At 46.6% G+C, this 66372-nt stretch overlaps 11 protein-coding genes, 1 non-coding gene and 1 pseudogene across 19 annotated transcripts; 6 read left to right on the top strand and 7 right to left on the bottom strand.

Moving 5' to 3' along the window:
- Positions 1-11228: 11228 nt before the first annotated feature.
- LOC120704597 lies at positions 11229-12259 on the bottom strand. The gene has a single exon (XM_039989051.1). The coding sequence runs from the start codon at positions 12188-12190 to the stop codon at positions 11633-11635; it is 558 nt and encodes a 185-aa protein (XP_039844985.1). The 5' UTR covers positions 12191-12259; the 3' UTR covers positions 11229-11632.
- A 1572-nt stretch (positions 12260-13831) lies between these two features.
- On the bottom strand, positions 13832-19732 carry LOC120704595. The gene is made up of 2 exons (XM_039989050.1): positions 18858-19732; positions 13832-13979 (listed from the first exon to the last, which is right to left on the bottom strand). Exon 1 carries the CDS (start codon positions 19615-19617, stop codon positions 18871-18873), a length of 747 nt encoding a protein of 248 aa, XP_039844984.1. The 5' UTR covers positions 19618-19732; the 3' UTR covers positions 13832-13979; positions 18858-18870.
- Positions 14037-18841, bottom strand: LOC120704596 (annotated as a pseudogene).
- Positions 19733-20111: 379 nt separating the features above from the next.
- LOC120704593 (tetraspanin-18-like) lies at positions 20112-23027 on the top strand. 2 transcript variants are annotated; one of them, XM_039989048.1, is made up of 5 exons: positions 20112-20599; positions 20683-20763; positions 20857-20961; positions 21068-21262; positions 22668-23027. In XM_039989048.1, the coding sequence occupies exons 1-5, from the start codon at positions 20276-20278 to the stop codon at positions 22731-22733; spliced, it is 771 nt and encodes a 256-aa protein (XP_039844982.1). In that variant the 5' UTR covers positions 20112-20275; the 3' UTR covers positions 22734-23027. The 2 variants fall into 2 exon arrangements, with proteins under 2 accessions (XP_039844982.1, XP_039844980.1); XM_039989046.1 differs by having other exon boundaries at positions 20129-20599; positions 20683-20961.
- Positions 23028-24517: 1490 nt separating this feature from the next.
- LOC120704594 (V-type proton ATPase subunit F-like) lies at positions 24518-27731 on the top strand. Of its 2 annotated transcripts, XR_005687610.1 has the most exons (5): positions 24518-25046; positions 25225-25306; positions 25888-25970; positions 26709-26885; positions 27333-27730. XR_005687610.1 is itself a non-coding variant. In XM_039989049.1 (4 exons), the coding sequence occupies exons 1-4, from the start codon at positions 24708-24710 to the stop codon at positions 27495-27497; spliced, it is 669 nt and encodes a 222-aa protein (XP_039844983.1). In that variant the 5' UTR covers positions 24574-24707; the 3' UTR covers positions 27498-27731. The 2 variants fall into 2 exon arrangements, 1 of the variants encoding a protein (XP_039844983.1); XM_039989049.1 differs by lacking the exon at positions 26709-26885 and having other exon boundaries at positions 24574-25046; positions 27333-27731.
- A 501-nt stretch (positions 27732-28232) lies between these two features.
- TRNAP-UGG lies at positions 28233-28304 on the bottom strand. The gene has a single exon. It is a non-coding gene; the product is annotated as a tRNA-Pro (tRNA).
- A 70-nt stretch (positions 28305-28374) lies between these two features.
- LOC120704592 (thioredoxin M-type, chloroplastic-like) lies at positions 28375-30058 on the top strand. Its single transcript, XM_039989045.1, has 2 exons — positions 28375-28640; positions 29455-30058. Exons 1-2 carry the CDS (start codon positions 28448-28450, stop codon positions 29766-29768), a joined length of 507 nt encoding a protein of 168 aa, XP_039844979.1. The 5' UTR covers positions 28375-28447; the 3' UTR covers positions 29769-30058.
- On the bottom strand, positions 29992-35132 carry LOC120704587. 2 transcript variants are annotated; one of them, XM_039989038.1, is made up of 6 exons: positions 34724-35132; positions 33771-33924; positions 30908-33634; positions 30584-30674; positions 30355-30491; positions 29992-30275 (listed from the first exon to the last, which is right to left on the bottom strand). In XM_039989038.1, exons 3-6 carry the CDS (start codon positions 32477-32479, stop codon positions 30231-30233), a joined length of 1845 nt encoding a protein of 614 aa, XP_039844972.1. In that variant the 5' UTR covers positions 32480-33634; positions 33771-33924; positions 34724-35132; the 3' UTR covers positions 29992-30230. The 2 variants fall into 2 exon arrangements, with proteins under 2 accessions (XP_039844972.1, XP_039844971.1); XM_039989037.1 differs by having other exon boundaries at positions 29992-30491; positions 34724-35127.
- Positions 33224-34845, bottom strand: LOC120702297 (clathrin light chain 2-like). The gene is made up of 3 exons (XM_039986015.1): positions 34724-34845; positions 33771-33924; positions 33224-33634 (listed from the first exon to the last, which is right to left on the bottom strand). Exons 1-3 carry the CDS (start codon positions 34843-34845, stop codon positions 33224-33226), a joined length of 687 nt encoding a protein of 228 aa, XP_039841949.1.
- Positions 35133-38112: 2980 nt separating the features above from the next.
- On the top strand, positions 38113-42069 carry LOC120704589. Of its 2 annotated transcripts, none has more exons than XM_039989041.1 (12): positions 38113-38441; positions 38590-38778; positions 39104-39187; positions 39303-39421; positions 39558-39659; positions 40016-40135; positions 40237-40302; positions 40577-40643; positions 40804-40857; positions 41014-41047; positions 41331-41363; positions 41441-42069. In XM_039989041.1, exons 1-12 carry the CDS (start codon positions 38349-38351, stop codon positions 41461-41463), a joined length of 984 nt encoding a protein of 327 aa, XP_039844975.1. In that variant the 5' UTR covers positions 38113-38348; the 3' UTR covers positions 41464-42069. The 2 variants fall into 2 exon arrangements, with proteins under 2 accessions (XP_039844975.1, XP_039844974.1); XM_039989040.1 differs by having other exon boundaries at positions 41014-41106; positions 41441-42025.
- Positions 42070-42271: 202 nt separating this feature from the next.
- Positions 42272-49456, top strand: LOC120704586. 2 transcript variants are annotated; one of them, XR_005687609.1, is made up of 11 exons: positions 42402-43007; positions 43118-43183; positions 43307-43399; positions 43589-43684; positions 44126-44179; positions 44261-44464; positions 44681-44812; positions 44918-44983; positions 45842-46144; positions 46237-46831; positions 49329-49456. XR_005687609.1 is itself a non-coding variant. In XM_039989036.1 (10 exons), the coding sequence occupies exons 1-10, from the start codon at positions 42402-42404 to the stop codon at positions 46714-46716; spliced, it is 2100 nt and encodes a 699-aa protein (XP_039844970.1). In that variant the 5' UTR covers positions 42272-42401; the 3' UTR covers positions 46717-47024. The 2 variants fall into 2 exon arrangements, 1 of the variants encoding a protein (XP_039844970.1); XM_039989036.1 differs by lacking the exon at positions 49329-49456 and having other exon boundaries at positions 42272-43007; positions 46237-47024.
- Positions 47268-50581, top strand: LOC120704588 (testis-expressed protein 2-like; the record flags this gene model as incomplete). Its single annotated transcript, XM_039989039.1, has 7 exons — positions 47268-47493; positions 47582-47810; positions 47998-48562; positions 48644-48998; positions 49194-49288; positions 49489-49683; positions 49778-50581. Coding segments are annotated over 7 exons (2154 nt in total), but the record flags the coding sequence as incomplete, so codon positions are not given.
- A 409-nt stretch (positions 50582-50990) lies between these two features.
- On the bottom strand, positions 50991-55270 carry LOC120704590 (coiled-coil domain-containing protein 12-like). Of its 3 annotated transcripts, none has more exons than XM_039989042.1 (6): positions 55102-55270; positions 54292-54485; positions 53162-53293; positions 52804-52939; positions 52593-52707; positions 50991-51384 (listed from the first exon to the last, which is right to left on the bottom strand). In XM_039989042.1, exons 2-6 carry the CDS (start codon positions 54390-54392, stop codon positions 51338-51340), a joined length of 531 nt encoding a protein of 176 aa, XP_039844976.1. In that variant the 5' UTR covers positions 54393-54485; positions 55102-55270; the 3' UTR covers positions 50991-51337. The 3 variants fall into 3 exon arrangements, with proteins under 3 accessions (XP_039844976.1, XP_039844978.1, XP_039844977.1); XM_039989044.1 differs by having other exon boundaries at positions 54292-54401; positions 55102-55267; XM_039989043.1 differs by having other exon boundaries at positions 54292-54401; positions 55118-55267.
- Between the last annotated feature and the right edge of the window lie 11102 nt (positions 55271-66372).

Raw genomic sequence — 66372 nt, 5'->3', positions numbered from 1 at the left:
CCTTTAATCTGACCATATTGAGCGTGTTTCCCATAATATTCACCTCCCCGGTCTGATCTTACAATTTTAATGGAAGTGTTGTGCTGTTTCGCAACTTCCGCCTTATAAATCTTAAATATTTCTAATGCGTCTCAACGCTTTTGGATGGGGTAAATATGTCCATAACGGGAATAATCATCAGTAAATGTTATAAAGGAATCATATCCGTCTACCGATGTTACTGACAGAGGGCCACAGATATCTGTGTGAATTATTTCTAATACGCCCGTACTCCTAGTCGCTCATTTCTTAATAGTCTTAGCATATTTTCCCTTAATGCAATCGATGCACTGCTCTGAATCTGAAAAGTCTAACTCCTGAAGTATATCATCTTTAATGAGACGCTCCATTTTCCCCCTCGAAATGTGGCCAAGGCGATAGTGCCACAATTTCGAAGAAGTCTCATTATCACGCTTACGCTTATGCATCGCATCACAAACATTCATTACAGAATAATTATCATCAAGAGAGAGCAAATAAAGATCGCCTTGCAAATGACCAAGGCCAACACTAATATTATGAAATTTAATGTTGCAAACTGAGTTGCCAAACTCACACACATGTCTAGGTTTATCTAAATGTGAAACAGAAATAATATTTCTCTTTAAACTAGAAATATAAAGGACATCATCTAAATTAAGCTGGAAGCCCGCCTTCGACTTCAACCATGTTCCCATCAGCCACTCTTAGGCTTCGCTGTGGCAGAACCGCCTAAATTATCCCGGCTCAAGTGCGTAAACCATCACCATAAAGGCAACATTAGCTTAAACGCACTTCAAACGGAACAATTTTTGTTCTGTCGGGTAACGTCCCGATACAACCACCGATTCTCGGATCGAACAAGCATACCCCGCACGAAGGCGAGTCCAGAGATATTACAACCACAATTTTTCAACACAGGCATATTAAAGATTACAAACCGGTTCAAAAGATTATTACAAAACCAACTTAAGTAAAACAGTTATACAAAACATAAGTGTAGAATCAGAGTTTAAAACAGCGGAAGATAAAACACGACGGCTACAACACGTCGCAAAAAGGATACCAGGCTAGCCCAGGCATGGTATCACTCGTCATAGTCATTGCCGGCCGAAGACGTATCCCACTCTACGGACCAGCCAGGAGGCAACGAGCAAGGATAGGTTAAGCTAGCGATCTGATCCTCAAAACTCATACCTGAAAAAGGGTTTCAACAGCAAGGCTGAGTATTCTAATACTCAGCAAGACTTAACCGACAACGGGTATAAATAGCCCACCTTAGCTAGACTATGCAAGGCTTTGTAAGGCTCTGGTTTTTCCTTTGCTGAAAAGCAATAAAGAGTAGGTCCTTACTTTCAAGTTTTAGCTTCAAGATTCTAGTTGATTAACCATTCTATGTATGCATCTACTAACCAAACAAGGTGGAACTTCTACGCAAACATCAAGATTAATAAGAATATTGTTGCTCTTATTACTCTGTGTGGCAAAGAGATCAAACAGTCTCATTTCATCGTGAGAGGCGGACGATTCTGAATCGAAATTCAACCTTGCAAGGGTAACCTAGCACACACGTCTGGAATACCGTCGGGTCATTCCCAAACAACCGTTAACCTTTCTTTCCGGCTTGTGGATAGTGCCACTCTCCCCGACTACAGGGCTCCAAGGCCGAACCTTGTCCCTAGAAGTCGTAGTGTTGCGCAACATATAATAAAACCTATCCCTACTGAGAGAGTGGGAGGTATATCCACTCCCCGGTCCAATCGGCTACTAGGCTTGCCGCGTACCATATTTACGGCATGTGACTAGTACTTTCAAAAACTTAACCAGCACTACCACACACCGCGACCTTAGCAAGTTCATCAACACAGACGGGGTCTCACATAGGACATGATCTCGAACACAACCCCGTCCGTCGTCCTTATATTGATAACAGAAAGTAAACAAGCAATTCCTATAAAGCTCGCGAGTGACAGGCAATCACTCGACTTTTACCGTTCCTATAAGCTTAGCAATTACTCGAACTCAAGTCTAGTGTTCAGTACATAGGTTCCTAGGATCATGCATCTAGGGTTTCAATCCAAATCCTAAGAACTGTAAATGCACAAGTAAGTAATAACAGTAAATGATAATAATTTGAAATATAGGTTATGTCCGGGGCTTGCCTTCTCGGTAATTGCTAACTATTTCAGCGCTAGGCTCTTCCGAACTTTGGTTCGGGGCTTCAGTTAGTTCCGCAGTGTTCACTTGAGCTTCGAGATCACCTCCGTCAGATTCCGGAATCAACTCGTACGTCCCGTCTGACAAAGTAGTCGTATCTATATGTAATGCAAGAACAACATTATAAATAAACATGGGCAACCGTTTATAGAGTAGTTAAATAACAAATTTAACTACACAAGGCATCATGATCAACATCACAAAATAAGTTAACTAACTTCATAAAATGAGTGGGGGTGATTTTTCTATACAAATAAGTCATGGTTTGTAAATAAATCAACAAATCAGAGTACAAATAGTAATAAAATCTACCAAAATTACACTAAACAGAACGTAAAAAAGGAATCTACCCTGTAAAAATCATGCTAAGACATTGAACCATTTAAACACAATAAATCATTTACTCAGATAACATCTAGAACAAGCAAGAATTACACAGGTCAAACTAAAGAAGATCAGAAGCTCAAAATTTAACATAAGATCTACACAGGGATGATCTAGCTACTGTGAATTTTTCATGATTTTATATACACGGAATTAATTCTGAGAAAATAAACAAAACAGACATCAGTTTAGCAAGATTCAATTTTAACTCCTATTCTAGCCATGAACTGAAGCTTAAACTTCCTGGACAAGCTAATCTACTCAAAAAGAACATGCCAAAATAAAATCATGATTTATTACAAACAGAAACTATTTACCATAAATAAAGTGTACTAAACAAAGATTAAAACAAATAAATAGCTACACAAGAGAACTGACCATGAAATTTTTATAGCAAAGCTAGTATTACATAAGTAAACTACCACCAAAATTTCATAGCAATATCAGCTTTCAAGCACCAGATAAGAAAAAGATTAAACATCTAGTATTTCTTTATCTAGTGACACAAAACCATTTATACAGCAAAAACTTGCAACTAAAGCCTAACATATTAGGGTTCTACTGCATAGAGCTCTTCAAAAGGATTCCAAAACATCAAGATTTGCTATTTTACGAATTTTCTATGAATTGATCTAGAATTTCAAAGTTCACTGAAAATATTACAAAGCAGCCCCTACTGGCACTATTCATCTGAGTCTAGACCTATGCAAATAACCCCCTGGGTCTTCTTTCCTTTCAACCCGAGGTCCCTGGGCCGGGTCAGAGAGGGGAGGCGGCGGTTGACCGGCCGTTTCCCGGCGAGGGGCTCACCGGCGGCGAGAGGGGAGGCGTGCGTGAGCTTCACGGGTGCAAGGCGCACCTCTGGGTGGCTTAGGGTTGCGCGGAGGGGCTCGGAAGCGGCGGCTCGGCGGAGCAGGGCGGGTTGGCGGCGGAGGCAAGCGACGGCGAGGGTGCTCCGGTGAGGTTCAGGCGAGGGGAAGTGGCCTGGGAGCTGCGCGAGGTCGAGGCGGTGCTAAAGGTGGGGGCTGTAGGGGTGGAGCGGGTCTGGGGTGGCAGCTCCGCGGCGGGGTGAAGCTCGCCGGCGTTCGGGGTGAGCGGCGGCGGCGTTCTGGGGCGTGGGGTTAGGGAACTGGCGAAACGAGGAGGGGAATAGAGCGCGGGGCTTCTTGTAGTGCTCAGGCGCGCGAAAGATCGAGAGCTGGGCCTCGGGTTTGGGCTCTCCACGGCGGCGTCGCGGTGGCGGCCGCCGGGGAGGTTCTGGGCTCGGCGGGGGCGCGTGGCGAGGGTTGGGGGCTCCAGCGCGAGGCAACAGGAGGGGGAGGAGCTCGCCGGCGACGCGTGGGAGCCAGCGCACGGCGAATTGATGGCCGGGAAAGCCGGGAAGGCGTCGGCGGGCGGCGCTGTCGGTGGCCGGCGGCGAGAAGCAGAGCAGAGAGGGGGAGATGGTCATAAGGGCGGTTTTGAAATTTCCAAAAGTTCCAGGGACCTTTCTGTAAACAAGCAATAACTTTTAAACCAAAGCTCAAATGGAAAAGTGCCCAACATGAAAGTTGTTCAACTTTTCAAGATCTACAACTTTTATGTTGTGCAAAAATTTATTTGACCAAAGATTCAAGAGTTAAAATTAAAATCGTTGAAGGATTTTTGAATTCCAGGAATTTTGTCTTTTTCAAAGCAATTTCACTTCAAATGTAGACCTTTAAGCAAAATTGACTACCATGCATTAAATGCACTGAAATTTTGCACAAACACCCTCCACTAAAACTATAATTACACAATCCATTCAACACAACTGCAAAAAGGACCTTGCATAAAATTATAATTACACATATAACCTTTCATAATTACAAAAAGATCCTTTTTACGCATTTCAAGCACATGATGCAAAACCAACCTACACCATTACTGTGCAGACACTTATTTAATTTCTGTGCAAACACCCGGGGTGTTACAGCCTTCCCCCCTTCTTATAGTTCAGATCGAACGGAATACCTGTAATGAATTAGAAATGTGCACAATGGCACCTGAGTCAATTAACCAAGTATTAGGGGATAAATGTGCTAAGAATAACTCATCAATGAAAGAAACAACATCAAACTTAATATTACCTGGCTGTTTCAGCCATTCCTTAAAGCCTGGGCCGCCCTTCTGAAGATGCTGGGGTGAAGAACAGAATGAACACAGCATTTTTCCACCTTGGGACTGCTTGCCTTTGAACTTGTTGTTGTTCCTTGGACCAAAGTGCTGGTTCCCTTTCTTCTTAAACTTCTTCTGGCCTTGCTTGCTGCTACGTGACTCATGCTGATTCTTAGGAGGATTATCACTGATACTCATGTGATGGACCATGTTCACCACATCTTTCATCTTCTCAGTCTTAAGCCTCTCTTCTTCAACACAGGAACTGATCCACTCACTAATAGACCAAATAGCTTTGTTGGTTTTGTAGTTGATCTTGAAATCATTGTACTGTGAGGGCAGTGAGGTCATGATGAAGTGAACAAGAAAGCCATCTGAGATCTCCATCTGCATCTCCTTAAGCTTGTTGGCCATGTCACACATGTTGAGAATGTGCTGTCTGATGCCAGTCTTCCCATCATACTGAGAGGCCACTAACTTCATAATGAGAGTGCTTGCATAAGTCTTGGATGAGCTCTTGAAGTTCTCCTCAATCTTTGCCAGAAAGGCCTTAGCACTCAGATCTGCTCCCTGCGCATCCTTGGTGGGGATGGCACCCTTAATGCCCGCACTGATGGTCTGAGACATGACCATAAGCGCCATGTGGTCTGATCTTGCCCACTTTTCCAGAGCAGCTGAAGTCTGTCCTGCAGCAACAGCAGGCTTATCCTCCCTTAATGCCAAGTCAAGATCATTCCAAGCCAAGCACGTCATGACCTTGCCCTTCCAGTCAGGAAAATTTGCTCCATTGAGCGGCTCAATGTTGTTCAGGTAGGAGGCCACAGCATTGACATTTGTCACTGAAAATCAAAGAAAAAACTTATCTTAGTAATCATATACAATAAAATGCAAATAAAAACATGATAATAATCCTACGATGGTCTGATTAACATCACGCAATTAAAATTTTAATTTGCATCACCGGTGGGGAAAACAAACGAAATTTTGTCTTAATAATCATGATTAAACAACGGTGGTCAGAAATAATCACAAGTTTACTCTAAATAAACTTCTTGGTGGTTCCATTTATTTAGAGGCATCTCAAAGTATAGTGGTGGAATAAACTTATGAACATGAAATAAAACACCAACTATTTATAAAATTACTCATGCAAGAGCTTAACTGAAACAACAACAACAACAACATAGCCGTCTCAGCATAGCCGGTCCCAAGCCCGGGTAAAGGAGGAGGGTTGCGTTAGGTTTTGGCAAACCAGCATAAAAAGATAGCCACTCTAATGGATTTGAAACCCACAAGAGCTTAACTAAAAGTAATGCAGAAAATTAAACTGAGCTTAATACTGAAAAGATACTGGAATACTAAAAATAAACAAAACTAAAATCGGCCCGAAAAGGAAAAATAGCCCGCTGCGACCTGCTAGCGCGCGGCACCCCTAACCCACGCAGGTGCGCGCGCGGCCCAGTAAGGGCGCGGCCTATCTCAACGCACGCGGCTCAACGCAGCGCAGCTCGACGTGCGGCAGCGGCTCGGCTTATGCGGCAGCTCGGCGCAGGCGCGTGCGCGCGCGGCTTAGGCAGGCGGCTCAGGAGCGCGGCAGCGGCTTAGGCTGGCCCATTTGCTTTTGGGCCTAGCAGCGGACGAGCGGACCGCTAATTCGGCCCGCGGCGGCGCGCGCCCCGCCCCTTCCTTGGATCGATTTGAGCCGCTAATTGAGATCCGACGGCTGACAGCGGTTTCGGCAGGCTTTAAAAGGCCGGAAAAATCACGCAGGGGTGAAACCCTAGCTCATTTCTTCCCTCCCCCCCCCCCGCGAGTGGTTAGGTCAGAGCGGCGGCGGCGGCGCCGGCCGCCGGCCGCCGTGTGACGCGCGCTTAGGTCCGCAGCGCTGAGGCTCTCCCGGTGTGCGTGCTCTGAGGGATCTAATGGCCGGAGCTCCGCGGGCCCTCTCTGTGCCACCGCGTGCGTCTCGCGCGCAGGCCGCCGAGGGGCTCCGCCGGGTGTCCATGGCCTGCGGCGAGGCGAGCTAATGCGCCGCGGGTCGGCGCGACTGATGGCGGGGCGCGAGCTGAGGGCCAGCGGGCCGCGAGCTGATGGCACGGCGAGTGCGTGCTGATGGCACGGAGGCGGCGCTACTGATGCGCGAGGGTGGCGCGACTGATGCGCCGGCGGCAACGCGAGTGTGGCCAGGGAGCCGGCACCGCCGCGCCGAGGCGGTAGGCGGCATCCACGCGCAGCGGCAGCTGATGCCACGTGCGGCCGCCAACACTGAGGTAAGCCCCCCCTTTTCTTATCTCATTTCAATCTAATCTACGATTAGGGTTTGGGATGGGGATTTGCGGGATTTGGAACTGAGTTGGATCTGAGATTGCATTCCCCTCCTTCTAATCTCACTGAGTGCTAATCTTATGCATGAAATTGACCCAAAACCTAGATGGCTTAGGCCACGGACTAGAAGAAAACTCTAATTTCTTGAACTAAAACATGAAAACCACCTAGAAAACGTGACTGATCTAGTGATTTGGGCATGCTAACACTCTAACTTAAGTAAAATCTAACTAAAACATGTGTGCATGATACGAATCTTAACTGAGTAATGCTAAAACATGAAAAGAACATGCACAGATAGATCTACACCATGAAACTGAACCTAAACTTAGGGTTTGTCCAGGGGATCTATACTGGATTAGTAGAGGCGACTGATACCAATTGTTAGTATTGATCTAACAAAACTTAGCATGAACTTGACTAACCAGGATCACTAATCCAAAGTAGATCACACCTAGTACATTAACTAATGCGGAATGGTAGTGTTCGGTCCTATACCAGCAGTAGTGGTGTCCATGGCGTCGCTAGAAGTAGGTATAGGCGTCAAGTTGTCGACGGCGTGGACGGTGTCGGGGACGTAGCGCAGACGCTCCTTGAGCGTCCTCTCGGGGTAGCGGCGGCCTTCAGATCGCCACCGGCACTGCCCCGGGCGTGGAACTCGCGCTTCTGAGCCTTCCAGTGCTCTGAATGATCGGTGGTGGTGGGAAAAGGATTAGATTGCTAACCCTGGGGTTGACCCCCTCTTATTTATAAGCACTGTAGGCCCAGGGCCGAGCCCAATGGGCTTTGGTTTGCCTCCCGATCAAGGCATTCGCGGATAGATTCTGTTGAACCGATCCCTAAACTCACGGGGTGATATCTCCCCCTTTTTCTCTTAGTTTTGTTGTTGACAGAGGTCAACCAAATCAAAACCAACACCTTGGTCAGTCGCTTCATGGCCTCCTTTGCCGTGTTCACCAACATTTGGATGTCGCCGATGAGCCGGTGAGTCTCCTTGTTACCCTCCTCGATCTTTGCCAGGATTTGCGCCATCAGATCGTCCTTGTGCAGCACCATGGCTCTGTCCCTAACTTGGAAGCGGGTGAAATGGCAATGATGGGGATCTAGAATGGTGGTGGGATAGCTGTGATGCTAGATGTAACCAACGAGACACACAGGACTAGGTAAATAGGTATAAACCTATTTACAATGATGCCGATCATTGTTCTTCACCTCGTCTTTAGTCTTCACTCTTCAGAGTCTTCACTCTTCAGAGCGTTAGCAAGGCTAGCAAGGCTGCTGAGGTGCCCTATCCTTCTCTCCAATCTATAACTCTTATAAAAAGACTCCCCACTACAACTCATTTATTGCTATTTCTCTAGCATGTGGTGCAGCCACATCACTTTAATAATTTTTGACCGACCGATCTGTGATCCAATGGCACACATCACATCTCCGTTTTTCCTATCCTTCCCAGCACACGTGACACGTCCGGCCGGCTGGCCGGGCAGCCTCCCGTGGACGGTGGACCTGCTGCCCATAAAGCTTGCTGGTGGGCTGGGCAACGGCACTTGCCTACTGCCCACAAATGCTCGCTGGTGGGCTGGGCAACGGCACTTGCTGGCCCACACGTGCAAGCCTGCTCCGCCTACAGGCTAGCTGGCCACTCTCCTCCCTGTTCGTCTTGCGAGCTCGCCTCACGCAGACCCGCCGCCTAGCCAGAGCGTTGAATCGCCGCACCCATCCCACCACCCCTGTCGGCACGGTGCCTCCCGCAGACCCGCTGCTTGGCGAGCCCACTCAATCGCCGCACCTTGGCACCTCATTAGACGCCTCCTCGACTGCCTCTGTCAATTAATGCCAGCATTCACAAAAGCTACACCCCCATTAGCTACTCTATTATTCCAGAAGAGTATTTACGGCTGCCTGCATCCCCAAGTATATATCCCGAAGGCTCAAAGGTTGTTTTTTTCCTTTCCTCAATTGGTTGGCACTTCATTGTTGCTTTGTCATAGATCTCCCTGTTGCTGTTGCATCAAATTCATGGAGTCCATATAGAGGGAGGGGACAGCTTCCTGATCAAAGCAAAAAAGTGAGTAAAATTGCCTATGGTTTGATGCACCTAACCTGTTCGATTTATTTCCTCTTATGAACTCTTGCATAAACTAATCTGGATTTTCTCTCTATAGGTTCACATGAATTGATTTCACTTCTAGATGTAGCGACAACATTGGCCTTCTTGACAAATTCAGGTAACAATTATGACCCATCTTTCTTTTTTATTCCTAAATCTCCAATTGTCCTCATTCTGGTAGTTTTGGCAATTGCTTTATTTTGTTACTTCCATTCTTAAATGAGTTTTGTGTCGCAAAATTATAATTGTAACAATAAGTACAATGGATCTTGGTGGGAGTTCTTCACGTTCTCCACTTGGTCGTGGACGACCACGATGTCGTGCATCCTATGTTCTCACTCCTCAACTTGATCGTGCCGCTGCTCGTGAGAACCGACGTAGACGAAGAGCATAAATGGATGGCAGGAGTAGCACATGTTGCTTTGCACCAATTTGTACCTACAAATCATCTATTCCTCGATATTTATTTTCATATATGCATAATCACTTCCTCCAGACTCTGTGCCTATACAATCTACTCAACCATCAATAACCACACAACCAGTTGATGCCGATTCCCAACCCGGTAAAGATTTCACGCTATCATCCTCCCTGATGAATTTGGAATTTCACACCCCTCATATATTTCCTTCACTTGCAGCTACATCATCCAACCAACAAAACATTGCTCACCAATGGGCAAACTCTGGTGCATCCAACACCCCACTTGGTCCCACTGCTTCCTCTTCCTATCGAACATTTAACCATCGCAGTAAAATCCATTTTATCATTGTATCACCATTAAGTCATTTGTTCCTTTCTTTCACTCAATCTCCTCTGTTTCATGTTTTCTAGGAACAATCTTTAATCCACTAAACCTGAGAGCACCTACATTTTCGTGTAGACATTGTGGTGCTTTTTTTGTATGAAGAGCGTGTTCAGCGAGAAAGAAACACATCAAATCCAACATATAATTTATGTTGTAAAGGGGGCAGAATCTTGCTGCCACCTTACCAGCCACCCCCCCCCCCCCCCCCTCAGCCGTTTCTCAATTTGTTGACTTCACATACCATGCCTCTTTCAAGACACTTCTTTGAACACATTGGACAATACAATTCCATGTTTGCGATGACTTCAATGGGAGCAAAGGTCATTGATTCCATAAATGATGGTCATGGTCCATATGTCTTCAAGATCGGTGGCCAAATTTGCCATAGAGTAGGCTCTTTAATACCATCTGAAGGTCGCCGACCAGAATATGCGCAGCTTTATATCTTTGATACAGATCATGAAGTTTCAAATAGAATAAATGTAACTTCATCTTCACGTACTCCTTTTCATGCTAACAAAGACATTGTACGCTCTTTAATACAAATGTTGGACACACAAAATCCTATTTATTATTTCCTCATAAAAGTGATTTATCATACAATAAAACAATATTTCAAATACTATTATATTTTTTAATGGCATTACAACTATAATGATCTTACTAATTTACCACTATTAATTAAAATTTATTCTCTCATCACTCCTTCCATTCTTCTACTACTAATTTACTACAGATTAATTCGCCCCTTCCATTCTTCTACTATATAATTCACAAGTCCAACTGCTTACTCCCCATACTTTTTACATTACATCATATGTTCGTGAATTCTTCATCTTCTCATACTCAAAACCAATGGCGCACCAACAACACTTCAAAAGGTTTTCTCTTAACGCAAATTACAATTTCTCTATCTTTCTTATGTAATCAATTTGTCCATTGATTTAGTATTTTGTATACCCTTATATTCACCTTTCTTTCACTCTTTATTCAGTTCTCCAAACAAGATGCATAACAAATATGTTGAAGCAATCAGTAAACTCAAGGATGATACAAGCCCAAAAATATGTGTTACTCTCACCGGCCATTCTCAAACCAAAGACATAACCAAGCACCTTCCAACTAACAACCAGATGATCATTGCTCAATACACAAAAAAGGGGCAACCATACCTGCAAGCTGTTTTGACCGAAGAGGACTCCACGAGTGCAAGTACAAATTAGTTACTTTTCTCCAAAATTCTATGTTATTCCCTAAACAATTTCAATTCCCTTTACATAAATATCTCCAAATGTATCATCCGCACCCATCTATTCAATAAAACTGAATCAAATTTATACAATAATTTAACTTTGTGTAAACATGAACTAAATCTAAACTCTTCCCCAACTTCATCCAATAATAGTAATTACAAATAACACAAAACATCCCGCAGCAACGCGCGGGGAATTCACCTAGTATATATACGCAAAGCCCCAAGTAACCCTTGAAACTAGCAGGAAATACAATCTCCCAACATCAGGGAGGGATCGTGTAAACATAAATAATTACTCTATTTGCATTGAGATAAAATATCAAGTCCAAAATGCCATTGCAATAATGATCATGGATAGATGAATGGTTGCTAGCAGCTAGGCAGGTGTTTTGGTTATTGTGCCGGAGCCTCGGCAGGTTGTGCAGGAGCGGGTGGAGGAGCACTTGGTGCAGTAGGTCCACTTGGTGGGCAGCCCAGCGGTGTATCTGGTGGCCATGTTCTTGGCAGCCTTGCGTGCCTTGCTGGCCGTCTCCTCGGAGAGCTGCTTGAAGACGAAGCCCTCCCCTTTGCAGAGACCGCACAGGCCCGTGCCGCCGCACTCCGGGCAGCACTCTTCGGCCTCGTTGACATCTTGCTGCTGCTCCTGCTGCTTGGGGGACGAGGAGGAGCGAAGCAGGAGGGTGGCGGCGACTCCCACTGTCCCGGCGGCGACGGCAAGTAGCGCCGCAGCAGCTTGGGGATCGGGTAGAGCAGATGGTGGCGAATGCCCTCGTCGCCGCTTCTTCTTGTCTGCGTAAGCACGGCCGCCATTATTAAGGACGACGAGACTAAGAAGAGATGATGAAGGGGGGCGGCAGCAGCAGCGGGAGGAAGAGGGCAGCTGGTGCGTGGGCGGTGAGCAGGAAGCAGCAGCAGGCGAGGAGGCCATCATCATCAACCTGCAGCAGAGCAGATGGATAAGGTGCGTTGTTGTACAGTATTATATTGGTCGGACAAGGAACTGGAAAGAGGGAGCCTGCAAATCTACTCCATGTTTATTTATGGGCCGCAAATCAAAGCACATGAATGAAGAAAGAAGAGCACAATCCAGTCCGGCCCATCAGTCCAGTTCTTGCCTTTTTGTTTTTTCTGATAATTATAGGGGCCTGTTTGGATAATGGTTATCATCACCTTTTAGCTCCAAATTATCCCTCGTGCATTCAAATAGGTGAGATAATTTTGGACTAAAGTGTATTATACCTCCCAAAATCTTTAGCCCCTCCAAAAAATGATAAGACCAATCTCAATGGAAGTTTCATAGAGGGTTTTATAGTATTAAATACCATCCATTTTGCTGACATGGCAATGAAAGAGAATAATGAAGTTTTATGAGATGTGAGAAGAGTTTCATCACCATGCAATCCATCTAGCACAGTTATTTAGTTCTCAATCTAGATAACTGTGCCCATAAAACTCCCACTAAGACTGGTCTAATGAAGCTAATTTTGTACAATCCTCAAAAAAAATATGAGTATGCACACATACCTAGATATAAGAATAAAAGAGAGAGTGAGCATTAGTCCATAAATCCAAACAAATTAGCACTAATTCTTAATTTATAAGCTCAAAGCTAAATATTAGCTCTCAAAATTAGCTCCCAGTATCCAACCGAACTATGATCATGCTATGCGGGGGGAGATGTGCCTGACACGTGGTGCAGATCGTGTCTACTCGGCCATCCATTCTAGTATCTTCTGCAGTCAAAGCATTGGATTCTACAGCTATACTACTCTACCTAATTATACTACTAGAAAAATGCTGTGCCGTTGGCGCTCCGAGAGGGCCGTCACGAATGTATATATCCATGCTTATAAAATTTTGTTGATGGCTCGGTCAAATTTAATTTGGGTCGTTAAATGTATGTGTATGAGGTGTGAATCATTGAAATATGTCTGGATCATCCGTGCGTCCGTATCGAGAAAGCTTGTATGTGACAGTGATAATAGGTGTCAATGCTGTGGTATATGCAGTGTGTAAATGTGCAAGGCGATTCAACCCGTCACCGATACACATTGAGGGGGTTGATTTCGCAAAAGTCTTGGGGGTTTTCTATGAATTTGATGTTTGTGGAGTGCATATTGATTTTGCCAGATTCTAGGGGTTTTTCCATAAAATTGCCGTCAATAGAGTGTGTGACGATTTCGCTAAAGTTTAGGGGGTCTTTTGTAAAATTGATATTCACAAAGTTCGATTATTTCGTTAAAGTTCAGGGGGTCTTTTGCAAAATGCGAGGGGATTCAACCCATCGCCGATCCACATTAAGGGGTTGATTTGGCAAAAGTCTAGGTGTTTTCTGTGTATTTGATTTTCGTGGAGTCCATATTGGTTTCGCCCGACTCCGAGGGTTTTTTCATAAAATTGCCATCAATAGAGTGTGTGCCGATTTCGTTAAAGTTTAGGGAGTTTTTTTTTTGTAAAATTGATATTCACAAAGTTCTGTTATTTCGTTAAAGGGGGGATTTCGTTAAAGTTTGGGGTTTTTTTGCAAAATTGACATAGACAAAGTCCAAGGGCTCTTTCGTAAAATTGCCACCCATAGACTGCAAGTTAATTTCATCAAAGTTCGATAGGTTTTTTACAAAATTTATATCTCCATCTGATACTGGCCGTCGATCCGACGGCCCAGCAATTCTTGCCGATATGGGCACCCTCCTGATGCAGGGAATACACCAGGATTAGTGGTACTAGTAGAATGCCCGTGCATTTCCACGGCGGCGTAAAATATTTGTAGGAAACATAGATACATAAACAATATTATAGTTTATAATTTTTAAAAGTGGTGCACGTTAGTATATCGTACGGAGATAATACTTGGAGCCAACAATAGTCGCACAATGCTTAAAAACAAATTTGCCGCCACCATCAAACAATTCTTGCTGCGGCGCCAGCCACCTACTGCTGGGCGCACTGCACCCTCTAGGCGCCGCCAGGCATGTCTGCCTCCTCGTCGTAGGCCTCCTGGTGCTATTGCTGCCGACTCCGCATCTATTCCTCAATACGTCATACGGCATTTTCTCCACTCGTCCAGCTCCATGTCGGTGTATTGTGTTTTAGGCTTCGGCAGGAGCACGGCCTACAGCTCCAGGGCCTTGCACTGCTCCGGGTTCAAGGAGTCCGGGAACTCAACCGAGGAGTGGATGTACGGCTTGCCCTTCATGAAGGGCCTCTGGTACATGGGCATGCCCTCGTCATTAATCGCCTTGAAAGAATCTGCACAATTTTGCATCAAAATTGAGCATCGGTCAAACGTACATACAAGGCAGAATGACACGATTTTGCAGTCTTGTGTTAAGAAACACCTACCAGGCCTCACAACTTCACCAGGATTTGATTTGATCAGCAGCTGCCTGTTATCGAAGTGAGTCAGAACAAATTGGAAGCCACATAGAGATTCAGTCAAGGTCAGGGTGTGGATGGCCGAACAACCTATGTCAGTCTCACCATCGAACTTCTTCAATATGTTAGATAATGGTACCAGAACAGTATGATAGATTTAGAATATTCAGTAGCAGATCAAAAATGTGTGCAGAAATATTTAGTATAGGTGAAAAGCTTGCTCTGCCCTGCAGCGGCAGTGCTTCATAAAGAAACAACCATTTAGAGCGGAGAGAGAGAGAGAGAGCTATAGTGGGTGACTTGTTTAGCTACCATTTAGTGCAGATTTGGGGCATCAAATAATTCAAAGTAAGTGCTCAGCCATGACTGTTTTCACCAAGCAGAAAATGGAGGTAAGGTGGGGCATGCCTCACGATACCGCCAAATTGGTTGGCGTTCTGATGACCGCTGAACAATAGTTATGAAAGGTGAGTTATTTTTTAGCAAAATACATTAATTATTATTTTTAGCAATCTGCCTAAATCCCGACTGGATGTTGTCATACCCCAATACTTTTTAGTAGCTTAGCCATTGCATATACACCACAATTTGTCGCTTTTTCACTGAGCGCGCAGAGAATATACATTGTACAAACTGAAACTTGTACATGGCTCATCAGATAGCCAGAAAAGAATACATTTGCATGAGATAGGGTTCCAGATTGATATTACATACAATGTTCAGGCTAGTGATTTGTTTGAATACAACTTGAGCAGAGAATATTTCTTTCTGGAATGGCGTTCACCTTTAAGATGGTACAGACTGAGACTTGCTGAGCTACATCCGGAAGGAATAAAAATGACCACATATTTCTATAAGAGATCACTACTTTGGCCAGGCTAATTTTTAATCAAACAAGCAGTTAATTTAATCAGAATATCTGATCGATCGGTAATTTCATTGTAAGGAAGTCCAGCCCAGTAGCAGAAAAGAGAGAAATCCTAGTGCAGTTGATGAGTTCATCTGCAGGATCAAAGAAAATTTTGATATGTGCGTGATTCGCATTGAATCATCGTTCACGTGTCTACAAATCTAACCACAAAAAGAACAATTTTCCTTTCTTTCACGTATTTACTTTCTATGACCACCCACCAATCATTTATGTGCTAAGTGATTGAGTATCCAGCTACTAATTTTAGCCAGTGGGAGTGTTTCATCAGGACTACAATTAGGAAGTATCATATCGATAATTCTTGCATCTCAATGCTTCAGTCCCAAGATTAGGAATTATACTCTAATTTCATTAGACATTATACTCTAATCTCAATTCCATCACCAGAGATCAGCAGGAGTATTTATTGCTGTATTAACAGCCATAGAGTTGGCCGAGCATTTTTTAAGTGAGATATGATGGCATTTCGGTGTCCATTCCTTCCCAAAGGATAGGACCACCTAGAATCCATGAGCCCCATTAATCACTGTCCTACATGCCCAAGGTTATACTTGGTAGGATTTTTAGCGCTTTGTGTACCAATGCAACGCATGGAAATATTAAGAGAAAATGGTTATTCTTAGTGTGCAAACGTATGTGCCATGGCATTCCAAACTCATTCAGGGCTTCATTAAGTTATTTATCCACTTTGTTTCAGGTTTCAATACTGCCTAAATACTTATCTGTTCTCTGAAAAGATGGCATCATGATAAGGTTAGAGTAACAACTAAGAACCATGATACTGTCACAACACAAAGGTTATCAGCACAATATTTGATTGCAAGTTAAGGACCCATATAAGCTAGTAGATAACATGAAGAGGAAATCATTTCTCCAGAAAAATGAAATTAAGGGCACCACATTGCATATTTCTCAGTAAAAGAATATCATAATAAGATTATGTCTTCAGCAATATCTATAGGGCTAACTGCGAATTGTTCATAACTTTTGTAAAAGAGATTTGTATTACTTGCCTTTCTTTCAGCATTGGGTGTCAAGAGATGAGCACATCATGTAAGTCTATATCCTTATCTCTTGCAGAAACCGAATGTCTATAGCATACTTCCCCCATAAGCTATCTGCAGTGTAAGAAAATCAATGTAACCCTACTGCAGCAAAGGAGTTCTTGGGAAATTAGAAGGGCTGTGTAAATCATAGCATGCTGTCTTGGGACACAAAGAGAAACATGTAAACCTACTGTAAAAGTGGTTCTTCCAAGTCCAACAGTTCACAAGATTTTGCAATCTGCTAACAGATATACGTTGGAACAAATGACACGAATCCAAGCTGTACTTATAATATGTTATTTCATCTTGGACACCCATTTCTGATAACCTGCGCATTATTATACCCACTACCAAGACCAAATGGGCTCCATGTGGAATATTACATCAAGGGATGTATTCCCTTAAAAAATTCAATATACATCTTTTTTGCCATTAACGAAACGTTTGTGCTCATGTGGAATATTAAATCAAGGGCATCATATAGGATTTCTACCGAGAAACTAAAAGAAAGGGGCAGGTATTGCAATCATCATTTGGTATGAAAGGATTAGCTGCAGGAATATAGCAATATATTCAATTAACAGAGACCCAATCCAATTCACAAGAGAGGAATAAAGCATTCCATATATTGTTCCTCATATACCTCCATGTGAGAGGAGTAAATGGACAGTCTCGTTGAGCCTTTCTTGGCAGCATGGTGCGATGCAGTCCCACAATGTGACCCTACCCAATGGATAAAATGTGGTGATTACGAATGCGACAAGCAGAGCAAATCTCTTCAATTAACCAATGTTTCTTGATTTGATTTTGCTGAGCATATAGTACTCAAAACTATCTAAAGGGGCTGCAGAGGTCAACCTTACCTTGCTTGCCCGAAATCTACCCTAATTGGCTACTCAAGTGAGCAGTTTAACCACCCCCACCCCCTTCTCCCAAAATGCTTGGTAGTATTTAAATAAATTACTTCAGCTTGAGTGAGCATAATAACCTGGCTTCAGCTGATTTCATACCACCGAAACAAAAAGTAACAAATCACTAAACTTGTGCAGACCCAATTTCTATGCCACATGGCCGAGTAACAAGCAGCAGAAGGCATGACAAGAACTGCGTCCATACCAGGGCGGTAGGCATTCACATTGGCTCTGAACTCGATGAGCACCTGGCCACGTTGAGTAGGTCAGGCCTCATGCAGGCGACCATCAGGGGTGTCTTGCCTTCCTTGTCAATCCACTGCAATCAAGCCAACATTTGCCCCGCCAACAGCAGCACATCAGTAAAACCGATTCGTTCATAGGGGCACAAATTTCACATCAGTAACTCAACCGATTCGTTCACAGGGGCACAAATTTATCACCCAGACTGAGAGACTGAGTGACATACCTTGAGAGCCAATCCCGTCGACGTTGCCGTAGTTGACCTGCTGGTACAACAGCACCTCCTAGGACTGCTGCAGCCCCATCCCCCCGAGTCACCAAACGAAGCCAATCGTCGGAGGAAAGGGGGAAGCGAGGGTCCTCTCAATCGAAACCGTCTCCCCCGCAAAAATCGAAGCAAAATCGAAGCGTCGGGCCACCCCCAACCACCAGAGGTTCTTGCGGGCGGTCGCAGCAAGGCTATGCCACGCGCGTGGGGGGCATTCGGTGGCGGCGATTGGAACCCCGGCGGGGAAGGGAACCAGCCCGGAGATCCCGCAGTTATAGGGAAGAGAGGAGGAGCGCGACGACACGAGTGCGGAGGGCGGCGGCGGCGGCATGGTCCATCGGCGGCGGCGTCCAGCGAGCGACGGAGGGCGAGGACGGGCGAGGGAAGGCGTGGGACGGCTCCTGGCGTCCGGGCTGCGGATGGGACCGGAGCGGACGCGCTGGACGGCGCCCGGCGGCGGGGTGGGAGCGGAGGCGCGGGACGGCGTTCGGCAGCCTGGCGTGAATGGAGCGGAAGCAGAGGCGAGCAGCAGCGCCCGGCTTCCGGACGGAGAGCGGAGAGCGGAAGCGCGGGTGGAGCGCGAGCGGAGGCGCAGGGCGGAGACCGGCAGCCGGGCGGAGACGCGAGAAGGCAGCGGCAGCTCACCGGACGACATGGATGGGGCGGAGAGCGAGGCGCTAGGTGCCGAGCCGAGGCCAGAGAGCGAGTCTGTTTGGGGTTGGGCGACGTGGGGACGTGGGAGGAAGTACGGGCGACTTTCTTTTGTCGGCGGGGGCCGAGATTTTGACCGCGACGCACGAACCACTGTCTCTTTAAAGGAGTAGAGATAGATGATTTGATTCAAGGGAAGGGAAGGCGTCCAGCGTCCTCGATGAGCGCGTCCAGGTCCAACTCCAAGGCGTCGCCCTCCACCTCCAGCATGAGCATGGCCAGGAACTCGTCCTCCACCACCTTGTTGCTGTCCTCCTCCTCCTTCACACTCACACTAGTTGGGCTTGGGCCCTCGTCGTCGTCGCTGGTCACCAGGGTGTCGGACGGCGGGCGCCGCCTGGAGATGGTACCCTTGTCGATGGTGATGAATCCGGAGGAGGACTCATCGTCGTCGTCGTCCATGCCATTGCCGCGTGCCTCTTCCGGTGCGGGGGGCGGGGACATCCGCAGGCAGCTCAGCAGCGCCGCCGTGCATCCGCGGCGGCGCGCCATGAGCCGCCTGTGGTGCAGAGTCAGACAGAGCACGGCACCGGCTGCACTGCCGCCGAGCACGAATCTGAGGACACGGGGGGAGGGGCGGCGCAGCTGCTCTGCGAGGTTGACGTCGACCACCGCAGCTCTAGCAGTGTCGCCCACCGTGACCGCGACGGCCACCGCCAAGTCCCCCATGTCCATGCTGCCGACGGGCGCGCAGTCCAGGAGGAGCACCCGGTCGTGGAAGGCGGCCACGCCCTCCCTGCACGTTGCTGCTGCAACCTGCTGCTGTTGGAGCAGGCGCAACAGGACCTGGCGACCCTCCGCGGCGGCGGGAAGGCCGGCGACGTGCTGCGCCTGCAGGCACACCAACGCCACCGCCGGCGTCTTATTATTTCTCATCGGTGCGACGAGATGAATCGATTGAATGAATCACTAAATATATAGTACTATACGGATGGATGGATGGTGGTGCAGCGCATCCGGGCATGGATCGCCGGCCATGGATGAGGATGGATTGGGGCGGCTGCAGGATCGCGGGCGTTTGGTTTCTGGTCACATCAAGATTTCATAAAAAACAAACTTCCGCATGGAGTACTAAATATAGTCTATTAGCAAAAAAATTTTAGAGACGGATGTAACTTTTTGAGATGATGATTTGCTACAGTGACGCTACAGTACCATCCTCTAATCACGCGGTCAAAGACCTCATTAGATTCGTCTCGTGATTTACACGGAAAGTTGTGGAGGTGGTTTTGTAATTAGACTTCATTTAATACTTTAAATTAATGGTAAAAAAACAAAAAAATCACGAATTTTTTTTCATCCTTAACCAAACATTGGCCGGCCGCACTCGCACAGACCAAGTCAACGACGCAACCCCCTCCCTCCCTCGCACGCATTGGCCAATCATTTCATTCCCTCAAAAAAGAAAAAAGAAAAAAAACGCATTGCGTGCTTGTGCTTCCGTTCCCCTCTTCCTCCTCTTCGTCTTCTCTTCTCTGATGAAGCGATAAAAAAAAAATCCAACACCCAACCCAAATCCAGATCCGCCGCCGAGATGATGATGGATCGCCGGAGCGGAGACGGCGTCCGCAGCGGAGAAGGTGCCCGCAGCAGACAAGGCGCGGGCTGGGCTGCGTGCTGCCTGGGATTCCTGCTCAAGCTGCTCGCCTTCCTTCAGGCCTTCGCCGCCGTCTCCGCCCTCCTCTACGCCGCCTGGATCCTCTCCCGCTGGGCGCGCCACCACCAGCTCCGCCTCCAGGACCTCCTCCCTGGCCTCTGGTTTCCATCCCTCCTCATGGCGGCGGGCCTCTTCTACTGCCTCCTGCTCCTCGCGGGCTACCTGGCCGCGGAGATCAACAACGGATGCTGCCTCTGCTTCGTACGGACCTCACTCACCTGCCACTCACTCCTCTCCGAGTACCATGCATGCGTATTTAATTTGTATTTGCTGCCTGCATGCAGTACACCATCCCGGCCATGGCAACGATGCTGCTCGAAGCTGCCCTCGCCGCCCACCTCACGGTCAACGACCACTGGATCCAGGTAACTTTACCTACACAAATTAAATTCATTCATTTCCTACGGAGTAGGAGTACTTGCTTTCTCACCAACTTCATCTCCGTCTATGCTGCTCAGGACTTGCCAGATGACCGCACCGGAGAGCTCCACAACCTGCTCTCCTTCATCAACAATAACCTCGACCTATGCAAATGGGCTGCTCTTGCCATCTTCGCCACGCAGGTTTTTTCTTCCACATATATATCCCTTCCTAGTTACTAGTACCCTCCCTACTCATCAGTGCTGAATGCCTTCGTTTGATCGTTCTACCATATCCTCCGACCTCCAGGCACTCTCACTGTTCCTGGCCATGATTTTACGAGCCATGCTGTCTGCGCGGACCACGGACTGCGACAGCGATGAAGACTTTGTAGTCATAAGGAGGCCACTCCTCCTTGCCCAAGCTCCTCCACCTTATCTTCCCACCACGGTTGATACAAGAGGTTTCCGTCCAGACCTCTGGAGCTCAAGAATGAGACACAAGGTGACAACCCATATCTATATTATTACATAGCTTATATTAAACAGGAATGAGCTAACGCTGCGAGCTCAACAACGGCGTTTTAATTTGTCTCGTGAACAACCAAACAGTCTTAAGATATCTGGCCAGCTCATTTGTAATCAGATCGTAGATAAGGAAACTAATCTACTAATCACATCATTGTCTACAGCTAGCTGTAGCTCATGATATTTTGATCCTCACATGCTCGATATAGTAATATTTGTGGGGCTTAATTTGCTGGTTTTTTGTTGAGTTCAGAGAGTTCTTTAGCTGATGACAAGATGTCTGATGAGGAGTTTAGAAATCATGCTTGTATTCTGCCCGTTATTTTTCTCAAGCAAATGAAGAAGCAAGCTCCACTTCATGCATCTACGATAGCTCACACCCAATTCATCCTCTACATGCGCCATAATTTCTTCAGCCTCTCTCTACAAAATTTTCCCTTTATCCACCCTCATAATTGACTAGACGACTACCATTCTAGTCATTAGTGGCATGGGATATAGACTGCAACTACATCTGGAAGTCGAGCTTGTCTTCGCAGTCAAATTCTCATATTTGTTTACAATGGCATCATTTTGGTTCATCCAACTCCATGTGCAATTTAAACACAATATAAAAGATGCACTGCGCTACACATGAGTGCAAGTATACCATCGGAAACTAAATCCTCAACTTCAAAAGGTTGGGCATGTTCCTACTTATTTGTGGGCAGATAGGATTTGATCTATGGAATATGGTGGATGAAGTTTACGATCACAAGAATGATTAAGTATTTAAGTAGCTGCTTTGTCAAGCATATTTGCTGATCTGCATTCTGGAATCTTAAACTGAATCCATATGCTATTGAGTTGCAAACACACATTACTTGTATGGAAAACCCCAGCTGAGTTCCTCAAGTCAAGACAGAACAAGGATGCGTTGGATTTTTTTTTCTTTTTATCTATTTGTCTGTTTTTTTCCTCCTTCAGTTGTGAGTTGGGTTGTGAGGGTCGAGGCTGCATCCTCTCTGAACTTGCTGGTTCCTTTGACCGCTGGAATCCCCAGCTCGGTGTGAGTCTATATCGAATATTTTCTTTATCTATAAGCAGGAGTAATTCTTGATCTAAAAAAAAAGGAATACCCCAGTTTCTAATGCAGAGCAAGTTGATTGACAAATGTTGTGAATATGTACTGTTGGGACTTGCTGCATGCTGTTTCTCATCATTCTCTTTGTGTTACTTTACATATTTTTGAACATATATCCACTCCACCACTAACCAATGAAAAGTTTTGCTCGATATTTTTCACATGCTGCAGAAAATGATAGCTCAGCATTTCTTAACTGAAATGATAATCTTTCATCAGTTCTGATGGACCAACTCATACTTTTTTCTCTGCCCTCCAGTATGGGTTGAACACAAGTGACTACACCTACAACACACTGGATGCGAATGCTGCACGGCCTCAGTGAGCAGAGCAGTCATGGGACAGATGACAGCCATCGTATGCTGTAACCTTTCCTGGCGTATTGATTGTAACCTTGTCCAATTTGGTTTCACATTGTTAATCTTCCATTGCACTGTACCCCTATCACCTGTCGATATGTGTGTGTATTGGTGGTTATGTGGGCGCCGTGCATCTGTATAGTTAGTCTTGCATCATGTGAATAATATTGTTGCTTTTGGGAGTGTTGTTGCTGGCTTGCAAAATTGTGAAAGATGTTTGACTAGATGAATGGAATAGAGCTTCCAGTTGATTCGAGAAATTGTGATCAACTAACCTCCTGAATTCTATTTCTGCTGCAGCCAGCTTATAGGAGTAACAAGTTTGAAAAAGATTATCTGAAAACGTTCAGGTATGCAGCAGGTTTCCCTATGCTCGAGTATGACGGCTGATCTTGTATCATTGTACGTGTTGTGCGGGTCAGAATCTCAACTTTGCATGTACTATTCATCAACTGCAGAATATTTCATGCTTAGAGGAATAAGGGGTTGTATGGTTCCAGAGGCTAAATTTTAGACTGTGTCACATCAAAAAGAATCTTAACATTTCGAAGTATTAAATGAATTCTAATTACAAAATTAATTGTAGAACACTGGGGTTAAATTGCGAGACAAATTTAATGAGATATATTAATCAATAATTACTGAATGATTACTTTGGCATCACTGTAGCATCACTGTAGCAAATTATAGATTAATTAGGCTCATTAGATCCGTCTCGCGAGTTCTGTCAAAAAAAATATATATAAACATATTTGCTACAGGAGGAAACGGTTCATTAACAGATGAAAAACGGACTGATGGAAACGGCCAAGTTCTATGGAAACGGATATATATATATATATATATACACGTCAATAACATATGAAATCGTGTTCTCTTACTTCCACCAGTTACTCCTCACTAGAGGTAGAGGTGGCATCAATGTATGTCGAGTCCGTCCGCTTCAATTGGAGAGGATGAACCCAATGCAATTCCTTGGGATCTTTCCATCAAACATCTAAAATGTATAGATGAATCTTAATAGAGGATAGGAACTCCTCTATGAACACATAATCTTATGTATGATAAATTAAAAGCTAGCTTAGTATGATAGCTAACTTCACACTGCACTATCATGTATAGATGAATCTTCATAAATAAAAGTTAGCTAAGCTCAGTTTTTAAGGTACGCTTATCTATAATTACCCTATAGTATGTAGAAAAAGACTCAGACTCAACATTTGCATCCATATGCCATACTGCAAAGATATGACAAAGTTTTCGCGAGAAGAGCAAACTTGCAACCATATGGAGGCAGGTGAACTATATGGCAGACTCTTGCAATCTGTACAGACACTTATTCTAGCTGCGTTGTAGATTACTAGACTTTGATGTGACTGGTGTAATGATGAAGGGAACATATCTGGTGAAAACCACAACTTCATGAAAACTCGTGCAAATCACAGCAAAAAAGTCATCTAAATTCATCAAAAAAATTACACATATAGATGATATGATGATACACAATCTTGTAAAATATCTTGTCCAAACTCGGCTTCGTTTGTGAGATATAAAAATAACAAATTTCAAGCCAGAAAGCTGTCCAGATGATTTGTTAGAAATTTGTTATTTTTATATCTCACAGATGAAGTCGAGTTTGGACAAAATATTTTACAAGATTGTGTATCATCATATCATCTACATGTGTAATTTTTTTGGTGAATTTAGAAGACTTTTTTGTCGTGGTTTGCACGGGTTTTCACGGAGGTTGTGGTTTGCACTAGATATGTTCCCAATGATGAAAGATACATAGGATGCCATTACCGAAGAAAGAAACTTGTTCTTCTGTTTTCCTGCAATTTCTCGCTCTGTCATAAGCTAAGAGCTGTAAATGTACTTAATGTTGCATCGTCAAACATGCATGCCCCCAGAACAAGTAAACGCCCTTGGCTCTTTTAGGGATGAATGAGTTTGTGTGTGCATGTTTCTGTAGTGTAGTATGTTTTTGTTTCAGCATGGAATTCTCAGATAGCAGAAGCCGCCGCTATCAAGGCGGGCCATGTTGGGCCCGGCCCACCTGGAAGTGCTGCCTGCAGCTCACAGGATGTTCCTTCCTCCAGAGTTTGCTCGTGTCCTCCTCTACCACCACCCCATCTCAATACGATCCGATCTCCGATTGTGCTGAGCTCCATCGGATCCGCTGCAGAACCTGGGAGCAGGATCCGCGGTCGCGAGCCATGGCGGGGAGGGCCAACATCCCCACCAACAACTCCGCCCTCATCGCCATCATCGCCGACGAGGTAACACATGTACACCCCTCCTTGCTCCGGTAACCGCATAGGCGGAGGAGAAGACCCCATCGGAATATTGTTAATTTGTTATTGGAGGCTCGGTTTCTTGTCATCATCCGCGATTTGTCCTTCCTCCTTTCCTGACATCTAAACGACCAATTGCTTGTTTCGTCACTCATCCTTGCAGGACACCGTCACCGGCTTCTTGATGGCCGGGGTTGGCAATGTTGATCTGCGCAAGAAAACCAACTACCTCCTCGTCGATAACAGTAAGTACACAAATCCCTTTGCAGATTGTTACCAGGTTCCTTCATGAATCATGACAACTGCCCGAAAGCCCTTATTTGCACAACAGTCAGATCGCTTTCACCCATACACCTCTTATATGTTTGTTTCCCTATGCCTTTCCTGGTAATGGATCTTACAGTAGCATGTAGCATATGCCAATACGTCATGTTCTTTGCACAACAATCCCATACACTCACATGCCTCCTAAACGTTTCTTTCCTCAGGCATTTCTTGGCAATGGATCGTGTGCTGTTATGAGTTAAATTAGTTCTGTTTATGCCACGGCAGGCCGCAGGCCTACTTTATTAGGATATACTGTATCTGAGCTTCCTCCCTGCTACTAGTTTTTTTAGTCGTGAGCATTCATGTACTTATAGAGACGATGCAGATCAACTTGAATGCTGTGTTTAGCTTGTAATCATATCAATGACGAGGAGCTCGAGTCATTATTTCATTTTGCAGTCCTGGTTAGTTGTTTGTGTTGCATATTACTTCGTGCTTTTGTTACTGCTGCTGATCCTGATGGTTCGGTATCAATACTTCCTGCTGTTCCATGCCACAGAGACGACAGTGAAACAAATTGAAGATGCATTCAAAGAGTTTACTGCCAGGGAGGATATTGCTATTGTGCTCATCAGTCAATATGTAAGTGAGCCATCACATACACATGCATATATTTGTGTATTGATGCATTCTTAAGCCAGATCCTGGTAAACATATCATCTAGGCAAGAGAAAAGGGGAGAGGTTATGGTGCTTTTATTTAGTTGATTTTGTTTAATTTCTTTGGAGCCAGCTGCTGCTTCCGTAAACAAGTTCAGTGAGCTTATTGGAACCTGAAAGGTTATCCTCGAGGTGAAAACTTGTAAATAATCTATAAAATGGGCCTTCTAAACTTCTGCCAGATTGTCGTGCTTCAGGACAAATTTGCCATTTCAGTCAAGAAAATGTGCTTTCACTCAACTTAGGGGATGTTTGGTTTCCGGCCACATTTCGCCATGCCACACATGCGGCTGCCACAGAGAGGTAGGCTGATGTTTGGTCACTGTCCACACGCGCCACGCCACAGACTGTGGTGGCCACAGGGAGCTAGGCTGCTGCTTGGTTCTTTGACAAGATTTGGCTGCCACAGAGTACTCTAGCACAAAAACACGCCACAACTGTGGCGCCCAAATCTATCGCCTCATGTTCGGCGCCGCCATCATTTGCAGCGTGGCGAGCCATCATGACTTGGGGCGGCGCCACACATGGTGTGGCAGGCTTCGGCGGCCAACCAAACAAGCCTTTAGATTCCCATTTTTTTTCTTAGCATTATCCTTTGTTACTTGAATCACCTTTTGCAGTAGTTAATATCATATTTGTTGGTGGCTCTTGTTACTTGTAGCTTAATGATAGGAACAGTAATCCTGCCCCTAACTGATCGGAGGTTATACGTATGAGAGATTGGAGGACGGGGCTTGAACTGCGGTGGACGGCGGCGGGGCGCCGTGTTCGCGTATGAGGAAGAAGTGGCGGCTAGGGTTGGGAACGCCGGCTCCTTGAGGAAGCCGGCAACAACTAGGTTGCAATCTGCTTGCCGATAATCCAATGTTTACAAGTATTTATAGTTCTCTCTCAATACTCTAATAATTCTATAAAAGATAATTTTGGCCCAGCCCAACTGATTTGGCCGCCTGGGCTCCTGACCGCGCCTCCTCTTAGCCACTTGTGGGTTTGCGTCGCTGGTAGGAGAGGCCGGTCATAACACTTAATGAGTTAATGTACTGAAACCTATCCTTGAGCTCTTTTAAATCATGCTGTAATTAATTACAGTGCATGTTCATTAATGACATTGCTGGAGAAATTACTGTTGGATACCCCTACTTTTATACAAAGAATTAATTAATTTGAGAAAGAAAGAAAGGAAGGAAAAGTCTAGAAGCATTGTGGAAATCATGAAGCACACTAGTATAGAAGTTGGATCCCTGCTGATGCCTATTTTGTTTTATATGGGTTACTTGGGTGACAGATTGCCAACATGATACGATTTCTGGTGGATAGCTACAACAAGCCAGTCCCTGCTATTCTGGAGATCCCATCCAAGGACCATCCATATGATCCAGCGCATGACTCGGTGCTCTCTCGCGTGAAGTATCTGTTTTCCTCAGAATCAGTGGCATCTGATAGGCGATGAAGACACCCTTTTGTAGTAGTACCCTTTGTTGTATCTATTTTGTTTCTTGTGTTGAAGAAAAGTTTGCTTGTACCATCTGGTGTGAGGGACAGCAAGAAGCATGAATAATGAGCTTGGAAACAATAATTGGGTTGAACCAAACCGAAATGTATTTTACAAGATTGGGGTGCTGTTTGGTGCTTGTACTGATTTGGTTTTATATGGAGAATAATTTGAGGCGTGATTGTTGATTGACAAGTTGATTGCCGTGCGAACAGCCACACATGACATGCCACAGGTAGGAGAGGAAATTGTGCGGTTGTATGACCTGAGCGTTGTGCTGATGAAGGGGAGCTTGGTTGTTTGACGCCACGGTGAGCAAGGAAGAAGGGATCGCTAAGAATGTTGAAGCTACACATTGTTTAGCTCTTGTCCTGCACATCTCCAGCTCTAATAGTTTGGGGAGCTGGTCATTTCTAGATCTAGAAAATCTCGGAGCTGTAGTTTGTCGACATATGAAACGTATTTATTTGAGTTTTTTGTGCTGTTAACTAGATTTAACACATGTCTAAACCAGATTACTACAAACTCCAAGTCGTACATGCATATCGGACACCAAAATTAGCTCAATCCCAATCCGGTTCTGTTCTTCAATTCAATTTAAAACATGAAAAATGGGCGGTTCTGTTCTTCAATTCAATTTAAAACATGAAAAATGGGACAAAAAAAGCAACCTAACATTAAGTAAAATTGTCAGGGGCGTTGCGAGAATCGAACTCGCGACCTCTCGCACCCAAAGCGAGAATCATACCACTAGACCAAACGCCCGTTTTGAAAATCTAGTTTTTATCATATATACCACTTTAAAAGAAAAACAGGACTGTACTATTAGGTGGTTTTGACGTCCCCATTTCCATTTCCATTTCAATTCCCATTCCGATTCCGACCAAACGGCCGCCGGCGCCGCCGCCATGTCCTCGGAGACTATCGCCGCCGCGGCCAGCTCCGCCCTCGGCACCCGCCGCCTGCGTCATCCCCCTGCCGCCACCGCCTCCTTCCTCTCCTTCTGTTTGCGCCCCGCGGCGCGGCTGCCAGGGGTCGTCGCAGCCTCCGCCTCCGCCTCCCGCCGCTGCAAGGCCAAGGCTCACGGTGACGGCCAACTTGGTAACTGAACTTCCTCTAAAACCCCCGCTCCTGCCTCACCATGCATCCATTCCAGTGAAATGAAATCCCCTGGCAGTCAGATTCGCCGTACCAATCGCGATCCGATCCCCTCCCCCTTGTGTGATTGTGTCTATCTGTTTCAGATCGCAGTAGAATCGCTGCTCTTGGTTGGTCTCGTCTCGCCTTTCCCTAGGTCACTTGCTTAGTTTATTATTGCTTACTCATGATGTTCCTTGCAACCTCCAGCAAAACTCTCCCACTGACTACCCTTGTCAGCTAGTACATGTACATCCATTAGCAGCAAAGACCCTTTCTATTGTCTGTTGTAGGGGTACATTTTAAAGTAGGATCCTTTCCTCTCCTACTGTTTTAATTCGTTATGCACAGCACAGTGATCATTAAGCCATCCAATGAGCAGTACACCAGGTTGGTAAGGTTCCAGCACAGTCTTAAGTTCAGTAATCATTTATCATTCAGTAATCTCTATAGGATACTCCTATAGCAGTAGCACGCTATCAGGTAGCATCAGTGATTGACTGATTGTGTCACATAGTAAGCAAACCTTATTGGATTCTCAGGAAATCCTGTGATTGTCTCCTTATGGTATGCGAACCAGCATGGGAAAAACAACTTCAGCTCAATTGTTTCGGTGATGATATCTGGATTGGATGGTTTCCATTCCTGTGTCCTTGTGATGCACATGTGAACACAACCTGCTTTGCTTTATCACATCCCAAATTCAGTTGCATGCAACACAAATTGTTAGCTGCTTTTGTGACTGAGGCTGTTTCTTTTTTCTTTCTTTACTTCACAGTGCTGGATGTAGCTGAGTCGACATGGGATGATCTCGTCCTTGGCTCTGAGTCTCCGGTGCTTGTCGAGTTCTGGGCACCGTGGTGTGGCCCGTGCCGTCTGATGCACCCTGTCATCGAAGATGTGGCGAAAGCGTACACTGGCAGGCTACGGTGCCTCAAGCTCAACACTGACAAGAACCGGGACATCGCGACGAGTTACGGCATCAGAAGCATCCCTACCATCTTGATTTTCAAGAATGGGGAGAGGAAGGAGATGGTGATCGGCGCCGTCACAGATACCACACTGGCAATGACCGTGGAGAGGTTCTTGTAAGCCACCCACAGGCTGTTCACCATCTACTGAGAGGTCAAAAGTCGCAAAACATAAAAAGATACTGAGATTGCATACAGGACTAGTGTTTTTTTAATTATTTTTGGGCATTTTGACGATGACTGTTGCCGTCGTTACAAGTGCCGCCTGTTGCAAACATGAAAAGAAACATCTTGGTATGCACGGTACACGTGGCATGTTTGTCATCTCACCTCACACCTCAGGCTCTAGTGTAACCCGTTTTAACTAAAAAGGGGCAAAATTACATCACGTGTGCATCTTTCAACTCAAAATTGACCGTGGTTTTTATTCATTGTACTATTCGGTTCAGCCATGCAAACAATCCTGTTGCATTGTATTTTATCAACTATTACTAACTAATTTGGCTCATGCATCTCTTCCTCGCTTCGCTTGTTAAAAACAGAGACACATGCTCCTGTCCTGTAAATCGTAAATCCCATCATCCTAGAGCTTCAGCAATCCTGAATTCCTGATAGGTAGGTAACTGCCCTGCAGAGCAAACAACAGGCTATAACCATCGGCCATGGTAGTTGAGCTCTGATATGCATGATGACAGCGCCTCCCTCACCATCTTGTTATCTGCTTCCACATACAGCACGTCTTGAAACAAGCTCTTCGCCTGCTCCAGAAGCCTTATCTTCTCCCTGTTGTTCCGAGGCCGCAGATGAGATCGCTGCTGCAGTGTGGTGCCCCATCTGTAGAGAGCTGCAATGCCATAACAATTCTGCATAAGCACACATACCCACACCCACCCAACCCACAAAATATGGCAAACACCACCAGAGTAGTTATCAAACCTTCTGGAGCATAAGTGTTGCTTCTCGACAGCATGGCATCAAACTTATCAATTGCAGCCAGATACACCTGGTCAGCATCAACTGCCGCTTCCTGCATCAAATCCCAAGCAAATGCAACCAGCATGAAAACATTTCAAGTCATCTGCACAACTAGCACGGCGCAAACCAACATAGGATTTTAGCAAATTGTCACTGTTTCTCGGGCAAAATTCTGCTCAAGTGAATATTGATTATTGGCAGTTTGAATTCCTGGAGCGTAAAAGAAGACCTTCCAACTCATAATAGTTGATTAAAAAATTGCATATATATCGATGATGTCCATACCGGTCCGATATCAGCAAGTAACTGCGCTCGGAAGATAAGTGCCAGCCCCCAGTTGTACAACGCCTTGACATCTCCAGAATCAATCGAGAGGGCCATCCTGTAGCTTCTGCCAGCCTCAACAAGGAGGCTTTCGCACTCTTCACATACATCGACAAGGGCTGATGAAACGCTCTCTCTGCTTAAGATTCTGCTATCTACCTTCCTGGATCGCGAAACACGCTCTCTTCCATTCAGAAAAGCCCCGCTGTTGGCCAAGAGGGTTCTGAGCTCGCGACTAATCTTGAGCTTGAGCTCTCCGTGGAGGAGGTAGGTGTTCCCAAGCTGACCCACTGCTACCAGACTATTTGGCCTCAAAGCTGCAGCCGTGGAAAGGAGCCTAGCTGATTTGTACAGCAGCGCGTCTGCAGTCTCTTCATCAGCCATGGCCACCATGGATTCCCTGGCCTTCCTCAAGATGTGTGCAGCCTCCTTGAGGTTACGGCTGAACTCCTCGCTGTCCGAATCGGCAGCGGCACTTCCATCATAGGCAGGATCCAAAGCAGCAGCATTATCAACAAGGTGTTCATCTGCAGCCCTGTCGTGTGCTTCATCCACTTGGCTACTAGCAGTGTCACGGCGCTCAATCTTGAACCTGTAGGACCTGTCCCGAATTTCAAGCGTCCTCTCAAGAAGAGATGACTGGATGGATTCGGTGGAAAACTTGCTGGAAGCAGCTTGGAAATGGAATGGATCGTCCTGCACACGGTCACGGCCATGTCTGTGCTTGAACACTAGCCTCTCCAATCCAGGATCTCCCAGCTCCGCCTTGAGTCCACTGTCATCCTCGTCAAACTGCAGCATGCCACTTGCAATACTTTGTGGTTGCTGGTTGGCCTTGGACGACACATGTGCATTGTTGGTGTTGTTATTAGTAGCAGGCTGCTTCCTCCTTGGCGAGCTGAGGCTGAGATCCCGCACGGCGTGGCGAGCCCAGGCACCGAGGCAGTCCCCGACCTCTCGGAGGGCCCCGAGCACGGGTGGGAGCGCATCGGAGACGGCGCGGGTGGTATCGGCCAATCTGGCTGCGTCGGCGACCGCATCCCGCAGGCGATCCACGGCCTGGACGAGGAAGCCCGGGTCGGCTTCAGAAAGCAAGTGGCCCCTCAGGGCGGAGAGCTGCGCGTCGAGATGGGCGAGGAGGGCGGGATTCGATTGCGGGGGCGGGGAGGAGAGGTGCCTAGCTGCGAATCCAGCGGTGAAGGCGGCGGCGAGGAGGGGGAGGGGAGGAAGGCGGGAGAGGGAGAGGGAGAGGGCGAGGGCTGCCCCTGCCGCGGCGGCGGGGAGGAAGAGGAAGAGAAGGCCATGCCGATGGGTGGTGGGCTGTGCCTGTAGCGGGAGGGAGAAGAGGGGAAGGTCGGGCGCCGCGGCGAGGTCGGACCAGCCGTTGTACGACGACGAGGAGGAGCAGCAGCAGGAGCTGATGAGGCGAGGTGGGGGCCTCCTCCTCCCCGGCGGAGATGACGGCGGAGTGGGGATGGTAAGGAGGAGGAGGCGGCTCCTGGAGGAGCAGCAGCAAGGAGGAAGAGGAGCCATCCTATTCCTCTTCCTATGCTATTGCACGCACAGCACATGCACAGCCAGACCTTTCCTTCCTATCCTTGCCCTTGTTTTGCCGCCAGGCCCAGGAGAGACACTACCGATATCATCACAAGCAGCAACTGCCATTTGCAACCACTGAACATTTCTCTTTTTTTCTCTCTCTCTCTCTTTTCATCTGTTTGTAGTCGATGCTTGTAGCAAATCTTTAAGAAAAAAAATGCATCAGAAAGATCAATGACTTCTTTTATGGAATCCATGTGTGTATGTATGTATCATCCATTGTCAAAATTAGACTTGGAGCAAGATACGTATGCAAAAATCAGGAAATGTGCAGCACGGACAGATCAAAGCAAGACTGACTGACAGGCTTGAGAAATAAGAATATATATATATAAAGATAGATGAAACACCAATGATATATATATGCAGCAGATTTATAGTCACGTAATAATACAACCAATTTGAACAAAGGAAAATCCCAAACACTTGGAAGACGAAACCATAGCCACACATCCTCCTACTACAGCCTCATTTACCTTATTAGTACCAGAATGCACATCCCACCTCTCTACAAAATGCAATAACAATATTGTAATAATAATGTAATGAATCAAAGGTGCCTTAACAAAATACACAGTAGGTGCCTCCGCCATGCCGGCGGCTATTCAGATGAGCTTTCAGTTTCACCAACACCACCTCCTCTGCAACAACTCTATCCTCCTACCGCAAACAATTAGCTTAGGCAGCCGCGATAGGTTCAGTTGCTGGTGCAGGCGCCGCTGCCGCGGCCTTCTCCATCTCTGGAACACTTCCGTTGGCAGGTGCTGCTGGCTTAGCTCCATCCTTTGCAGCGGCAGCCGGGGCACCGTCCTTCCCAGCAGCTGCTGCAGGTGGCGGAGGCGGCTTCATGTGTGGCGGAGGAGTGTGCTTCAGCTTCAGCAATATCTGCCGCATCCGTGACATGTCCGTCGGCTTCCCAGGCTTTGGGCCCTGGATCACCACGATCCCAGGCTTCTTCTCCTTCTCCTTATCTTTCCTCGCCCCTCTCTTCTCGATGTTGGCAATCTCGTGTGGGATAAGTTCTGATATCGCCTTCCAGTACTGCTTATCCGCACCAGCATGGAACTTCTCCTGGTTCGCTAGGAAAAGCTAGCAGCAAGCAGGCCAAACAGGAGGGTGATGATAAAGAGCAGTCAGGTTTCCATCGGGGGGGGGGGGGGGGGGGGTGGGGAGAGAAAGATCTAAAGGTTTCGCAGGGCCCTGATCTTAAGGAAGTAGCATGTACCTTCTCCCTGTCACGGTTTTGGCCCTTGCTTGTCTCAACATTGAGCTTCCGCTTCTCGACAAAAGCTTTCTTAAATTCTTCAGCGTCAAGGATGATTTGGCTCCTCAGCTCCTTCTCCTTCTTTTCCTTTTCCTCGAGGAGGATTGCATTTTGACTGTAGATGATTGCAGTACGCATACACATAAACAGAGAGAGATAGAGGGCGGCAATCAACAAAAATGCCAGGAACAGTTATTTAACATGACTGTCCAGTCCAGCTCTAGTCGAAGATACAGCACAAGATACGGCAATCTACATGAAGATATAGCAGCTGCATCTAGATTATCCTATTATTTCCTGATTGTTATGGCTGGAGGATAGAGCAAAGGGACAAAAAACACCAGCAGCAAGGTTTAATTTTTGAAGAACTAGCAGAATCACTGATATCATGCACCAGCACAGCTGAAACTGATAGGCTTATGGTTTCATAAAGCAGTAATGATAATTCGATACAGTATTTGTGTGTTATGGTAACCATTTGGAAAAAGATAAACTCGATCCGAGATTGCATTAGCTCGTTTTAGCATGCCGTGGTCTAGACAGTTGCAAGATGAAGTTGCGACATAATGCATCAAGATGCTAAAATGAAGCAAAATAGTTTTCTTAATTACTTGCGCAAAAAGAGTTGTAAGTCTGTACAAACAGCACCATAATCTGAACGCCAGTAACACATGTGATTGCGGAAAATGCCGCCGACAGATATTTAACCATCTCTCATAGGCGTAGGGTGAGGCGATGCGCTGAATTTTCAGCCGAGCGGTGAATGATGATGCATCAAATCTAGACTAGGACTAGTACTCGAGGGGGTGTGAGATCTAGCCCTCTATGCAACTTGGCGCGTAGATCTAGGAGAATTAGCAGGCAGCGGGCCCAGATCTGGGCAGCGGAAGGGACGGGGGGAGGCCAAGCTTTACCGGCGCCACTCGCGGAGCAGGAATCCCTCCTCGCGACCCATCTCGGTGGGCGGCGGGAGGATGGGCCCACCGTCGGAGTCGGCGAAGGGATCGTCGTGGAGGCCGCCGTTGGCCTGGGGCATGCCGAAGGGCGAGGGCGCGTAGGGGTCCGGGGAGGCCGGGAAGGCGTCGGCTGCGGCGGCCGAGCCGTCCAAGTGGAGGAAGGCGTCGTCATGGAAGGGCGCGGCGGCGGGGGAGGAGGTGGGGGAGTCGAAGGCGGTGGCCATGGCCCCTCGGGATCTGGATCCTGCTGCTGGACTGCAGCTGCAGGGAAGAGAAGGTGATCTTGAGCTGAGCTGTCGGAGGAGGGAATGGGATGCCGCGTCGAGTCGAATTGCTTCCTGACCTCCTCATCAAATGCATAAGAGGCAGGTGGTGAGGGAAGGAGGAAAGTCCAAACGTATTGCCGCTAAGGTTTACAAATCTGACCGGTCCGGCGGCGGTTTGATCGGACCGATTTGATCGAAAACCGATAGAAACCGGTTGAATTCAAATCTAAATTCAAAATTGCATGTACATCTTACTTAAATAAGGCTAATTATATTTGTTTCGTGCTAGGAAAACTTTTGCTGGTGAATCATGATACGGGCGAGTGATTTTTTTCTCCAAAATAAATATTGTATTTCGAATTACATACATGCCTAATTAGTGGTTCCTCATCTAGAATTGCTTTTCTTCATTTTCCAGTGCATTCATTTGAGGTTGGAGCTTGGATCTAGTTCAATCCTTTTTATACTACATCAATTCTTTATCATGACCTTCCATTGTATAACACCTATGATTAGATGCTTGTATAGTTTAGGCATGATTTGCTTCCCACCTTGTAAGACTATTTCCATTTTTTGGGCCGGGTAACCTTCATTTATATGCTGGAGGGAAACTTTAGATCTAAACGCTTTTTTTGGAACTTGGAAACCTTTTTTCTGGTAGACAGGAGGAAAAACTTCAAGGCTAGACACTCTCATGCACATACTCTTATTGGTGCAAGATTAAATTTTAGGACCATGTATAACTTTGCTAATCATGGTTCAATAGTCCATAGCAAATGGACAGACAACTCATGACCAGGAGTGTTTTTTATTAGAGATAGATCTCCAAATACCCACAAAGAAGCTACCTACAAGGAAGAAAGAAGTACTCCAATTAGGATTTCTTTGTAATCATGTTAGGACTCCACCCTGTAATCCTACTAGGACTTCTACCTTGTAATCAACTAGAACCTCGCCTCCTGGGATATATAAAAGAGAGCAGGGGTGACTAGATCGGTAGACTCAACAGACAACCAACTCAAGCCTAAACTTGGTCAACTCAACACCCAAACACAAGGTATAATATACAAAATCCCAAACAAGACGTTGAGTATTACTCTACTCTGACAGTCTGAAATTGCCTAAACCTGTGTCTTGTGTCCTCGCTTTTACATCCCAGATCCGACAATCCCTCTCCAAACAATATCCTATCTTATGGTATCCCTAGGTAGATTGCGGTAAAAACACCAACACTGTGCATTTTCTAATTTACTTAGATTAAAATAGAGATTTAAAAAATGTTGAAAGGTGAAAGAGTATCTAGAATCCATTAGTAAATTTTGGTTGATTAATGGAATCTATGTTTGGAATAAATAATGTTGTTAAGAATGATGATTAGAACTCACAGATGATAAATGATATCCGATGAAAGGATGACCATCAAGAAGGAAATTGATGTTGAAGAGCTGCCGATTGTTAAGATTAAATAATTTTACTTTTAAAATTGAGTATATGAATACTACACTGTTAAGACGAATATGAAATTTATTTGCTTTGTGTTAGAATAAGATGCCTAAGATAATTCAACAAATCTATAAACAACATCTTTGCACTTTGTACAACACTTATGATATAATATAACACAGTAGATATGTTAATTATTTACAGTTTTTAAATTTCGGTACTGGGTCAGAATCTCCGATTTCTATAGTCTCCAAAACTACGCTACTGGATTCAGAATCTCCGGAGTTCCAACTGTTCGAATTTCCGCAGTTTTTAAATTTGCACAACGGCTATTTTTGTGTGAAAGGGTATAAATAAATACTTTCTAACCCACATCCACATTCACTCTCCAAGCTAAAGGGGCATTTGGCAAGGGTTCACCTAAAATGGCTTCACCAGTGAATTCAAAGTCGGTGAAGAAAAAAATTGGTTTCACCCGCCGGCTTTTAGTTCATTTTAGCATAGGCTTATAAAACGGCGTGAAACAAGTGAAGCTATAAAAACCAAAATAAGTCATGCCAAATAGAACCTGGATTCAAACTAAGACCCCGTTTGGTGCGGCTCCACCCCGGCTCCACCGGCAGCTCCGGCCGGAGCTGTGCTAAACGCCCAAAACGGTGGAGCGCTTCTGCTGTCAGAACTGGGAGAGCTGGAGTCTTTTTATGTGCTGCTCTGGTGAAGCCGACGGAGCTACAAAATGCAGCTCCATGTGCTCCGGCTTCAGCCTCACGCGGAGCCCTCCCAAACGAGGCCTAACTCGGTCAGAACTACTTCAGTCACATTTCTCCTCTTTACTCCTCCCCAGTGCTCCAAGTGAGATTGATGGGGAACAGAAGAGATCAAAGTAAGAGAAATTGAGAGGGCTAGTGAGCTGATTGTCATCTCTTAAGCACCACGCTCTTCATCAAGTTGATAGATTTTGTATTTTTTTTAATTCTTGGTGCTTAAACTCCTAGCCAGCTAGACATCTTCAATTGAACACCGAAGTTTCTAGTGTGTCTTAGGACGTTTGTACAATCCCAACATTTAGCCAGTGACCTTAACTAGATCTTGGAATTGCTAAGAGAAGGATGATCGAGAAGAGATCTATCTTCTTAGGTTCCTCAACACAAACATAAATTCCACATGAATAAGTGAACTTCTGTAAAAAAGAAATACATGTATATCCTTTTGCTTGATCACTAGTGATTTGTTTGAAGTTCTTTGCTCTGGAGTAGCCATAGGTCGTGGTCAATCTTAATGGAAATATCATAGAAGTATCATAAGCATTAAATATCATTCAACATTAGTAAATTTACTGAAATGACAGAGTCATTTATGAGGAGAGATAGGACAAGAATTTCATGAAATGAGATACAAATATTATCATCATAATACTCCTCCGACACAGTTGCTAAATTCACAGTTTCTACGATGATACTCGTTGCTCAGACTATCCATACAGCGCAAAGAGTCGGAGCGGTAGGTAGCGATGCACCTTTCCTTTTCCTAATAAAGAAAGAAAAGATATCGTTAGGTAACAATAATGTTTGTTTGGCAGGAAAGCAGGCGCTAATTAGACTTTTAAGCAAGGGGGCCAACCGGCCCGGCCCGTGAAACGAAGCGAAAATGGAAACAATAATAAATTAAAAAAAAAAGAAACCCACCTCCTTCCTCTCCGTCCCCTGCTCTGCTCCTCACCGCCACCTTCCCCTTCTTCCATTTTGCTTCCTTTCTAGAACCGTCCCTCCCTCCAGAATCTTACCTCCTCGCCTCTAACCCTCCACCACTACCTCTAGCAGGGAGGGGTGTGTGGGGAGGACGCCGGGTTAGTGCAGCCCCTGAGCCCCGCCGCGATGAAGCACCAACCGCGCCGCTGTGGCGTCGTGGCGGCGGTCGTCGCGCTCGTCCTCCTCGCCTGCCTCCAGATCCAGTACCACCACCTCAAGGTGAGATTGCCCTCCATCTCCTCCACTCCGCCCGCCGGGCCTAGCTACGGCCCACCTTTTCTTTTCTTTTCTTTCCATTTTTAGCTCTCCCTTTCTTCATCCGCTGTCTCTGGACACTGCTCTGAATCCATACCATACGTATTTTCAGGTGGATCTCGGGAAGGCCGGCTTTGCCTCTGCCACGCAAGACAACTCGAATGGTAACCCCATTCACTTGGGGACCAGCAGTAAGCCGGCCACTGCCACCACCAACTCCTTGCCGCGCGGCATCGTCGAGCGCCACTCGGACATGTATCTCCGCCCGCTCTGGGATGACTCCGCTGCTACCACCCACAAGGTACTAACATCTGTCTGCTTGCTTGCTCACTCACTACCTCTTGTCACTGTTTCTCTCAATTCATGCCTCACTCAGTACCTGAATTTTTGCAAAGTTGATTCTTTTCTGCAACGCGTTTTTATCACAGCTTCCACAGCGCAAACTATCCATGCCTGGAATACCCTTTTTTTTATCCGTTAAGGCCACTTCCTTGCCAATTGCTATACTATTAATCTTATTTTTCTAAAACAAAAATAATTTAGTGGCCTCCTAACAGCACAACTTGTTGTCAATTAGTGCTATACTTCATTTGCTAATTATCATACTCCATCCATTATGCACGCAGAATAAACATGATGACCACAATGCTCTCTTGGCCATGGCAGTTGGCATCTCCCAAATAAAAAACGTGGACACTATGGCTCGTAAGGTCTGTGCTTCTCTCAAGTTTCCCTTTCCCCTATCCTTAGCTGTCTGTGTTGCTTGGGAAATTAAAGACGAGAGAGGTTCATCTAATATGATCTGTCACTGTTTGCTTTCTTTAGTTTCTGAAGGAAAACTACGCAGTTATGCTCTTCCATTACGATGGAAATGTAGATGGATGGCGTCATCTTGAGTGGAGTGATAAGGCCATACACATTCTCGCCCACAACCAAACAAAATGGTAACTGTATGAAAGCTCATCGTTGTGTTATGTACGGCAGCGGACTTTTGATAGACCCTTTTCAGGATGTGCAGCTGTTTGCCTTGCACCATTTGACCCCCTTTCTCAGAAGAATGAATTCATATTCCTGCTGCAGGTGGTTTGCTAAGCGTTTTTTGCATCCTGATGTCATGGCTATATATGATTTCATCTTTTTATGGGATGAAGACCTTGGAGTGGAGAACTTTAACCCGAGAAGGTATGTGTAATGTCACAATCCTTTTCCTCTAGTCAGACATTACTCAGTTCTCCGAATTCAAACCCTACCATATTGTCATCCAAGGGTGCTTAATTAATATCGGCCAGTCCTAAAACAGCTGCATTAGTTTGATTCTCGTACTCATTTATGCTCTGGCATGAGTAACCTTCGTTTAGGTCTGGAAAGGGCTTTGTCAATCTGAATTTTTTTGTGTTGCTGTTTGGTGTGATTTAATCAAATGGAAATGGAGTAGGTTCTGCAAAACAATCTCCACCTTCTTTATTTACATAAGCTTCCTGAAATTTGTTGTTTTTCTGTTTAAAGACGCTTTCTCAGCTTTCATGTTATCTCCCTAGGTATCTAGATATAATTGTTTCTGAAGGCTTAGAAATAACACAACCTGCTCTGGACCCTGATTTATCAACTGATATCCACCACCGAATCACAATCCGCAATAAGATGACAAAAGTGCACAGGTGCTTCAATCTTTCTAATTCTCACTCATAATTTCCTTTGTGTTTCCCCCCCAAAGAAATCTTTCTATACTCTAAAAAGCACCCTTTTCATTTTTATGTAGGAGAATATACGACAATCGGCCTAGTATGAATTGTTCTGATGAAAGTAAAGGACCTCCTTGTACAGGGTAAGGACAAAGCTGTAACCTTATGCAGTTACTTTATTTGGGAGATACTCTAAAATTCATCGCTTCATATTTTGTAATTTTCTTTTCACACAATTAGTAACATTGATGTATTCTATTCCAAATTTTGTTAAACCTGTCACATTCATTTGATTATTGAAGTAAAATCACATTTTGCAGCTGATTGATTCTTGACCAATTACCTTATGAACTATTCCAAATTCCCAATGCATTCCATGAAACATTTGAAGATGTTGTGATTTGCATTCTTGGATAGGTGGGTTGAGGGCATGGCACCAGTTTTTTCTCGTGCTGCCTGGAATTGTGTATGGCATCTAATTCAGGTGCAAATACTGTTCCTCTAGCCTGCCCATTTTCTTTTAAAATTATCTTGGTGATAATCAATAACAAGTTAACAACCTATTGTTTGGTTTCATAAAGTGGGAGTGGAAGGTCATAGATTTTAATAATCTTTTGCTTGTTTTTGATCTCTTGAGCTTGCAGAATGATCTGATTCATGGTTGGGGTCTTGACATGAAGCTTGGCTATTGTGCTCAGGTACTTGAGATAAGTTTCACATTCTTAAGAGAATATATAATAGGATGCCTTTCTAGGCATGCCATTTCAGCTACCATGCCCTAAACAAGATTTTGGCACAGGGCATTTTTCTAGGAAAACTGAAATGCTGATTGACACAGTCACATGATATTTCAGGGTGATCGAACTGAGAAAGTTGGTGTAATTGACAGTGAGTATGTTGTCCATCAAGGGATACCATCTTTAGGAGGACCATCACTTGGCAGAAAGGTATGCTTATTGTAACAAACTGATGTTTTTAAAAAGATGTGAAGGAATTTAGGCCAAAAGTGCACTATTCCCCCCCCCCCCCCCCAAATTTCATTTGAAATCTTGTCAGATCATCCATTCAGATATACAGCTTTGGTCACCATCTGAATTACATAAATGACTTTCCTTGGTGTGTTTTGTTTCCAGTTCTCAAGTCATTACTGACATCCTTTTTGCTGGTGCAGACACCTCGAAGATCACTGGATTTGAGGACCCATGTGAGTATAATCTATGGCATTGTCTTCCTAGATTAGAGGATTAAAAGTTGCCATATTACTTACTGTTGCTTTAATAGATAAGAAGACAATCATCAGCTGAGCTGGAGAAGTTCAAAGAACGGTGGAACAGAGCTGTAAGAGAAGATGAAGGATGGAGGGATCCTTTCGAATCTTGATTGCTGCGAGAGAAGAATGCGACACCTGAAATGAGTGAAGCTGGGCTGTGGCCTCAGCCATGGCAGTTCTTGGGGAGTCGAGGCTATCTCATCACACAGAGCAACATGTGGGCCTCATGTGAAACAGCTGGTTATAGGAATAGGATACACATACGTAACTTTATCGCCGTGAGACAAAGTAAGTACTGGAAGTGGTATCATCAATACAGGGAGCAGGTGATGATGGATAAGCTGGAACTAAACTGACAAGGGACTATACACAGTGCTGTAATTTTTGGTCGAGTTGTATAGTGACATCATATACATAGACGCTTGATGCTTGTGCAGTTATTTAATCAGAAATCTTACACATACATAACCTAGAGCAGATTTCTTTCCTATTAGTATTCTATTGTAATACCGTGTAAGGAGGAAAAGCATACTTACATAGTTGAATCCCATGGCTCAGAAATAGTACCAGGTCTGTGTAATTTTCATTCAACTCAATTCTGGGTGTTGTCAGGTCTATAAATACACGAGTATTCCTTCTCTTTTCTTTCCTATTTTTTTTTGGCTCCCTTTTGGCGAGGGAAGGAATTCTCTTGTTTTTTCTGACCTTTTGAATTGTTGTCAGTTGTCACTGGTCAGAAAAAGAAGAAGGTAATTTTTCAAAAAAAAAAAGAGAATGGGCCAAGCCCATTCCGGCCCACATCAAGGAGGGAAGAAGGCTCTACTGCAAGAGGGCAGAGGAGGAAGACGACGACCACCCCCACCCCCATCCCCCACCCCGATGGCGATGGGATTCACTCTCCTCTACTAGGACGGCGTAGTTAGGAGGGAGAGGGAGGAGCCGAAGAGCTAGCTAGGGTTTTCGATTTCGAGGATGCGGAAGCGGGATCTGGGGATCCTTCTACTGGCGGCCTTCGCCGTCTTCTTCTCCCTCCACCACGAGGGCGACTTCTCCTTCCGCGAGTCCTGGTACCACCTCGCCGACGAGGACTTCCCCATCAAGTACGAGGCCGACCGCCTGCCCCCACCCCTCATCGCCGACCTCAACGGCGACGGCAAGCCCGAGGTCCTCCTCCCCACCCACGACGCCAAGATCCAGGTCCTCCAGCCGCCCCACGCCCGCCACCCCCACGATGACGCCGGATTCCACGAGGCCCGCGTCATGGCCGATATCTCCCTCCTCCCCGACAACGTCCGGGTCGCCTCAGGCAGGCGACCCATCGCCATGGCGGTCGGCACCGTCGACCGCTCCTACAGGGCCGGCGACGTCAGGAAGCAGGTCCTCGTCGTCGTCACATCCGGATGGTCCGTCATGTGCTTCGACCACAACCTCAAAAAACTGTGGGAGCAAAATCTCCAGGATGACTTCCCTCATGGCGCTCACCACCGTGAGGTCGCCATCTCCATAACCAACTACACTCTCAAGCATGAAGATGCAGGCCTCATCATCGTAGGAGGAAGGATGGAAATGCAGCACCATGTATGTTACCTGTTTACACTATTTGACTATTTGTATTTGCCCGCCATGGCCGACATGCTCTGTTGGCTTGGATATGCTTACGTACTTGCCCCTTGTAATTCTCCTATCAGTCGGCAGATCTTTTCGACGAATTCATGATGCCAGAAGACCACCGCAGAAGCACCAGTGAGAAACAGGTTTTTTTTTCTTCCTTCCTTCGACTGTGATATACCCATTTGTTGCTTTATTTATCTTCGCTCCTAACATAGATCTGGAGACTAACCTAACCTTTGTCGGTGCTGCACTTCAATCCCATGCAGGGCTCTGAGGCTGGCACTGCAGACCTGCGCCATTTTGCCCTTTACGCCTTTGCTGGACGTACTGGCGAGCGAAGATGGAGCCGGAAGAATGAGGTGCGCTGAATTCAACTTCTCGTTTTATTTAGTATAATTTGGCTTCACTGCTAGTCAAAGGATGTTTCTCTTTATTTCCTGTTCCGCCTTAGCATGGAAAGGTTAAAGCCACGTGGCATTACATAAACATCATTGTCTTCAAAGGACTGTCTTATATATTGTTGTTATGTTTCTCATTTGGTCTGCCAGAACATCCAGTCACAGCCATCAGATGCTTCAGTGATGATACCACAGCACAGTTACAAGCTTGATGTCCATGCCCTCAACAGTCGTCAGCCTGGTCAGGTCAGGGTTATGTTTACCTAGCAGCAGATACTTACACTTGTGTGCCAGTGTTTTCATATGCTCTCTGTTGCTTGATTTAAGTATTGTGAGCTGTGGATTGTCTTCAGATGATGTTGGTGTCTACCAGAACCATTTCCTCAGGAACATAATGTCATCATCGATTTATTCTTGTTTAGCAGCTATAGTCTTCATAGACTGAATTCCTAGATATTTGCACTCTGCTTGACGGCGATGCTATTCCAACCTAAAACTTTGTTATGTTTGAGCTTTATAAAGGTCTCATGTCCTTCTAAAAGTCATATAAACTCTAGGAATTCGTTTGAGCAGACCATCTATGTGTTGTTCTTTGCTTAATTATGAACCATGAAGATGCTAAACAGTTGGTTCGTACGGTGATATCTTGGCTAATGGGAATGTAACATGCCACATGTTAATTTTCAGTTTGAATGTCGTGAATTCAGAGAATCAATTCTTGGCGTCATGCCTCATCATTGGGTAAGAACAGTACATGTTTTCTTGTACTCAGTTTTGATACTCTGGACTCGTTGAACTTAGATTTGATGTCCTCCTTTTTAGGATAGGAGAGAGGATACTACCCTACAGCTTGCACATTTTAGGAAGCATAAGAGGAAACAAGTGAAGAAAACTCAAGGGAAGGCTGTCATCAATAGCATGAACAAGCCCATTGAGCACAATCCACCTGGAAAGGATGTTTCTAATAGAATAGCTAGAGCGCTTGGGAAGGCTGCAGATATGGCTAGCTCAAATAAAGCCAGGAAGGTATCGATACATAATCACAAATGTTGCCTTTTCTTGTACAAATAATTGTGCTCATCTTGAAGTCCCTGCCTGAAGCAGCATGGATGCCCTTACATATACCGCGCGTAGTCGCTTTGTTGCACTTCTGTTTGTAGCTTTTTCCAAATAGAATACAGTGCTCAAACAAGTCAAACATCACAATGTTTTTAATGTTCTAACTTGTTGCTTTTGTTGCAGACACAGAGGGCGATGTACATTCCGACAATCACTAATCATACTCAAGTGTGGTGGGTTCCTAATGTTATCGTTGCACATGAAAAGGAAGGGATAGAGGCTGTCCATCTAGCTTCTGGACGTACAATATGCAAGGTCTACCAGATATATCCCTGTAATTTTACTTTACTCTAATACGATGCAACCATTCAGTGTATCACCTCTGACTTGAATTTGTTTGGATACTATTCTTGTTTCCAGCTTCATTTAACTGAAGGAGGCCTTCATGCAGATATTAATGGAGATGGAGTTCTAGATCATGTTCAGGTGCGTTGGTGTTATCCAGACTAGTGCTGGGACTTACTTTTGATATGCACCAGCTTCTCTTTGGTTCTGGGTTGTTCATGTAGTTTAGTTTGCATTTTTTTTTTTGAAAGGAATAGTTTAGTTTGCATTTTGTGTCTGTAATCTTGAGAAGAATTTGGGATATTGGGTATACCCATTGAGTGCCTACCCCAACTTGCTTGGGAAAAAAGGCTATGTTGTTGTTGTTGTTGTTGGGTATACCCATTGAGTAGGTTGACTACTTGACTCATAAGATGTTATGGCCTTCCAGTAGATTGATATTTGTCCTTAAACCATAAGATGTTATGGCCTTCCAGTAGATTGATATTTGTCCTTAAACCATTGAACAAATGAATTCAAGTGATGGATTTCTAATTCCTTCTGGAAGGAGAAAATGATCTCCTCTGTCTGACCTTATATTTGATTTGTTTTCTATAGTTTTATCCCTGCATGTCGTAAAAATGAGTTAACATTTCTTACACTAGGATTGCATTGCTATCTTGTATATCTGATGCAGTCATGTTTAATATGCAATGCTTGCATCAATATAATGCTCATTTTTTTAGGTAAACCTTCAATTATCAGGCTTTTTTGTTTATTATAAACTTTGATGTCTAAAAAATGATTTTTGGGAATGATAGTACTAACATGTTCCATTGGGACAGGCAGAGCCAACTTAGAGCCATCATAATATTGTTTACCTAATCAGTCTCTTCTGAGATTGGAAAAGCATTGGGCTTACTGTTTCCTAACTAGCTACATGCATTGATGCTCTGTTCATTTTTGTGGCCTCCTGTTGTATATGTAGAAGTAATGGTTGGTGCTGGATCATTTGTGTAGGTTGTTGGTGGAAACGGTATTAAAGAGCAGACTGTTGTGAGTGGTTCAATGGAGGTGCTGAAACCATGTTGGGCAGTTGCTACATCGGGTGTTCCAGTGCGGGAGCAACTTTTTAATGTGTCTATCTGCCATTACAACCACTTTAATCTGTTCCATCATGGCGACTTTTCGAGAAGTTTTGGGAGGAAATTTGATACGACTGGTTTAGAGGTTGCAACTCCTATCCTTGTCCAGACAGATGATGGGCATAAACACAGGAGAGGAAGCCATGGCGATATCGTCTTTTTGACAAGCCAGGGAGAGGTGAGCATGTGTGCCTTCAGGTCATGTTGATGCAACCTTGAGCCCTAACACTAACAAGTGTGCACAAAATGGTGATATGTTTGTGATTACAGGTGACTTCGTACTCTCCTGGGCTGCTTGGCCATGATGCGGTATGGAGATGGCAAGTATCGACAGGGGCAACATGGTCCAACCTCCCATCTCCATCGGGGATGTTGGAGAACATAGTGGTGCCTACTTTGAAGGCTTTCTCCCTGCGTGCCTATGACCCGAAGGAGGTGATCATTGCGGGCGGCGATCAGGAAGCTGTGGTGCTGTCTCCTTCTGGTGCCATATTGGCCATGATTGAGCTTCCGGCGCCTCCCACTCATGCGCTGATCCTGGAGGATTTCTCCGGTGATGGGCTGACTGACATGGTTGTGGTAACATCGGGCGGAGTGTATGGATTCGTGCAGACAAGGCAGCCTGGGGCTCTTTTCTTCAGCACGCTTGTGGGGTGCCTGATAGTTGTGATCGGGGTGATATTTGTATCTTTGCACCTCAACTCGTCGGGCAGCGGTAAACCGAGGGCCTCTTCAGCGGAATACAGATGATGTTACTTATTTGATAGAAGAATTTTACATATACGAACCAACCCGACCCGGGCTTTTGAGAGGCTAACGAATAGAAAATGGATTCATGTTGTTGTATGATAGAGGAGAGCGCTATATTTTTCCACAACTATCCAATATACTATGATACTAGTCGGTATTTGTAGTGAAGGAGCAGTAACATGGAACTGTAACTCCTGATGCCCCCATTTCATAAGACTGAAACTTTTACTATTTGAATCCAAATTGTAGGTTGTTTTGACAAATCTAGATGTAAAATTTTTTTATGTATCTAATATTGTGTTTATCTAGATGTATAGTAAAAAATATGTATCTGGATTTGGATTTGTTAAAACGACCTACAATTTAGAATGTGGTGCCGTGTGGTGGCCCATTTGTCATCCAGAGAGAGTCTCTCTTTGGTGCGTGTTCAACTGCTGCTGCTATTTTATTCCGTTCCGTTCAGTCCCGTTTGCCGTGTGGATGGTTGCAGGCCGGCAAGGAGGAGAGGAACAGAGGCCGAGGCACGCCAACGGCAGGCGGGGGGCGAATAAATTCAGTTAGGCCGGCCGGCCGGCGGAAGCGGAAGACAGCAGCTTCCAATTCCATTCCATGGCGGTGGCCTTGCTGCTGCTGGGCTTCCTCCTCGGCGTCCTCTCCCTGGCCATCGCCGAGGGGGCAGCGCTCCTCTGGGCCATCCGCAGACTCACGCGCCGCCCGTCGAGGGACACAGCAACAATCCCCGTCCACCCGCCGCCGCCGCCGGAGCTCAAGCGACAGGTTGAAGCACGGACTCGACTCATTCAATTCAATTCGTTAAGCAACCAATTCAATTTCTATGTGTTTCAGGGTTTTCTGTGGATGTTAGGGCAAGAGAAGATTCCCAAAGTCAGCACCACCAATCGCCCATCGAATGGCGCCAGCCAGGGGATCAAGGAGAAGAAAACTATCGTGGAGGTCTTCCCTGTAAAAACGTTGGCTCAACTTGAAGGCCACTCACTTACCTTGTCTGCACCTGACGGTTCTCAGCAAACTATTCACCTGCTCAATTGTACAGTTGTTGCTGTCTCTGCATCAAACCTACCCTCACGTAAATGGTTAGTGCACATTCTAGCTTCTTCCCATGCTTCCACCATTCATCTTTGACTTGTCATAAAGAGTGAGTGAGTGAGTGTGTCCTCGTAATAGCCAAATCTGTTACACACACTACAAAGCAGCAATCGGTTAAATGGTTTGAATGCGCATTACAGTTTGCCTATAACCTCCATCAGTATTTTCTTTCAGGGCCAAGAGGTATCCAATCAAACTGGAAAGCAAGGAATCTGAGATTTGCAGGGGGAGCAAGGTATGCTATCTTTATGCGGACACCTCTTGGGAAAAGGAATCATGGTGTAAAGCAATTCGTCTTGCATCTACTACAGACAAGGACAAACTCAAATTCCATGCCATGTTGGCTGAAGAGTTCCGCGGTTACATATCATCTTTGAATGCTGGATACCCTTGTTTTCTTAAACCCTCAATGCTCTTCGGTCAGGAACATGTGCTTGTGGACAACACTGTCAAGACTGATGGATCCTCAAAAGTCAGAGGTTTCCTAAAAAGGTTGAAAAAGAAGTCAACTATAAAGGCTTCTCTGGAGAGTACGCCATCTAAACAGGATATAAAACAACCCAGTACACCTAGTTCTTCTGCGAGTTCCAACAGCCAGCTATCTGATTCCCCACATACAATTGCGGAAGAAAAGCTTGCAAATGACGGTACACTTTGTTGGAACCTCCTATTCTCTCGGTTGTTTTTTGATGCTAAAATGAATGATGAGGTTAACAGGGCCATCAAAGCACGCATTCAGGTCAGATCATGCAGACATTTTCAGGTGCATTCAACCCCATTTCCATAACTTTGTATTGATTGATTCTCGTATGTTGGTCAGCGAACATTATCAAACACGAGAACTCCAGCCTACATTGGTGAAATTACACTTGCTGGCCTCAGTCTTGGAAAGCTTCCACCATATCTGCACAGAATGAGAGTCCTCCCACTGGATTTAAATGAGATGTGGGCTTTTGAAGTAGATTTTGAATATTCTAGTGGAATGCTTCTGCATATTGAAACAAGACTTGAGATTCGGGAGCCTGAGTTGGAAAAGGACATAATGAGTACTAGTCTTAAAGATGATTCTAATGGGGATATGGGTTCAGATGTCCTTGATAGCATTGAGCAATATGGTAACCAACTCAGGTCTTCAGAAGTTTTGGATTCTGTAGTGAAGGATAATGATGAAGCAGGTCCGTGCCAATTCTACTTTGATGCATTTTCTGTATGCTTTTTGTTATTGGAATTGGCATTTACTATGTGCGTAAATGATCAAATAATTAGGAGTATGTGATATGAGAACTTTGTCACTTATCTATTTTGAGCTGATGGTCTTGTGAAAAGGATCATAACTTGAGGCAATTGATCAACTCTTGAGGTTGTGGCAGATGCATTAAGGAAGTCAAAGAGCACTGGATGGACATCAACATATATGTCAAGATGGAAACGAATCTTGCATTCAATTGCTGACCAGGTCTCACAGGTTAGTTCTTGTTTGTTATTTTTCACATGCATACTGACACATTACCCGAGGGAAAATTGGTTGTGCGCTGCCTAGTCATGGAAAAGAGCCTCTAGTCTGGACATTTTTCATGTTTCTATATATGTAGTAGTTTGCTACTGTTTGAAATGTGGCCAGGAAGTTCTGACTTGTACTGTGCTTTCTCGTTTCCGTGCAAAAAGGTGCCATTATCATTAGCAATTAAAATTTCATGTGTTCGTGGGACAATGCGCGTACATATGAACCCTCCTCCAAGTGATCGCATCTGGTATGGGTTTACATCCATGCCGGAAATAGAATGGGAGTTGGAATCATCGGTCGGGGACAGGAAGATCACCAACAACCATATTGCCTCACTTATCAGCAACAGAATCAAGGTGTTTTTTACTTACTTCCCATGAGCCAGTTATTTGCCGGTAACTTTGTGTTATTAAATATGGAGCATTTGGTTGGTGTCTTACATGCATACAGGCATCGCTTCATCAGAGCTTGGTGCTGCCCAACTGTGAAAGTATTCCAATCTCGTATATGTTATCAGATACGGATGACTGGGTGCCTCGCAAAATTGCACCTTTTATATGGCTCAACCATGAGCCACCCACTGAGACTACTGCAAGGTCCACTGCAGGCGCGACTAGAGAGCTGCCTAGGGAAGCTTCAGTGTCGAAGGCCATTGCAAAGAACAAGTCAAGTCCGCCTGCTTCTTCAACGAGAAGCAAGACTGAATCACCCAAGAAGACAAAGATATGTGTTGACGGGTCAGACCAAGCAGAAGCATCAACGAGTTGGCTGTCCCGGCTGGTTGCAGCAAGTGAAGCTCCTCTGCAGTCTAGTGAGGATGCGACAAGGGATCTGCTCAGGATGCCACTGATGAGCAGCAGCAGAGATGACAGGGCAGTGGTGGTAGCAGCAGGGACCTCTGCCAGTGAAGAGAGCGCGGCGGTCGGCGTGCTCGGGTGATGGATCTGGGGAGGAGAATGGGGGGCAAGCTGGAGAAGGGAAAGCATATCGTCGGGAAGATGCGGGAGAATGCAAGGAGCAACAGCCTGCTCTTGCCGGACTTGGAGCAGGCCACTACCACCACGCCTGCTCCTACTACTAGTTAGCCAGTTAGGATGTTTGAGAGTTGAGACGACGACAACAATTACTCAATAGAAATGAGAATTCCACATTTTATAGTGCCTCGGCAACAGCTCCTGCAAATTGAAATGATATGGAAGACTGTTTGCAATTGTATGTACAAAATGCTTATGAACAGCTAAAGCTAGGTGTGCAGTGTTCACCTGACTAGATAGATGAGTACTCTAGTTAGTTAGACAGTTCCTTTGTTGTGCTCTGAACTGCTTATTTCAAACTTGGCATCCTTTATACGTTTAACACGCAAAGTATTCTTGATGTGTAGTAGGGGAAAATGTTTAGTTTGATAATGAAGACCCAAAAAACAATGCTTACAGGTTTTGAAAAATTCTCAAAAAGTAAAACTCAGAAAAGTTGAGGAAGGATGGAATAGAAATGCCAAAATCAACCTCACTTGTGAGGATATGAAATTGACAGTGTATTTCCACTTTCAGCTACATTCGTGTGATAACTTAGTAGCAATTGTGGAGAGTGGACTGGGAATAGCAGACGTTACAAGGTTGGGGAGCAAGGGCAAGGCATAAGGGCCCTTCATGCACACCAGGAGTTTCTTTTCCGTTGCAAATTAAGTTTTCTGAAAGAGCCAGAATGTAAAATATTCACTCTGTTAAAAGCAGCATGAAGGCATGCTTTGTAATCAACACACTAGATTGATATGGTCTACGCAAAACAGGACACAACTACTGCAGGTCTACAGCTCAGGCTTTTCAAGAGGCACTGGGCAAAGTTCACTCTAGTTTTATATATTAGCTTTCCTCTCAAAAACAAGGCCTAGCCAGGCACCACATCTCATACTCATCAAGGTTGATTCACTTCAGTTCATCCCCACCAGTAGATACACTAAGCACCCCCAGTACCTTACACATTACGGTTTCTGTCACTGATTCAGGTGGATCAATCTTGAGCTTCCTCCAGTGCTTCTTTCTCCCTCTGTTGCTCCACTGCAAGCCGGTGGAGTAGTTAAATATCAGTATGTGTAAATGCCAACCAAGCAAACAAAAAAACACACACAATAAATTCAAAGGAAATCTGTTGTGGTTTGTGGAGACCCACAGCCGGGTGGCGTAGTGCACCCGCCTAATCCCAGAGGGCGAGTACTCGGGGAAGCGCTAAGCGATTCGACAGATCTACCTAGGGAGCAAGAACACAAGAACACTCGAGAATTTAGAGTGGTTCGGGCCGACGGATCATAATACCCTACATCCACTGTGAGTTGTATTGCTCTTGCATATGAATGAATCTATCATCTGCCCAGGCTGGGTATTGGCCTCTGCCGGGACTTCTTCGGCCTGACCTTTCTCTAACGGGCGTCTCCCTTTTATAGCCCAAGGGGACGCGTACACAGGCGTTGAGACCCCGACAGGTGGTTCCAACGCGGATGTATAGTATACTGCGTAGAAGGCATTAATGGTGCTACAGTGGTTGAGAATCTCTCCCCGGATACGCTTCATCGCCCTGTGGACTCTCTGACCGAGGAGTGGGTTCACCTGTCCCGTCGGCGAGGCGCCCGTTGAGGTAGTGTAGGTTGCGGCGTAGACTGTTGGGTCTACCGCGTAGGCGTCATGATAGGCGAAGGCGAGCCGTCGTGTCCAACTGGCGTAGCAGACTGACATGCGTGGCGTGGGCGGCGCCAGCGGCTGCACTGTGTCTTGGTAACGCGCGATCAACAGTGCAGCCTGGCAAAAGTCGCCTCGGGCTCTGCTGTGGCAGAGCGCACTTACGTCTCCCGCATTGAATGCGGTGGGTGGGCGAGTCTTCCAGCGGAAGACTCGCGCCCGCGGGACACGTGGCACCCCCGGACCCCGCCCCGGCGGTATGTTGGTTCTACGTGCGTGGGAGGTCCGGACGGACGCGGGGAGGTCTCGGACCCCTATGGGGGTCCGAGCCCTCGGCTGTTGGCGCGGAGCTTCCCCTCCTCAGGGACACGTGGCATCACCGGACCCATCCCAGAGCGGGGAGCGAGTCCGGGGCCGTTGGCCCGGTGAGGTAAGACCCTGACCCGTGGGGCCCGGCTGCTCCGCCCCTTATGGCGTAGTTACGGATGACTACGCGAGTCCTGTCTTGCTGCAGTAGGAGTGGGTATCCCTGCTACAGGGTACCGACAAAATCGAAGGAATAATCTGACAATTAATCATACTTGAACACTCACATGCAATCTCAGCCAATGCTTTCTGTGTGCGCTTCTCTAGTTTGTCAATTCTCTTCTGCACATCACGTTTCAGATCCCAGTTTGGATTCTTTGGGGCTATGTTTCCAAAGGGATTCTGCATGCACAATATAATGTTGAAGGATTAATTGACAGCTTACCTTGTCAAAATTACAAACAAGAGATCTTGAATTTGAGAATACCAAGATAGTACCTCCACTTGCTTTGGTTCTGTAGCTTCGGCACTGATTGGATCTTCAAATTTAGGAAGAGAAACTGGAGCCATCTTACCACCTCGGAGTTGTTCATCATGAGGAAGGTAGTTTCTGAACTTCATGGCAGGAAGCTCACTGCATCAAAAAGAATGCAAACTTGTAAAAATAAAGTATCTCACTCAGCACTAAACATAACTCGAATCTACCAAGACCAGTAAATCAAAGATAGAGGTTCTCTTACATTCACATACAAGGAATTCAGTGAATGGCTTAGAACTATCATATGTGGCAACACAATTCTTCAATAAAACAAAAAAAATGCACAATCCGCATTGAAGGAAAAGAAAGTAGACTCACCCATCATCTTCAACCTCATCGATCTCCTCAATCGAGCTAATATTCTCCTTAGAAGCCTCATCAGGTGCATCCAGTGGAGCTAGTAATGCTGGCTGTTCCACATGTTCTTCAGTGGCACCATGGGTCCCATTTCTGATACAATCAACAACCATAAGAACCAGCAATTAGTAGAATGTACTGAATAGAGCATAGACAGAATTTGTATTTTATGTCCATACTTCATGATACCCACTAAAGCAGATCATCAACAGCCAGCAATGTATCTACTTGGTACCACCCTTCCACGTGTTCAAACATAAAACAGTGTCCAGCATCAACAAACCATTCAAGCTCAACTCCACCATTTCTTTTTTTTTCAAAGTTTATGGACCTAGATGACACTCCACAACAATTTTAAGGTTAAGGAGTGTCTTGTATTTCACTCGCAAAGAAATTACTCTAGACTCTAGAGCATTAAATTTACGTCTTAGTGGTTCATTACGAATTAGGATAGCTGGAATTATTTTCAGAAAAAAGAATGCTTAGAGCACAATTCAGAAATCACACTGCCATTAGAGTATAAGGTACATCAGTTTAATGCACTAATTGGGTTATTCCTTGAAATTTAACACAACACGAAGAAGGAATGTCTGGCAAAACTTCTGAACGTGAACAGAAAATGTACAACATTGGTGTAACATTTGATGCAGCAGCATAATTGATCAGATCAAGGTCTAGCAAACACCACTGAGCTGTGGAAAAATGAGAAGCATCTCAGCATATCGAGATTTATATATTCATAGTGTGGGTGCCAAGCTGCTTTGAACACAAATTTCAAATGGTAAGCAAAGGAGACTTGTTCCTTTTCCCTTGTGGATCAATATGCTATATCACACACAAGGATGGATATATACTCCATTGAAGAATCAACCGAGCAGCGTATGCCCTAGATGGTGAAGGAATTGCTAAAGCAGTGGCCCTAAGGTTTGTGAGAGTGGTTCCTGATGTGCGCACGGCTCAATTACAAGCAGATAATCAATAGAAACTGAGAGACCTAGTTTTACTAGTTGAAAATCTAGCCGTCGCTACAGTAGGTGCGGAATTATCTAGTGAGATAGGGTAGGGGATGGGATGGGAGAGAGAGATCTTACTGCTGCTCTCCGTCGGGGGCTGGGGTGGAGAGGAGCTCCTTGGCGGCGCGGAGGGCACGGAGGCGCTCGCGGCGGGCGGCAGCGTCCTCCTCGGCACCCATAGCTTCCTCCTCCGAGCAAACGGGATGTTATCAGATAAAAACAGTATCAAATTGAGGATGGAATACTTGCTCCATCTGCATGCAAGTAGATCACTACACAGATAGGGTAGTAGTCATGCAGAGTTGCAGACCTATCATACTGTTCATTTCACTACAGACATATCATCTAAGAAAGGATGCAGAACATATTCAGAGATTGGAATGCTGTTCATTTCAAACTGAAAATCGACCAGAGTCTGAAACTGAGTTAATTCTATTTCACATGCCCAAATATTTCACATGCCCAAATCAGTACTAGAATGCTACAGATAATTCTATTTTTGTAATACTCATATTGATAGAATCCTAAATAGCTCCGCAACAAGCAAGAGTTTAACATCATTAAGCTCACAAGCTAACAGATCTGAAAAATACATCTCTTGGCCAGCAGCTAACAGATCTGAAACTCTAAGGTAGTCGCCTACTAGCAGTGGAACCATAGCGCTAGTTCCTGCTACAAATGGCTGTCCAAAAGCAAAAATGTGAGATCCGTCGTGGCTTCATAGTATGCTACATACAACTTCATCACAGCATGTGGTATTTAGCACGTAGCGGCGTTGGAGCAACCAAAAGCAAGAAAGGACGAGGGACGAGGCGGGACGAGCACGCATGCTGCCTGTGAGATCCGCCGGAGGGAAGAGGGGAAAGAAAAGACAGACGAGAAGCTTACCGGAGGGGAGATCCGCCGGAGGGGAGGGCGAGCCGCCGAGGCGCCGCTGCCGGGGGAGGATGGCGCGCCCGCCGCCGCCTGCTCGCTCGCCTCCGTGCCGATGCGAGAGGGAGCCTGACGGCGCAAGGGTCGCGACTCGCGTGGGGAAGAGTCACGCCGCCGGGTCGACCCTATGCATCTATGCATGCATTTGGTCAATATGTTTCGGCTCTAAATGGGCCGTTTTTTGAGGCCGACCCGGTGGCCCATTGCCCTTGCTATTGTGGATCGGGCCAACAATCCAATGGGTTGACCCAGCCCATTCTCATCTTGACCATAAAGAAACACATTTGACCACGAAATCAGAAGTTTATATAAATACTTAAACTCCAACACTCCAATCGAGAAACATAAAAGATAAGAAAAAAATAAGAAAAAAGACAATGTATGCTATGCAAACCACCTTCGTATGAAAACTCCAATCTGGACCACCGGATTAAGATCCAAGGGGCATGAGAAGGGGGTAATTTTACAATTAACCGCACATCCTTGGATTAGGTAATCACACTTTTGCAAATCTCCCCCTCCCACTCCCCCTGCGCCCCCTTGGATCTTGATCCAGTGGTCCAGATTGAAGTTTTTATAGTTAGCATACGAAGGTGGTTTGCATAGCATACATTGACAAGAAAGAAAGCATAAAAGACTAAGCTTTAAATTTTTCTACGTACTTTTTTCAACCTTGTTTTGGTTCTCATGTAGTAATAAAATTTTATATTAATTGTCTTCTTAGACACTTGACGTAAGAATCGACCATGTCCTGAGTCGTTCGGTTTGGTCCTACAATCTAGAAATCAGACTGAATTGATCGTTACTACACAAACAGATAAGTTATCATCAATGCTCCAAGCTGACTAAAGAGTGACACCATTGAAGACTTCAAGACGATGCCTCAAGCGGAGAGCAACAAGAAGATTGTCGGTGTCCTGACCCGGGGGCCCGGAACCCAACTAGTAAATACTGCGTGTTTCCTCGTCCCAGATGATGATGCAAGAAGCAACACAGTAACGCACGGTTTATCCTGGTTCCGGCCGCGGGGCCGTACGTCCAGCAAAGGAGGTGTGCGAGTGAACTGTATTATCTTACACCCGGAGTGCTTGTAGTAGGGGTACAAGCGAGGCGAGAGAGGGAGGGAGGCTCCCAAGTCTCTTCTAGAAGTGGGGTTTGAGCGTGGCGAATAACGATGTCGGAAGCTAGGAGCAGGTGCGTGTGCTCTGAGCGGTAGGTGTCTAGAGAGTCGACCGACCCCTTTAAGGGATGCACGCCTCCTCCTTTTATAGACACAAGGAGGGGCGGGATACATGAGTAGGGGAACACGGAAGTCGCCGTCTTCCCCCGAATCGTGGGGGTGCAGTGGTCAAACACTGTAGAAAGTACACTATAGGGCATGGCGTTGGGCGTGGCGATCGTCCTGGCCATCGTCCTTGGTCTCGCGGAGATCGCGCCGGCGTCTTGCCAACCCCTGTAGGCGGAGTGGTCGTTGCTGTAGGGCGTACAACTCTCCATATGTGGCGTTCCGTGGGCCTTGCGGGTCAGGATCTTGTGTACTCCAGCGGCGGTGGGGCACGCGGCGGTCCTGGACCCCCTGGACGGAGTGCTGACGTGCATACTTAGGGGGTCTGGGAGACACGTGGAGGTCCCGGACCCCTCGAGGGGGGAGGTCCGGGCTCCTGGCTGCGAGTGATGGGCGTCCCTCTCCGAGGGGCTCGTGGCAACACCAGACCTCCTCCTAAGCAGGAGGTGGGCCCGGGGTCTTACGTGTGATAATGTAGAGTCCGGACGGCCGGAGTTGGCGGAATAGTACGGGGAGCTGTGCCGGGCACGCTCCATCCCGCGTCGCAGGTCCCACAGTATCGCCACAGCATCCAGAATGGCGGAGCAGTGACCGGAGTTGGCGGATGGGACTCCGATCACAGCCGTCGTGGGAAATGGCGGTCTGACACCGTCTGTCCTGAGCGTTTGTCCCTTGCGCCGAGGGGTGGCCTCGAGCGAAGCGGAGATGTGCCGCCCGCTCGAGGGTAGGTTCGCTACCCTCGAGCGAAGCGGAGATGTGCCGCCCGCTCGAGGGTAGGTTCGCTACCCTCGAGCGAAGCGGAGATGTGCCGCCCGCTCGAGGGTAGGTTCGCTACCCTCGAGCGAGGCGGAGATGTGCCCCTCGTTCGAGGGTAGGTTCGCTACCCTCGAGCGAGGCGGAGATCTGCCGCCCGCTCGAGGGGTCTCGACGGGAGCCCTCGAGCGAGGCAGAAACCACCCCGCAGTCCGAGGAGGGCGTGGATGGGCCGCACCGTGTTGGTGGGCCATGTGTTTGGGTTTCTTTGAGTCCTTTCCTTTCTTCCAGACCGGAGGGAGTCCGTGGGCCTTTGTGGGCCCGGTTGCCTTAGCATGTGTTTGCGTTTTAAAGCGATCTTAGTACCCCGATTAGGGTGTCCCTAATCGTGGTACCCGACAGTAGCCCCCGAGGTTTTGGTCGAGTCAAGGGATTCGGCCAAAGGGTGATTCGGCGATTTCCCCCTTGACGTGATCAGACAATGCCGCGCACCCGCCAGACGCGCCTGAGCGTCAGCCCGGCGGATGTGACAGCACGCCGGTCGGGGTAGTGCGCCCGTGGGGGGAGTACTTTGAGGCGCGCGCCTTTTTTATTTTGTTTGTTCTGGGGACAAGACGTGTCCGCGAGCTGAGGGGGGCCAGGGCGACGATGGCGCCTGCTGTGGCAGCTGGCGCTTTCGTCGCGCTGTCCCGCGCTCAGGGCATTGGCCCCGGCTTCCCTGGTTGCCTTGCAGCGCGCCATTCGAGGGTGGTCGGCCTGAGCCGATGCTGCGCCGCTTAGCGTCTAGGGGCTCAGCTTCGCTTTATTTCGTTCAGTCGCGTCTCGGCGTGGTAACCGAGGGCATCCTTTGCTCGTGAAGTGCTGCGCCGTCACGGGCGGTCCAAGCCCTTGCCTTTTGACAGGCTTGAAGCTTGGCGCTTGACGCAACTATAAATAGGGGGTCGTAGGGTTCCCTTTCTTCTCCAACCTCCCTGCTCTTTCTTCTAGCATTGCCCAAGTCTTGTAATGTTTTACTTTGCCTCTCGTGTCCGGCCCCCAAATGGGGTGGCATGGCTTTTTTAGGCTTTGGTGCTAGAAGAATGCTTGCGAGTGGCGGGGGAAGACCGGAGAGGGCGTGCGCACCATCCCTCAGCTTAAGTGGGATCATGTAACACCCTAATTTAAATTTCAGCATTTATTAATAAATTTAATTGGCTTTAGTTAAATTTTCTAAGGTTTATTGTGTTTAGTTGGCATTTAATCTAATTTTTGTTCCTTAATTAATTAAAATTTATCATAGGTTTAAATTTTTGTTGCATTCATGCTGGTGCATACTTTTATTTGAGTGTGGTTTGAATTCAAACTTTGTTTGAATTAGATTTAGATAGGAGAAAGAAAACCAGAAAATAGAAATAGAAAAGAAAAAAAAACAAAACCCAACCCGCAGCCCACCTCTCTCCCCAGTCCGGCCCAAACCCACTCCTCCCCGGGCCGCTTCCCTTCCCCCGGAACCAGCCCAAAACCCACCTCCCTCGGCCCACCTGCCAGCGCGCTCGCGCAGCGCCCGCGTCGCCCACACGGCCCGCCCCGCGGCCTGCCTCCGCCTCGCGCCCGGCCCGCGCGCGCTCCCCGCCTCACCCGCTGACCGCCCCGGCCCGCTAGTCAGGGTCGTCCTCCTCCTTCCGAGTCGCTCGCCCGCGCAACAGAATCTGCCCGCGATCCCCGGCGAGGCCCACGGCGTGATTTCCCCGCCCGGGCGCGCACGCCAAGGGCGCTCCGCCGCCCTATAAATGCCGCCCGCGGACCCCCCTGCTCCCTCCAACCCTAGCCGCCACCCCCACGCCGCTCTGCTCCGCCGTGCTCCTCCACGCCGGTGAGCCCTGTTTCGCCTCAATTCGTCACCTCCGGTGACCATCGGACTAATTTGGCTCTGGACCACCCTCGTAGGACCCGCACGGACCCCCTCCGGCAGATCCAGCGCCCGGAGCACCCCGTACCGGCCCCGCCACCGAGCTCTGCGCCGACCCGCCGCTTGGACACCGCCGACGACCTCCCTGCGCCGCAACTCCGGCCACTACGACCCCACGGTGAGCACCGCCCGGGCCCCTTGACCATTGTGCGCTAGACCCCGTAGGCCCTGGCGCGCTCTAGGCGCCCAGGCACCGAGTTCCGGCGAACTCGGTGACCGCCGAGCCGCCTCCGCCGTCGAAACCGCCGCTCCGGCCCTCCCCGCGCCCAGCAGAAGCCTTGGGTGGATCACGCATGTCTCGGTGATCATCCCAGGCCAAACCCCACCTCGAACCAACCCCTGAAGCCTCGAAATCGCTGAACTCCGGCGAGTTTTGCCGAGCGCCGCCGCGGGAAACGTCGCCGGCGTTGCCCCGCGCCGCCGCCCACGCCTCATCCATCCAGAGCCGCCCGATCTTCGTTGGACGCCCGTGATTAGATCCCAAACCGATCAGATCTGGACCATCAGATCCGGATCCAACGGCTGAGATCCAACCGTACCCCTTCGGCCTGTCACATTTGCTAAAGAGCCCTCGCCTTTCGTGGAAAAGAACCCGCAGTCCCTCCCTTTTCAAAAATATTTACAGTTTGGCCCAGAATTTGGCAAACAGCCCCCTGAGCTTTTTAAATATTGAACCCGCCATCCTAACTTGGTAATTTTGTGAGTTAGACCCCAGAGTTTTAGTTTAATTACGTTTCAGCCCTCGGTTTTAGCAGAAAAGCCCCTGAAACTTCAGTTTTCTTACAAATAAGCCCCTAGGACTTGTTTTTAGCCTAGAAAATGCGTTTTAGCTCCGTTTTTAGCGTTCTTTATATCCACGCAATCGTTGTAACGCGTAGAATAGTTTTAGCTTAGTTTTTCTTGCTGTTGTTATGTATTGATGTACTGTTCTTTAGCTTTTTGTTAGAGTTTGCTTGTATGCTTATTGTTGTGCATTGTTTTGGCCATGTGTTCGTGAGTAGACGCTGATCCAGTTGAGGAGCCCCAGTACCAGTACCCGGAGCAGCCGTCTTCCGAGCACTTTGAGCAGCAGCCAGAGCAGTACGAGGAAGGCAAGTATAACATGAACAACCTATCATCTTTAAATACAATTTCATACTGCATTTTAATCCTGTATGCCTATAAGGATTTCCTAGCCACTTTATATCCTTTATATATACCTTTGGGTTGCATTTTGGTTAGTTGTGCTAGGTTGCTGCGCTACAACACACTCTGGTCCTTTTTAATTAATTTGATTAATGGTTTACTTGAACTTAATTCTGAGAGTGGCCCTCTGTGTGGATGAGTGGCTCACGTCTCGTTAAAAGATGTTTTTGTAGAAACATGGTTTAGGGGGCCAGCACGGTGCTTAGTGCTTGGTTGGCCACTCTCCATAAGGACCGGTTCATAGAGCGACAACCTGGGACAACAGCGCTACCACAAGGCTAGAATGGGATAGACTTGGCGTAATAATTAGATCTTTTTGGTTTGGAGTAACTTACCTGCGGGGCAAGAGTAGTAAGCTTCAATGGTCCCTGCTCCTCCGGCTTGGTCTGTGCTTGGATTGCGCTCCTGTGCTTGTACCCCCGGAGGTGGGCCCCATCGTCGCCGACCTAACTCTCGCGGTTACGCCTTACCAACGAGATTCTTTTTAAAGGCCTCGTAGTGAGTCGCTGGCCATCTCACCTAAGGAAGTGTGATGAACAACTGGCGTAGCTCACGACTTGTGGGTAAAGATGTGCAACCTCTGCAGAGTGTAAAACTGGTATACTAGCCGTGCTCACGGTTATGAGCGGCCCAGATCCTCCTTTTGATTAGTGAAGTTATCTCCTTCCGACGAGGGAGGTGCTTCTCGGGGTTTTCCTTGGTGTCTTGGTTTTGGTTTGGTTCTCAGTAGTTTCTTAATTAATCCTGATTAATTACTATGAAACTAGGTTAATGGTAAATCATCAACTCGTAGTAAATAGTTTTAATAAAATTTTGCCAACACTTAAAAGCTAATGCAGTTGAGTCAGCCAACCTTAGAGCCTCATAGTTTGTGTTATACTTGTTGAGTACAAGTTGTGTACTCACCCTTGCCTCTTCTCTACTTTTTCCTCTTGGCTACGCTACTGCTGCTCAGTTCCTGCCGACACGAGGGAGTTCGTCCAGCGCTACCAGGACTACGAGGACTTCTAGGTGCTTCGTCTCCCAGTCGACGTCCCTGTGGCGCCCTGCTTCAGCTTTGGAGAGCTTTTTCGTATTTTGTACTTCGCTTCCGTTGTATCAGACATTTTGTCATTATTGTAATAAATAACATTCGTATTCGCTTTATTATGTCTTTTTACGTGATATGTGCTATGATATACTGTTCATTCTGTTGTATATACGTGTGACTTGATCCTGGCACGTATATGATTGCTCGGTTTATGTTCTTTTATAAACCGGGTGTTACAGAGTGGTATCAGAGCCAGGTTCGACTGTAGGACGAAGCCTAGATAGAACTGGTCGAGTTTTAGGACTTCTTCTCATCAATCCTTGTCTGCTGAAACTATTTTACTATTATACTCCTTGACTTCTTTGACTTTTTACCCTTCTTGCCTTGATTTCTCTCTCTGAAGAATAGTTTCGTAGATTTTGGCCTGAATCAGTCATCTGACCACCATGAGTATTAGCTAGGTGACCCTTTTATAATAATACGATAGCACGTTCTGCGACGCGTTGTGTTAGTCGAGTCTATTGCTAAACTCGGCTAAGTTGTGAAAATTGTCTGCTTGTTATTATGCTACATGTTTGATTTGGATTTTTGACTGATTGCATAGCTTAGTAGTTTAAATTTGTTTAAAGAAAATCACTCAGATGTTAAAGTTAACTAATTAATAAAATGAGTTAGATCGTTGGGGGTAAAACAGTCAACTCTATCCTGTCTACTTTATCATGGCTGAGTCTTTTTCCGCAAAGAGTTATCATATCCATCTGAGTTTATTCCTGCAATATCCTTACTCGTGAAATCTTTTGTTCAAATCAGATGGTGAACACCAGGAGCACCGGTTCCGGTTCTGGCCAGCAGCAGGGTCAGAACAACCAGGGTACCGGGATCCCGATGCCGCCGCCTTTGACTCCGGAGCAGTACTTCCAGCTCCAGATGCAGATGATGGCTACCCTGAACAACACCGTTCAGGCTCTTCAGCACGCTCACACTCAGCCTCCGCCTCCTCCACCGCCGCAGCCTCGCGACAGGCGTGCTGAGTTCCTGATGGGTCACCCGCCGACGTTCTCTCACACGTCCGACCCTCTTCAGGCTGACGACTGGCTCCGTGCAGTGGAGCGTCAGCTGGACATTGCCCAGTGCGATGATCGTGAGCGCGTCTTGTACGCAGCAGGACAGCTGCGAGGGGCAGCTTTGGACTGGTGGGAGTCTCACCCGGTCCATGACCGCGAGTCTCTCACTTGGCTCCAGTTCAGGGAGCGCTTTCGCAGCCACAACGTCCCCGCGGGCGTTATGAAGATGAAGCAGAAGGAGTTCCTTGCACTGAAGCTGGTAATCTTAAATATAATCATTCAGCGGTTTCTTTTGAGCTAATGCCCCTTGTTCTATCCTTATGAATCTTGAGTTAATCTTCCGATATCTATCTGTCTTTGTGAATTCAGGGGACTATGTTGGTCACGGAGTATCGTGATCGCTTTCTTCAGCTGGCACGCTACGCCCCTGCCGAGGTTGCGGATGACCGCAAGAAGCAGGAGCACTTCATGGAGGGTCTTGAGGACTACCTCCAGTACGCGCTGCTCAACCTCCGCTTCGACGACTTCAACCATCTGGTTGACAGCGTGCTCAACACTGAGCGTAAGCACTTGGAGATGGAGGACAAGAAGAGGAAGATTGTCCCCGTTGCTTCCGGCAGCAACACTCGTCCTCGACTCCAGCAGCCCCAGCAGTACCAGCAGCAGTACCGGCCTCCTCAGCAGTACCAGCAGAGGCCACCACAGCAGTACCCGCCTCGACAGCAGCAGGCAGGTCAGGGCCCGAGGTTACCGGCACCTCCGGCTCGTGCTCCACCGGCACCGCAGGCTCCACGTCCGGCAGCTCCTACCGGACAGCAGGCTCAGGGACCTCCTCGCACCTGCTTTCACTGCGGCCAGCCGGGGCACTACGCCAACGCTTGCCCCCGGAAGGCGCAGGCGGGACAGCAGGGGCGCCCAGCTTAGCCCAGGGCGCCAGCACAGGGCAGGGTGAACCACGTGACGGCCGAGTCAGCGGCCGAGGCTCCCAACGTGGTTATTGGTACGTTCATGGTTAATTCATATCCAACTACAGTGCTTTTTGATACTGGTGCTACGCATTCCTTCATTACTCAGTCTTTTGTCGAGCATCATGGTATTCATACTAGCACATTAAAGAGGTGCCTGTTAGTATCTTCACCGGGAGGACAGTTGAGGTCTCACACTTACTGCCCGAGAGTCAGTGTTTCTTTGAGGGGAGTAGAGTTCTGTACTGATCTGATGGTGCTAGACACCAAGGGCATTGATGTCATTCTGGGAATGGAGACTCTGGCCAAATGGGGAGTTCGGATAGATTGTGCTCAGAAGACAGTCTTGCTATCAGCTTCCAATGGCCAAGAGGTTGTTATCAGTGTAGTAGAGCCTTCTGGATTTCTTCATCAGATGGAGGCTAGACCCACGGACGGTATTCGCGTGGTGTCTGAATTCCCGGATGTCTTTCCGGATGATCTGCCAGGTATGCCGCCTGAACGCGCCATTGAGTTTTGTATTGATCTCTTGCCTGGCACAGTTCCTATTGCAAAGCGGCCATACCGTATGGCACCTATAGAGCATGAAGAAGTTAAGAAGACTATTGATGAGTTGCTAGCCAAGGGCTATATCCGTCGCAGCTTCTCTCCTTGGGCTTTTCCATTGCTGCTAGTAGATAAGAAGGATGGCTCGAAGAGGATGTGTGTGGATTATTGTGAGCTGAATGCAGTTACTATCAAAAACAAGCATCCACTGCCCCGTATTGAGGATCTCTTCGATTTGCTTCGAGGTGCTCGTATATTCTCGAAGATTGATCTTCGTTCGGGTTATTTTCAGCTGAGGATCCGTCCTGGGGATATTCCGAAGACGGCATTCACCTGCAAGTACGGGCTATATGAGTATACAGTCATGTCCTTCGGCTTGACTAATGCCCCGGCTTTCTTCATGCATCTGATGAACATGGTCTTCATGGATTATCTGGATGTCTTCGTGGTGATCTTTATTGATGATATTCTGATCTTCTCCAAGACAGTAGAAGAGCATGAGGAGCATCTGAGGCTCGTGTTGCAGAGATTGAGAGAGCATCAGTTGTATGCCAAGTTCAGCAAGTGTGAGTTCTGGATTGACGAGGTTCCATTCCTCGGTCATGTTATCTCTCAGGGAGGCATTGCTGTTGATCCGAGCAAGGTGAAGGATGTGCTCGAGTGGGAGACACCGCAGACAGTGAAGGAAGTCAGGTCTTTCTTGGGCTTAGCCGGATATTATCGGAGGTTCATCGAGAATTTCTCCAAGATCGCGAAGCCTTTGACTTCCTTGCTAGAGAAGAATGTGGCTTTCGTATGGACTGATGAGCGTCAGAGGGCCTTTGATGAGCTGAAGAAGAGGTTGACTACGGCGCCAGTCCTGACTCTGCCAGACCAGACGAAGAGGTTCACGGTATATTGTGATGCTTCGAAGGATGGTCTTGGGTGTGTTCTGATGCAGGAGGGCAGAGTGATTGCTTATGCTTCACGGCAGTTACGTCGGCATGAGCTGAATTATCCTACTCATGATCTTGAGTTAGCCGCAGTTGTGCATGCTCTGAAGATTTGGAGGCATTACTTGTATGGGCAGCGGTGTGATATCTACACTGATCACAAGAGCCTCAAGTATATTTTCACGCAGAATGAGCTGAATATGCGGCAGAGGAGATGGTTAGAGTTGGTCAAGGATTATGACCTGGAGATTCACTATCATCCGGGCAAGGCCAATGTTGTAGCAGATGCTTTGAGCAGAAGGAGTTATGTCAACATGGCCGTTGCTTTCCAGATGCCTCCAGAGCTATGCGAGGAGTTCGAGCAGCTGAGTCTGGGCTTCTTGCATCATACTTCCAGTGCAGCATTTGAGGCAGTACCGACTCTAGAGGCAGAGATCAGGCAGCATCAGAAAGATGATGAGAAGCTGCAGGAGATCCGTGAGTTGCTCAAGAAGGGCAAGGCTCCTCATTTCAGAGAGGATGATCAGGGTACCTTGTGGTACAAGAACCGGATCTGCGTGCCTGATGTGCATGATCTCCGAAAGTTGATTCTGAGTGAGGCCCATGACACAGCTTACTCTATTCATCCGGGCAGCACGAAGATGTATTATGATCTGAAGGAACGTTTCTGGTGGTATGGGATGAAGCGTTCAGTGGCAGAGTACGTGGCTATTTGTGACACCTGTCAGCGTGTCAAGGCTGAGCATCAGAGGCCAGCAGGCCTGTTATAGCCTTTGAAGATTCCGGAGTGGAAATGGGAGGAAATCACTATGGACTTCATTGTTGGATTGCCTCGTACTCAGAAAGGGTACAACTCCATTTGGGTAGTAGTGGATCGTTTGACGAAGGTTGCTCACTTCATACCAGTGAACACTACTTACTCCGGTGCCAGACTTGCGGAGTTGTACATCTCTCGGATTGTCTGCTTGCATGGTGTGCCGAAGAAGATTATATCTGACAGAGGGTCTCAGTTCACTTCTCGATTCTGGGAGCAGCTCCATGATTCGTTGGATACGAAGCTGCGTTTCAGTACGGCTTATCACCCTCAGACAGATGGGCAGACAGAGAGAACCAACCAAGTGTTGGAGGATATGCTGAGAGCTTGTGCCATTCAGTACGGCACTAGTTGGGATAAGTGCCAGTCATATGCTGAGTTCTCATATAACAACAGCTATCAGGCCAGTCTGAAGAAGTCTCCCTTTGAGGCATTGTATGGCAGAAAGTGCAGGACTCCTCTCTATTGGGATCAGATTGGTGAAAAGCAGCTCTTCGGTCCTGAGATCATAGATGATGCAGAGCAGATGGTTCAGGCTGTGCGAGAAAATCTGAGGATTGCACAGAGCAGACAGAAGAGCTATGCAGATGGCAAACGGAGAGACCTGACTTTCAGTGTTGGTGATTATGTGTATCTGAAGGTATCTCCGATGAGAGGAATCCGCAGGTTTAATGTCAAAGGGAAGTTAGCACCTCGGTATGTGG

Source organism: Panicum virgatum, chromosome 4K (assembly GCF_016808335.1).
Source record: "Panicum virgatum strain AP13 chromosome 4K, P.virgatum_v5, whole genome shotgun sequence".
In the NCBI taxonomy this organism is placed as follows: domain Eukaryota; kingdom Viridiplantae; phylum Streptophyta; class Magnoliopsida; order Poales; family Poaceae; genus Panicum; species Panicum virgatum.
This window is presented reverse-complemented; position numbering and strand designations above follow the sequence as displayed.

What these genes read in the sequence shown, in the direction of transcription:
- LOC120704597 (XM_039989051.1), bottom strand. Translation starts at nt 12,190, where the DNA reads ATGATGATGGCCTCCTCGCCTGCTGCTGCTTCCTGCTCACCGCCCACG.
- LOC120704595 (XM_039989050.1), bottom strand. Translation starts at nt 19,617, where the DNA reads ATGAGAAATAATAAGACGCCGGCGGTGGCGTTGGTGTGCCTGCAGGCG.
- LOC120704593 (XM_039989046.1), top strand. Translation starts at nt 20,276, where the DNA reads ATGATGATGGATCGCCGGAGCGGAGACGGCGTCCGCAGCGGAGAAGGT. An exon ending in ACGGATGCTGCCTCTGCTTC is followed by an intron (nt 20,600 to 20,682) that starts GTACGGACCTCA and finishes GCCTGCATGCAG; the next exon opens with TACACCATCCCGGCCATGGC. An exon ending in TTGCCATCTTCGCCACGCAG is followed by an intron (nt 20,962 to 21,067) that starts GTTTTTTCTTCC and finishes TCCGACCTCCAG; the next exon opens with GCACTCTCACTGTTCCTGGC.
- LOC120704594 (XM_039989049.1), top strand. Translation starts at nt 24,708, where the DNA reads ATGAATGAGTTTGTGTGTGCATGTTTCTGTAGTGTAGTATGTTTTTGT. An exon ending in TCGCCATCATCGCCGACGAG is followed by an intron (nt 25,047 to 25,224) that starts GTAACACATGTA and finishes TCATCCTTGCAG; the next exon opens with GACACCGTCACCGGCTTCTT. An exon ending in TTGTGCTCATCAGTCAATAT is followed by an intron (nt 25,971 to 27,332) that starts GTAAGTGAGCCA and finishes CTTGGGTGACAG; the next exon opens with ATTGCCAACATGATACGATT.
- LOC120704592 (XM_039989045.1), top strand. Translation starts at nt 28,448, where the DNA reads ATGTCCTCGGAGACTATCGCCGCCGCGGCCAGCTCCGCCCTCGGCACC. An exon ending in TCACGGTGACGGCCAACTTG is followed by an intron (nt 28,641 to 29,454) that starts GTAACTGAACTT and finishes TTTACTTCACAG; the next exon opens with TGCTGGATGTAGCTGAGTCG.
- LOC120704587 (XM_039989037.1), bottom strand. Translation starts at nt 32,479, where the DNA reads ATGGCTCCTCTTCCTCCTTGCTGCTGCTCCTCCAGGAGCCGCCTCCTC. An exon ending in TACTTGCTGATATCGGACCG is followed by an intron (nt 30,675 to 30,907) that starts GTATGGACATCA and finishes GATTTGATGCAG; the next exon opens with GAAGCGGCAGTTGATGCTGA. An exon ending in CAACACTTATGCTCCAGAAG is followed by an intron (nt 30,492 to 30,583) that starts GTTTGATAACTA and finishes ATGGCATTGCAG; the next exon opens with CTCTCTACAGATGGGGCACC.
- LOC120702297 (XM_039986015.1), bottom strand. Translation starts at nt 34,845, where the DNA reads ATGCCCCAGGCCAACGGCGGCCTCCACGACGATCCCTTCGCCGACTCC. An exon ending in CTGCTCCGCGAGTGGCGCCG is followed by an intron (nt 33,925 to 34,723) that starts GTAAAGCTTGGC and finishes AATCATCTACAG; the next exon opens with TCAAAATGCAATCCTCCTCG. An exon ending in AAAACCGTGACAGGGAGAAG is followed by an intron (nt 33,635 to 33,770) that starts GTACATGCTACT and finishes GCTTGCTGCTAG; the next exon opens with CTTTTCCTAGCGAACCAGGA.
- LOC120704589 (XM_039989040.1), top strand. Translation starts at nt 38,349, where the DNA reads ATGAAGCACCAACCGCGCCGCTGTGGCGTCGTGGCGGCGGTCGTCGCG. An exon ending in AAGATGACAAAAGTGCACAG is followed by an intron (nt 40,136 to 40,236) that starts GTGCTTCAATCT and finishes ATTTTTATGTAG; the next exon opens with GAGAATATACGACAATCGGC. An exon ending in AGCTTGGCTATTGTGCTCAG is followed by an intron (nt 40,858 to 41,013) that starts GTACTTGAGATA and finishes ATGATATTTCAG; the next exon opens with GGTGATCGAACTGAGAAAGT.
- LOC120704586 (XM_039989036.1), top strand. Translation starts at nt 42,402, where the DNA reads ATGCGGAAGCGGGATCTGGGGATCCTTCTACTGGCGGCCTTCGCCGTC. An exon ending in ACAGTCGTCAGCCTGGTCAG is followed by an intron (nt 43,685 to 44,125) that starts GTCAGGGTTATG and finishes GTTAATTTTCAG; the next exon opens with TTTGAATGTCGTGAATTCAG. An exon ending in TTTTGACAAGCCAGGGAGAG is followed by an intron (nt 46,145 to 46,236) that starts GTGAGCATGTGT and finishes TTGTGATTACAG; the next exon opens with GTGACTTCGTACTCTCCTGG.
- LOC120704590 (XM_039989042.1), bottom strand. Translation starts at nt 54,392, where the DNA reads ATGGGTGCCGAGGAGGACGCTGCCGCCCGCCGCGAGCGCCTCCGTGCC. An exon ending in GATGAGGTTGAAGATGATGG is followed by an intron (nt 52,940 to 53,161) that starts GTGAGTCTACTT and finishes TTTTTGATGCAG; the next exon opens with TGAGCTTCCTGCCATGAAGT. An exon ending in CAGAACCAAAGCAAGTGGAG is followed by an intron (nt 52,708 to 52,803) that starts GTACTATCTTGG and finishes TTGTGCATGCAG; the next exon opens with AATCCCTTTGGAAACATAGC.